The sequence below is a fragment of the Bidens hawaiensis genome, unplaced genomic scaffold (genome assembly GCF_021521415.1).
Source record: "Bidens hawaiensis isolate Kalapana, Puna unplaced genomic scaffold, B.hawaiensis_p1.1 tig00050801_1, whole genome shotgun sequence".
NCBI lineage: Eukaryota > Viridiplantae > Streptophyta > Magnoliopsida > Asterales > Asteraceae > Bidens > Bidens hawaiensis.
Genome location: NW_027499119.1, coordinates 37043 through 108508, shown reverse-complemented (window position 1 = coordinate 108508; position 71466 = coordinate 37043). Strand labels below are relative to the sequence as shown.

At 34.2% G+C, this 71466-nt stretch overlaps 3 protein-coding genes across 4 annotated transcripts; 2 read left to right on the top strand and 1 right to left on the bottom strand.

The window, feature by feature from the left end:
- The first annotated feature begins 2662 nt into the window (after nucleotides 1–2662).
- Nucleotides 2663–8120, top strand: LOC143598762 (profilin-2-like). Its single transcript, XM_077076901.1, has 3 exons — nucleotides 2663–2813; nucleotides 7102–7239; nucleotides 7980–8120. The coding sequence occupies exons 1-3, from the start codon at nucleotides 2691–2693 to the stop codon at nucleotides 8112–8114; spliced, it is 396 nt and encodes a 131-aa protein (XP_076933016.1). The 5' UTR covers nucleotides 2663–2690; the 3' UTR covers nucleotides 8115–8120.
- Nucleotides 8121–13426: 5306 nt separating this feature from the next.
- LOC143598764 (serine/threonine-protein kinase VPS15-like) lies at nucleotides 13427–24626 on the top strand. 2 transcript variants are annotated; one of them, XM_077076903.1, is made up of 11 exons: nucleotides 13427–13717; nucleotides 16974–17096; nucleotides 17186–17231; nucleotides 17776–17936; nucleotides 18158–18237; nucleotides 18315–18420; nucleotides 19189–19365; nucleotides 19446–22202; nucleotides 23196–23443; nucleotides 23555–23654; nucleotides 24449–24626. In XM_077076903.1, exons 1-11 carry the CDS (start codon nucleotides 13445–13447, stop codon nucleotides 24623–24625), a joined length of 4248 nt encoding a protein of 1415 aa, XP_076933018.1. In that variant the 5' UTR covers nucleotides 13427–13444; the 3' UTR covers nucleotide 24626. The 2 variants fall into 2 exon arrangements, with proteins under 2 accessions (XP_076933018.1, XP_076933019.1); XM_077076904.1 differs by lacking the exon at nucleotides 13427–13717 and adding an exon at nucleotides 13918–13930.
- A 1965-nt stretch (nucleotides 24627–26591) lies between these two features.
- Nucleotides 26592–33886, bottom strand: LOC143598763 (putative glutamate carboxypeptidase LAMP1). Its single transcript, XM_077076902.1, has 12 exons — nucleotides 32909–33886; nucleotides 32489–32556; nucleotides 32239–32320; nucleotides 31969–32061; nucleotides 31697–31849; nucleotides 31297–31365; nucleotides 29044–29131; nucleotides 28748–28831; nucleotides 27949–28037; nucleotides 27747–27863; nucleotides 27531–27674; nucleotides 26592–26782 (listed from the first exon to the last, which is right to left on the bottom strand). The coding sequence occupies exons 1-12, from the start codon at nucleotides 33857–33859 to the stop codon at nucleotides 26600–26602; spliced, it is 2121 nt and encodes a 706-aa protein (XP_076933017.1). The 5' UTR covers nucleotides 33860–33886; the 3' UTR covers nucleotides 26592–26599.
- Between the last annotated feature and the right edge of the window lie 37580 nt (nucleotides 33887–71466).

The window sequence follows — 71466 nt, the reverse complement described above, 5'->3', positions numbered from 1 at the left end:
TAATGGGACTTGAACTCTCACTATTTCATAATATTTTTTTAACGTTAACGCCATTGTGCTAGAATATAGAAGCCCTTTAATAAATTATATAAATAAAATACCAAAGGGCTCCTTTAAGCTAGCCATGATTGTAGAACCCACCAAGCGCTATCAAGTCGGTCGACTGAAAAATTACAAGTATTCAGAATTTCGGACATGATAAAGAAGTTAATTTCCAAAAAATTGTGTATGTGTCTGTGTATCAAATATCACAAGTTTACAACGATTTATAACAAAATACATTATTATAAATCAAAACAATGCAAGTTCAAATACTAAAGTATTTTTAAAATGATGTGCTTTTTATAATATTACTGACATAGTAGTAATCTTTTAATTATTGTCTATCATGGCATCTCCTGAAAAAAAAATTGATAGAAAATGGCAAAAAATATGTGAAAACGCCAAAAATTCACACCGAGTCCCATTTTTTTTGGCCGAGTTGAAAAAAATTGGTTTGATTTTCAAGTAGCGAGTAGGACCACCTAAGCCTAAATAGTGAAATCAATAGGTTGGATAACAATCCAATCAGTGGCAGATCTTGAACTTCTGTAGGGATGGGGCCGAAATTCACAAGAGCCAAAATTTTTTCCCCCACTCCTATGTTTTGGGTCGGTAATCCGGTTCGGGTCGGTCAAACAATAAAAACTATATTCAATCGTTCAACTCAAATACCAATTCAATAACTTAAATTTAAATTTAAACAAATTACCGTTTTTACACAAAAGAAAATAAATATTTTAAACAACCAAAAACAAGATGCAAGAAGAAGGATGGGTACCTGAAAAAGAATCACAACTCAGCCCAAAGACCTTTACACTCTTTTAACTCATCAACTGCAAACGTTCAATCAAAAATTTCAGCAAGTTTTTTTTCGATGAAAAACACCAAGTTATTCGCGAGATAATTATCAGACATCTTATTGCGAAGACAATTCTTGAATATTTTCATTGCTGAAATTCCCCTCTCTATTGTTGCAGTAGAAACCGAAGTGTCAAGATTAGCAGATGCGCTCTATCAAGCAAATAATATTTTTCACATAATTGAGTTTCCACAAGACTTTTTGCATATATCAATAATAGACCATGCACCACTTAGCTTGGGATTATTTGGCACATGAAAATTAAAAGAATTCAATTGAACTCGTAATTGAATTCTTTCTTGCCCCGGTGAAATCTTCGGGATAGTACTTCTCAACAAGAAGACAAATCTGATCAACATAAATCACTTTTGGGTGTTTTTAAGAAACTAAAGTAGAACTAAGATTTAACAATTCCATCGTTTTATCATTGAATATAGCATTCAACTCACGTAAGTGTTTGTCCACCATGGCTTTAAAAAGATCTACTCGGTAGTAATGTTCAAAAGTAACTTGATTATCCATTTTATGAGGCCGATATAGAAGTATATGGAGCATTCATATCTGGGCTTTATTTTTTGTAACTGGGCGTTATTTTTTAACCTTTCGTTGTTGATCCGGACTCAGATAATATGGATAGGCCGGGCTCAAATAACATGGATGGGCATGACTCAAATAACATGACTAGACCGGACTTATAAATATATTTTTTTGAGGATTTTTTTAGATAAAAATACACTACTAAACGAAAAAGATGGTGGAGCCACGGCCCGATTTGGCCCAAATAAAGGACCGCCACTTAATCCAATCATTCCAAAATGTGAGAAATTAAGTCCTATAGTTGTGAAAAATAATGTAATTTATAAGTGTGTGTCACTGTGAGTTACCCTTAATAAAAAGAAGAATATCAAACGCAACAAGCTGTACCATCACCCTCTTTTGAATGGCAAAACCGATTCTACTGAAAACCAAGTTATCTTTCTTCGGCGTCGATTAGTTACTGTGCACGACCCGCTGAACCTTTTTCATAAACGTAGCAGCATTAGGGGTAAGAAACCCAAATGTATCGAAAGCAAAAGAAATGAAGACATATTGATTCTCGAGACACGCCTTCTCATGCATAGCAATTTTTTCTGATACTGCCTTCAACATGGTCCCTAGCAACAAACCCGGTGTCCCTAAGCCTGACAAGAGAGGCCACCCCAATAATGTCCACATAAGCATGCCCCCCCCACCCATCCAAACACAAGAATATCCGCGGGGTCGGAGAGTAGGCATCCCTTCACGCTGATCCAACAAGAAATTCATACGAGCCTCTTTCTCTCTCTCTTTGTTTTTTTTTTGCCGAGATTCCCGCCCATTTTAACACATCAGAAAGGACATCCCTGACTAAATCATATATATATTTAAAGCCCAGGAGTTCTTTGCAATGAACCGCACGTTCACCAAATTTATCTAAACAAAGTAACAAACTTCACGGCAGACCAGACATGGCTCATTAATCGGGAACAGGGGATCATTAAACAATATTTAAGAATGGTCTGATACTCCGTTGCTGACATGTGCAAGCCTAACCATTCGATGGGGATAACAGTAAATAACACCGAGTGTACCGTAAAAAAAAAGAATATTATAAATGAAATAATAATTATTAAAACAAGAATATTATCATTAGATTTTTATTCTCGCTATATCATATCAACAAACACACTATCTTCTAAACCGGAAGCCAATTCAACGTCCAGTCGTTCAGTTCACAATCGTCTGAAATAATAATAATAATAATAATATTATGTCGTGGCAAGCGTACGTAGACGAGCACTTGATGTGCGAGATCGAAGGCAACCACTTGACCTCCGCCGCTATTATCGGCCACGACGGCACCGTTTGGGCTCAGTCGTCCACTTTCCCGCAGGTCAACGCTCAGTCAACGCCTTTTAACCTAATAATTTTGTTCCGATTTATTTGCTAATAATCTTATGTATATTATGTGATTCAGTTGATCTGTGATCTGAGTCCGATTGTTATTCGGATCTGAATCGGATCAATTTATATTTATAAAATTTTTAACCTAATTTTGGCTGATTTAGTTGTTAATTAGTGTAATTTGTGATTCAATTGATCTGTGGTTTAAGTCCGATTGTTATTCGGATATTCGGATCTGAATCGGATCAGTTTATATTTATAAAATTTTTAACCTAATTCTTCATAGAGTTTTGTTAGCTAGTTGTTGTAGTTTGTGACAGCCCGGCTCGCTTAACTTAGAGTCCGAGCTGGGCTCGTTTCGAGCTCTATTTTCAAAGCTCGAGCTCGGCTCATTTACTATTTATCAATTATTTTTTATATAATTATAATTATTTTTATATATTTTTTTCTATTATAATTTTATGTATGAAATAATATATATTATTTAGTTATGTTTATTTATCTTTTCATAGCATTATATATATATATATATTAATTAACAATGATTAAATATGTATTTTAAAAAAATTATATAAATGAGAGGCTCGCGAGCTGGCTCGAGCTCAATAAGTGAAGCTCGTGCTCGGGCTCGTTTATTAAGCGAGCTTACTTTTAAGCTCGATTCAGCTTCGCTCGATCGAGCTTTTTAACGAGCCTATCTCGTGTAGCTCATGGGCACTCAAGCGGCTCGGCTCGCTTGCACCCCTATTTGTGAGTCAGTTGATCTGTTGATTGTTATCCGGATCTGAATCTGATCAATTAATATTTATCAATTTTTAACCTAATTTGTTCATAGATTTGGTAGCTAGTTGTTGTAATTGGTGATTCAATTGATCTGTTCTAAGTACCCAATTAGTTGTTAATAATTGTATATTATGTGATTCAATTGATTTGTGGTTTAAGTCCAATTGTTATTCGGATCTGAATCGGATCAGTTTATATTTAGCAAATCTTTAACCTAATTTTTCATAGATTTTTATTAGCTTGTTATTGTAAGTTTGATTATTTGTTAATAATTGTATATTATGTGATTCAATTGATCTGTTTTAACTTATTCGGAGCTGATTATATTTATCAATTTTTAACCTATTTTTTCATAGATTTTTGTTAGGTAGTTATTGTAAGTCTGATTATTAGTTAATAATTGTATATTATGTGATTCAGTTGATCTGTTTAACTTATTCGGATCTGGTTATATTTATCAATTTTTAACCTAATTTTTCATAGATTTTTGTTAGCTAGTTGTTGTAGTTTGTAACCGAGCTCGGCTCGTTTAACTTACACGGAGCTCGAGCTCGGCTCGTTTCGAGCTCTATTTTTCAAGCTCGAGCTCGGCTTGTAAGTAGATTTTCAAGCTCGAGCTCGGCTCAGGCTCGGCTTATTTACTGTTTCTCAGTTATTTTTTTTATAATTATAATTGTTTTATATTTCTTTCTTTCACAATTATATATTTCTTTCTATATAATTGTTTTATATAGAGCTCGAGCTCGGCTCGTTTCGAGCTCTATTATTAAAGCTCGAGCTCGGCTTGTAAGTAGATTTTCAAGCTCGAGCTCGGCTCAGGCTCGGCTTATTTACTGTTTCTCAGTTATTTTTTTATAACTATAATTGTTTTATATTTCTTTCTATTATAATTTTATGTATGAAATAATATATATTATTTAGTTACTTTTATTTATTTTTTCATAACATTATATATATTAATTAATAATTATTAAATATATATTTTAAAAAATTATGTAAATGACAAGCTCGTTTAGGCTCGCGAGCTGGCTTGAGCTTGGGATCGGGCTCGATTAAGCTCGGCTAGATTGAGCTTTTAACGAGCCGATCTCGAGTAGCTCACGAGCAGCTCGGCTCGTTGCACCCCTATTTGTGAGTCAGTTGATCTGTTGATTGTTATTCGGATCTGAATCCGATCAATTTATGTTTATAAATTTGTTAACCTAATTTTCATAGATTTGTTAGCTAGTTGTTGTAATTTGTATTTCAATTGATCTGTTATAAGTACGATTTAGTTGTTAATCAGATTAATTTGTGATTTACTTGATTTGTGGTTTAAGGCCGATTGTTATTCGGATCTGAATTGGATCTGATTATATTTATCAGCTTTTAACCTAATTATATTTATAGATTTTTGTTAGCTAGTTATTGTAAGTCCGATTATTGTTAATTAAGTTTCAATTTCAGTCCTATTGTTGTTAATTAGTGTAATTGATTGATGCTTCAGTTGATTGAGATTTGGATCTGAATATGATCAATTTTTGTACAGCAATTTTTTAAACCTAATTTTTGCCTATTAAAGTCCGATTGTTGTTGATTAGTATTTGAATCTGAATCCGATCAATTTATTTATATTCGTCAATATTATAACCTAATTTTTTGCTCTAGTTGTTAGTTATTGTAGTTTGTGATTTAATTGATGTGTTTAAGTCTGGTTGTTATTCGGATCTGAATCTGATCGGTTTATATTTATCAATTTTTAACCTAATTTTTCATCGATTTTTGTTAGCTAGTTGTTGTCATTTGTGATTTAATTGATCTGTTTATCAGTTTTTTAACCTAATTTTTTTACCGATTTGATTTGTTAGCTAGTTATTGTAATTTGTGATTCAATTGATCTGTTCAAGTCCAATTGTTGTTTATTAGTATTCGGATCTGAATATGATCAATTTACATTCAGCAAATATTTAAACCTAATTTTCGCCTATTTAAGTCCGAGTGTTGTTGATTACTATTCAGATCTGAATCCAGTCAATATTATAATATTTGTCAATATTATAACTCAATTTTGTTACGATTTAGTTGCTAGATATTGTAGTTTGTGATTCAATTGATTTGTTGAAGTCTGATTGTTGTTGATTAAGTGCATAGTCACAGAAATCGCTCAGTTACCCGCGAATTTCGTATTGGAACATTTCATACCAGGTCGGAATTCGTTTTCGTTCCGATCGTGGGTTCAATTCGTGAACCAAGAACAACAGTCGTCGATCCAATTGAACCCTAAAACGTGTATCGGAAGTGTTGGTACGTCGATTCAATTGAACCCTAATTCGCACATTAGGAATCGATTGGGGGTTTTCTGAAATCAGTAGTGAATTGGGTTCCAGATTTGGCTCCCATGACCAAAACCCTAATATGAAAATGAAGCACTGCTGCTTTTTTTTCAATTTTTTCTTCCATAAAACTTCATTTTTCACCCTCAAGTTTGTATTTTTATTAAATTTAATCATATACTTTTCTACTCAAATTTATATTTTACAATATAATAGCTATTTCATAAAATTGCATTTGAATATCTGTGTGTATATATAATATATAACTTTTAATTTTTAAAAGTGATATAACTTATATATTAATTTTTTAATAATTCCCTTGAACCGGACTATATGGTACACTGTACCGATTCCTATCGAAATGAACCTACCCCCTTCCGTACCGAATTCGTCTAGCCTAGAGAATTGCATACCCGAACCGCGTTCCCATACCGGAGCGAACCGCGATTTAGGTGACTATGATTAAGTGTTTCAGTTTCTGTTCATCAATTTTAACCTAATTTTGGCCGATTTATTTGTTAATTAGTGTTATTTATGATTCAATTGATGTAGATTCGGATTTGAATCCGATCTTCTGATCTGTATCGTTAGGTGTTAGTTCGGATTCGCTAGATTTTCGAAGTGTTTATCTGTTGATCTGGATTAGTTGATTTACGATCGATGATTCGTTAACTGTGATTGTTTGGAGTTCTTTGCGAGCCGAGCTTGTTCAAGCTCAGATCAATTCGAGCGAGCCAATCTCAAGTAGCTTGGCTTGTTTACACCTCTAATGACAACATTGAGTCGATCTACAATATATTATTGTGTTTTGATATACAGTAAGCAGTTTTGAGGAAGATTGGATTGCTTATCTAACTGTTTGTCTCGTAATTTGTGACTGAAGTAAGCTTTAATTTATCATAAACAGTTTGAAGTTAGATCCGAAACACCACCCAACTCTATGATGTTAGCTAAAGTGGAGGTTTTTACATGTCTCTTGCTTAATTAAATTTTTTTTGATGAAGTATTTCTACATTATTGTTCATCAAATTATCAATTACCAAATCCAGAAAATTGCTGTCACCATTGTCCATTTTTTAAACAAAATTGACACTTAAATTTGCAGTGTATAAGCTTATTTATGCTTCTTTTAACAGTGATTTTTGGTTACACTAACATTAACTGATATGGTTTATGTGGCAGGTAAAACCAGAGGAAATAACTGCTATTATTAATGACTTTAATGAGCCGGGATCACTTGCTCCAACCGGCTTACACCTTGGTGGGACCAAGTATATGGTTATTCAAGGTGAGGCAGGAGCTGTTATTCGGGGCAAAAAGGTAATTACTTTACACTCTTTTTTTTTACTCTGTTAATTGACGTTAATATAACTTGTACACTAGTACTACTATATTTTATCTGAGTGATTAACTGTCTTTACTGTTAAACGAGTCTTTTTTTGTTACAAACTTATCATGGTTGATGAGATAATGTAAAAGTACTACACGATTATTGTATACTGGTTTTCAACAAACTGATATTATTCAAGAATGGACGATAATTTGTGCTATGGTTCTATATATGCTGGTTAGTTTATTATATACATGTGGAAACTTTTTTGTAGTTTTTAGATGTGTTTCATACTTTGAGTTTATGGTTTTTAAATTGTGTAAAATAGTGGGAAAAGAAAAAAAGGTGAAAATATTTGCGGGTCTAACCGCGACCTGTTTTAACTAGACTTATCTTGACCCATTAGTTCATATTAAGATTATCCAGAATCATTTTTTTTTCATGTATTTGTAATATTATTAATATTGTTTTCTGATCATAGTTAACAATTAAATTATACACAAAATAGAAAAAAGAAGTATTTGTGGGTCCATCCTGACCTGTTTCAACACAAACTCGTTTTGACCTGTTACCCAACCTGTTAATTTTGCCACCTTGTCATGCTTTTACAGTTTACGTGTTTTTTTTTCAAACTTAGGCTAACACGGTTATATTGGATAATACTTTACTAAAATCAAGAAGTTAGTTTCTAACTTTCTATGTTTTAATTTCTTATTGTATTTTTTAACAGGGAGCTGGAGGTGTTACGGTTAAGAAGACCGGGATGTCTATAATCATTGGCATCTATGATGAGCCCATGGCTCCGGGCCAATGCAACATGATTGTTGAAAGGCTTGGGGACTACCTCATTGATCAGGGTTTTTAATTTGCTTGGTATGTTCCGTTCTTTATTGTCATTAACCTTTCTCAATTGCTTTATATGTGTTGGTTTTGATTAATTAATGTGTCAAATGAATAGACTAAAAACATTAGCTAAAAAAGAAACGGGTCAAAAGTTGTCCAACGTACCTACTAAATAGTTTTATCCAATAAATCTTCCATTATATACACGTTTCACCCGAAATAACTTGATTTGTCATCAAACTGGTTGTCTTACTGGTCAACTTCTTGTACCTAATTTGGAACAAAATGCAACTTCTTTTGTTTTTTTCTTGTGAATTTGCAATGTTAACAAACTATATAGTATAAAGTGATAAATAAATTAATAAATAAATAAAGTTGGTTTTGGAAATTAATTATAATAATATGAAATCAGCTCAAAAAACTAGTCTGGTTTGCTGGTTTAACCGGTCAGATCGGTTATGTAGCTAAGCAGCTAATGCGGAAAAATATCGGATATCGGTCGAGGATATATCGGTTATCGCAGTGAGATATCGGTAATTTTAATATCATGCGGAATTTATATATATAGAACTTCAACACTAACAATTCAGTATATTCTTCTACTGTTAACATATTTACCTTTCGTGACACTAACAATTGTAGCAAGTAGGAACTGATTAAGACTCAAAACACCAACATTAGACACTAAAAGTTGAAAATTAAGACTTAAAACACTGATATCGGGAATATCGGTCAAATATCGCCGATATTATCGGTACCGATATTCTGATCGATATTTCACATGAAGATTGATAACCGAGATACCACCGAGATTGACTACATAGTTATGTAGTTTGCTTTTTTGAGGATTTAATCGTTAAAAAGAAAGTTGAGGTACTTGACCGTGCATATCGTTATAGTACCTTCAACTAATAGATATAACCATGTTTGGCAAATGCGAAACATTTTTGATAATTACATGAAACATTTTGACTCATTTTGGTTCAGCCCAGCCTAACTCCAAAGAAATTATATGTTTTGACCGGACCCATTACCCAATTGTTCGACCCGCTCATTTTGTCATTCACCATTGTTTTTGTGTTCTTAAAATTTTCGACTTTCGACAACAAGAAGCTATACGATTACTTACGGTTGCAATTATTCAGTGCAACTAACGTGCATAATTCGTAATGATTTGCAGGGAGTTTGTAACTTGTGACGATACATCAAGATTGATCAAACTTTTGGTGGTGTTACTCTCATGATTTAGTGTGATACTTGTGTTTCTTGAGTTGTTTGATGGATGTTTCAAATGATTTCATCATCATCATTGTCTTTGTTTGTGTAATTTCTTTTTAACTTTTTGTTGGCTTATTACCCTACTTTTTTACCATCCCGAGTCAGTTTTTGCGGTAAAAACGCTTAATTTATCCTTTCAATTTTCAACTTGATTCGAGGCGTGGGAGCAACTAAACATATATTATCAATACAAATTAAAAAAAAAATTACAGTTATTTTACATTTATTTATCTAATTTGGGATTGAGTTTGAAAACACCTTATTAGCTTTTTCAAAAAGCCAATAAGTTAAAAGGTGTTTGGCCATTAGAAAAATCGTTTTTATTTTAGTTTTTTGAAATAGTCAAAAAACAGTTTTTTAAATGCCTTAAATTCTGGTTTTTCAAAATAGTGTTTTGGAAAAGCCAATAAGCACGTTTTCAAACTTAATCTCAACCATGCTCTTAATATACAATAATTTATTTGATTAAACGTAATAGAGTAATGTCAACTGCATACCTGCGTTGTTGTAACGCAATTTTTACATGGCATCCTTTCATATCTTTTATTTCCCTTTGTTAAATGAGGGTTTGAAACACAGCGTTAGGGTGAGAATGGATACTTAGATAACGGGCATGAAATCCGAATGCCTGACTTAAGGACCTGCCCGAAAGAGTGTTTGTTGATGAGCGCCCTGAACCCGAAACTCACTCAGATGGAAAGGTGGTGACTGGTGGACCTATCACACACAACTTATATACGTACACTTGCATGTAGAGGTGTACAAAAAAAATGGTTTGGGACCGGTTTTAGGCAAACCAAACTGAACCGGTTTGGGTTTAAAACCGGTTTCACCCAAACCGACCCAAACCGTCAGTTTTAGGACCGGTTCCTCTTAAGATCTACCAAAGCGGTTTTAAAACCGAACCGGCTTGAGAAAAACTGGTTTGAAACCGGCTAAAACCGGTTTTAAAACCGAACCGGTTTGAGAAAAACTGGTTTGAAACCGGTTTATAAACCGAACTGAACCGACGTGACAAGGTCGGCCTATCTTGTGTCTAAACCGGTTTATAAACCGAACCGGTTTGAGTCAAACCGGTTTTGATCAGTGGTTGACCAAACTAGTTTGGTTTATAAACCGGCTCGATTTGGGTTAAAAACGGGTTTTGTACACCTCTACTTGCACGCGTGACATTGAAGAAACTTCTGAAAGATTGGTAAAACTATGATCTACAGTCTACGGACCACGTCTTTAGACGAAAGTCATACAGTCTGTAATAACAACACTGTTTTAAACCTACATCTACTATTTGAATGACTGATTAAAATCTATCTACCAAAACATCATGAAAGTTAACAATTATTGTCCCAACATTAAAAAATGGTTGATCTGTAAATCAAATGATATTAAAAACACTTGATCTTATCCATGTTTTGTTGTTTAGTCACACATCACATGCCTTCAATCCACAGTTTCAATACAACTCCACAATAAATACAACACCTCCATCACAATCTATCTTCATCATAACAATATCATCATCCAAACATCATCATACTTATCATAGTTAGCAAACATAACATGAAGAACACTGGGAAAAGCATCAAACACGGCGAAAAACACGGCCAGGAAATACGCAAGGATCGAAAATCGACCACGGGAATCAACGGGTCTTCGAAGAAAGGAGGTCATGGAGGCAAGTTCACATGGGCTGGTGACTCAAACTTCTCTCCAGCTGAATTGGGAGGCTTCGACCGAGCTGTTGTTGACGAGGATGTGATCGCGCCAAAGTCCGATGATATGGAGTGAATCGAATGATAATCGAGTGGTGTTTTGTCGTTAATTGTGATCGGACTTGATGTGAATAGTATGGATAATAAGAGTAAGAGTAAAGTTATGATTCCAAGATCTATTAATGTAATTTTTTTAAATGACTTAGTTTCGTTGGTTGTCTGTTTGCTTACTATTTTGATGTAAACACTGCTCGTTTTAAAAAACCAGTAATTTATATTTTCTCTGTTCTTGTTTTCGGGTTTGGTGATGAAAGAATTAGGTTGGAATCTATGTGATTGTGATTTGGTGGTGTTAATGTGATTGATTGTTTATGACTGTTTTGAATCCTTTATTTAGTATGGAGACAATTCAAATGGTGTTATGAAATGATTAAACTAGATTCTTATGTCTTCAAAATAAGATTCAATTTACAGTTGATTTTAATTATATAATTTCAACAAGTTATCCAAATCCATAAATATGTGATAAGACTATTGACAAATTTTAGATCTAAAAACACTTAAAATAACAAACTAAAAACATGGCTAGATAGTCATCACTGCATCCATACATAGTAAAAACAAAAAGATGTGTAACTATGTGAGGCAAAAATTCTTTTTCTCATTTATCTTTTGTGAAAATTGATGAGGTGGAAGATGATGTGAGATTACAATCCGATAAAATATGCTAAAAATGGGGAAAAGTATAGTAATCTATCTATGGATGCGGGGAAAAAATAACGATGATGAGAAGGATTTGTAGCAAAAAAGAACTCCTCAAGAAAAATAAAAAAAATTAATAAAAAATCATAACTCAAATTTTAATAAAAAATGAAAAATATAAAAAATATAAAAATGTTTCCACCGTCTTCATAAAAAAATCTCGAAAAAGACACAATGTTGAGTGAAAAATATCATTGTGTTTTTTTGTTTATCATTGTGTTTTGTGCTTATTTTCGCATTGATTGTGTCTTTTTTTTCTTGATATTAAGCTATATTACTCAACATTATGTTATATTTTGCGATCTATTGTCATTTTTTAGTTATAATTATATGTTTTGTTCATTTTCGTCATTGTGTATTTGATCTTTTCGTCAATTTTTTTTATGGTAATAATGGGGGAAATATTCTGGTCTTTTAAATTTTTTTTGTTTTCTATTTATATTTTGAGTTATGATTTTTTAATTTAATTTTAAGGTGTTTTTTATATCGCTATAAATCCTTCTCACACTTCTCATTTTTGTTTCCCTTTGTATTCTAACTTTACCCCGTAATCAAAACCGATCGAATCCACATCTATTTACCGACCTAACCCTGATAAAACACTAGCATAAAAATATATAAAAATAAAATAATAATGGCGGTATGATATAAAAAAGGAAAATTGGATTTTAATAATCCCAACTTTCTGTTATTGGCCAACAATAATCCCAACTTAGTTTATTCCCACCAGTGGTCCCAAATTTAAAAAAGTTGGCTCTCATTGATCCTCCGTTAAAAAAAAGCTAAAGGCGTTAAGTTTTTTCCGAATTTCAAACTGATTTTTTAGGGCTTTTGATTGTAAGGAGGATACGAGTCGATTAGCGTAAAACTTAGCTTGAAATAATGCTTCAAATCGCTTGATTAGTGCTTAAAATCAGGTGTTTGAACTTCAAATTAACAAAAATTAAGTTGTTTAGAGTATCGTTGCGAGCTAAGTTTTACATCAATCGACTAGTATCATTCTTCTGATCAAAAGCCCTGAAAAATCATTTTAAAATTCGGAAAAAAACTTAACGCCGTTAGGTTTTTTTTAACGTGGGACCATTGAGAGCCAATTTTTTTAAATTTTGGACCATTGCCAAGAATAAACTAAGTTGTGATTATTATCGGCCAATAACATAACATAAAGTTGGATTATTAAAATCCAATTTTCCTATAAAAAATCCGATTTTCTTTTTTCTAAAAGACAAAATTACTGTTTGCGTACATGTGGTTTTAGAGCGTAGACACAATGAGTCCCTGTTGTTTCTGAAACGAATAATTTGAGTCCCTGTGATGTCAATAAAATGAAAGTTTACCCTAAAGCAGTTACTGCCTTAAAATCACAGGTACGCGAAAAAAAAAAAGATATCGTGTTCGTGTGTGTTCGTCGCTAACTTAACTCCATTCTGCAACTCTTGTCGTCCCGTCATCGTTAAATCCGATTACTTCCTTCACACGCTTCCGATCCAATCAATTCCACATATCAATCATATCCCACTCTCAAACCCTAGTATTCACAATTCGAATAAACACATCAATTAGGGTTTGTAATCCATAAATCAATAACAACAACCAAACCATGGGCAATAAGATCGCACGTACAACGCAAGCTTCCGCAACCGAGTACTACCTCCACGACCTCCCGTCGTCGTATAATTTGGTGCTCAAGGAGGTTTTGGGACGAGCACGGTTTCTGAAATCGATTCAGTGTAAGCATGACGAAGGATTGGTCCTTGTCAAGGTCTATTTCAAGCGCGGTGACTCAGTTGATCTGCGCGAGTATGAGCGGAGGCTGGCGAGGATTCGAGACATTTTTAGTCGGATGGAGAATCCGCACGTCTGGCCGTTTCAGGTTAGGTTAGGTTCGGTTAACTGGTGTTGTTGTTATTATTATTATTGTTAGGGTTTGGATCAGATACAAATTAAATTAACGTGCTAACGGTGCGAATCAAGTAGTGTAATTATAGTGTAGTGTAATTACACTATATATGAAAGTAGTGTGATTATATATGCAGCGTCTCCCTAGTTGTTTTAAAAGTACTATGAGCACGTCTGGCCGTTTCAGGTCTTATTAATTGTTGTTGTTATTGTTATTATTATTATTATAAAGCTGTTTGAAATTTATTTATAGGTTATTAAACTACAGTTAGGGTTGCAAACGGACAGTGTTGCAAAAATCTTGACTAGGCGTCGATTAATCCCAATCGCTAGTCCCCACTTCACTGAATAATTTCTTTTAGGTTTTTTCTTTGTTATTATAAAACATTGATTATGTAGATTGATATTGTAGTTGATATTGTTTTCTACGTTCTCATTTTTGGTAGATTGGTGTTGTTTTCTACGTTCTCATGTTAAGATTAATTTGTACATGAACCTTCCCCATCAAACACATATTTTGTGTTCATTTGTTTAAGTTCTAAACGAATAGTTCACGAACATAACAGAACAGAACAAACATAAATGAACACACTTAAATGAGCAAATATAAAACCATTAAGTAGATGACTCTTGCGGATAACATTTAATTACTTGCTATTAATATGCAAACAAACATAAATAAACGGACATAAATGAACGAACGAAACATTATAGAGGTATATTCGTGTCCGTTCATTTAGTTAAACGGACACAAAAAATTTGTTTGTGTTCGTTCGTTTATTAAATAAACGAACTTCTCGCCAAACAGTTCACTGAATGTTCAGTTCATTTATTGTTCCAAAACATGTTGTTCCGGACACGCAGACCGTCCCATGCCAGACCGTCCCAGGTCCATCATGTGAGAGGTAAATCAGCCTCACTCAGCGGCAAGGCGATTGGCGCTTAGGATCGGTTTCGAACCCACGACCTCTAGGTTATTGTTACAAGTCTTACGCCTATCCAACTCGCCGAACAGTTCACCTAATGTTCAGTTCGTTTACAGGCCTATGTATAGAGATATTTGAAATTTAGGTTATTAATATTGTTTAGTTCTGTGGAGTTGAAGGACCTGACTGTAATCCTTTTGGAATGATTTGAATACACTAAACTAACCGAACCGAACAAGAAGCAAGGGATGTTCATGTTCATTCATCTAACTTTAAACAAATACGAACACAGTTCAAACATTTAATTGGACAAGTAGTTGTGTTCATGTTTGTTCGTTTAAAAAATGAACGTGTATTCTTATATGTTTGTTCATTTAAAATCTAAACGGACATAATTGAACAAAGATAAATACACATCTATGAAGAAATGCAAATGAACACAAACAAACATTGATGAAGATAAATGAACATTCACGACCATAAATGAACGAACGAAACATGTGTTCATGCTCATTAATTCGTTTAACTAAATGAACACTAACTTTTTGTTCATGTTCGTTCGATCATTAAGTGAATAAACATAAACGAACTTCCCACCGAATACGCCCTGCTTGCGGTGCGCACATATAATGTATATACGTGTGAACCCTTGAGTGGGCAAAAGTAAAATTGCACTAATTTTTGATGTTATTTTACTAATCACGTGAAAATAACGTTAAAAGTGGCGGAAGGTTAATCAGGCATCATGTGGTGGCGTTGATAGCCGAAAGACAAGGGCACCTGCACCAATCAGCCGGTGTCCCGATGATTGAGTGTTATGTGTCTTATGTCCAAGGCTTGATTCAAAACTACTATCGAGCCGGGGGTCTCACCGGAAGCAGCCTCTCTATGGGATAGAGGTAAGGCTGTCTACATCTTACCCTCCTCAGACCCTACCATAGCATTGCTATTGGTGGGATATACTGAGTACGATGATGATGATGATGATGAACTTCCCACCGAATGGTTCATTGAATGCTGGTTTGTTTACAAGTCTACACTCAAATAGTCATAAATTGGAGATTGATAAAACCTGTTGTAAACTGTGTGGTTATTTTAGCTAGAAATTTAGAATGGTTTGGAGTATTGTTTAGGAAACTCTGTAGACTTTGTTTCAAAGGGCTCCTTTTAAGTTATTTCAGTTGAATCGTAGGGTCAGAATGCTTATGTTACTGTCCCTTTTAGGTTGGATAATGCTTATTGTGTAGTAACTGTGAATCTTATAGTGTCATACGTGATACATTAAAATGCAGGATGCTTATGTTATGATCTGTTTTAGGCTGGAGGATGCTTATTGTATAGTAACTGTGAATTTGATGTGCATTTTATTATTTCTGTTCCATGGTGCCATTGATCTGATATTTGTTTATTATTTTAATATTTTATTGGTATGACATGGATGGAACAAAGAGAAACTCATGTTAAAGAGAGAAGACATGATAAATAGTTGCCTGAGTGTGAAGTTTGGGTTGTCTTGTTGGGAAAAGAAGAGGGTAAAGTCGCTTTTTGGATGATTTATCATGGTAAATAGGTCAAAAACATCATTTAGGCTCTTGATGACTTAGTAAATAAGTATAACGGAATGTAGGCTTTTAAACATATGCATTGTGTTGGCTGCAATATAGAACATACTTAGATGGTTAAATGTAAGTTCTTTTTTGAACAAACTAGACAACTTATCTTTATGTTAAGACAAGAGTTTTAAGCATAAAGAGTATAACTGAAAAGTTGAATATAGAATGGCCTGTAGACTTGTAGTATTGTTTAGGGAAGGAAAATCTTCAGACTTTGTTGCAGAGGGTTCCTATTCAAAATATTTCTGTTGAATTGTAGGGTCACAAAAGATCAATGTAGAATTCTTATGTTATTATCTGTTTTAGGTTGGATGATGCTTATTGTGTAGTAACTGTGAATTTGATGTGGAATATATTTTATTTGTTGTTGGATGGTGCCATTGCTTCCATATTTGGTTAATGATTTTAGATTTTGATGGTTTGATAGTTCTGTACACAACAAATCTTTTATTTTAAGTCAAATGAGTTAGGGTAGGCTAAAAATGTGTTTGTTAATTAGTTCATTATAGCCTATAGTGGTTTAATTTCTAAAATATGCTGTTGATTGGCTCTATATATTGCTTATATATGCCGGAATAATTGGCTACATATTTAAATTAGTTGTGTATCTATATAAGTGACACACAAAGGTGTTGATATAACTTGTTTTGTTAGTAATTTATTATTTTCTAAAGAACAAAATATATTGCAGTTTTGGCTTGAGACTGATAAAGCTGCTTACTTGTTGAGGCAATACTTCTTTAATAACCTTCATGATCGACTCAGTACACGACCGTTCCTAAGCCTCGTTGAGAAGAAATGGTTGGCTTTTCAGGTCTACCCTTAAATCTATATTTATTAACATTTTCATTATTATCACAAGATTACATGATTCAGTTTCTTTTAATGTTTCTTGTTGTGTAGTTGCTTTATGCAGTGAAACAGAGTCATGATAATGGAGTTTGTCATGGTGAGGTCATTGATTTTATTCCTTGTTTACTTATATTTTGGAATAATGTATAAACAAGCCACATAAGCATTTAAAAGTTTTTACTTAGGCCACCAAGTATCTAATTTTGTTTTGTTTATGCTGATTCTGGCAAGAAAAAAAAATTGCTTGAAAATTGTAAAATGACAAAATAACCCTAAAAATTATTTCACTCTTAAAGTTGTAAAATGACAAAATTACCCTTGGATCAATCTATCTAGAGTTGATTCTTTTGAGTAGATTCAGGGGTATTTTTTTGTCATTTTCACAACTCTAGATGTGATGGATGCTTTAAAGTTAAGGGCATTTTGCCAGTTTACAATTTCCAGCAAGGTTTTTTTTTTCGCAATTGACATAAACAAAACCATACTGATACTTGGGTGGCCTCTAAATTTGTTCTAATAGTTTGGTAGTCTTAATGAAAACTTTTGAATGCTTAGGTGGACCATTCTTTAAACCATTCCTTTATATTTAAGCTTTTATCTATTTTATTGGTTATGGTGGTGCAATTTAATTATTTTTTCAGGTGATATTAAATGTGAGAACGTGTTGATTACTTCTTGGAACTGGCTTTATCTTGCTGACTTTGCATCCTTTAAACCAACATACATTCCTCATGATGATCCTTCTGATTTCTCCTTTTTCTTTGATACTGGAGGAAGAAGACGCTGCTATCTTGCACCAGAGGTGAATTTTCACGCTTCTTAAATGTTGTTTTGTCATTTTAAACTGAGTCATTAATATTTTTTACCTTAACTTTATAAATGTCCTAGAGTACTTCTGTTGTAGTTCATATGGTAGTTCTATATTTAAAATAGGTTAATAGTTATGGTCAACGGATATTTAAATTATGGTCAACTCTCTCACACACCCAAAGAGGATTTTCTGACCTTTTGTTATTGTTTTAGAGATTTTATGAGCATGGAGGTGAGATTCAAGTTGCACAAGATGCACCTTTAAGGCCATCAATGGACATCTTTGCTGTCGGGTAAGCCTTCTCTTTTTAATTATAATTGCGTTTAGATTCTTTTAACATTATCTTATTATCTGCTTTTGTTACTTTAGGTGTGTGATTGCAGAACTTTTTCTAGAAGGCCAACCCCATTTTGAACTATCACAACTACTTGCATATCGAAGGGGCCAGTTTGATCCCAGCCAACATTTGGAGAAGGTGCACTTTTGCTAGGCTTATAAATGAACCGTTTGTTTTAACTTTAACTGAACAATTAAACGAGCGAGTTTTCTTGTTCGTGTTCGTTCATTCGTTAAGAAAATGAGCATGGTTGTGTTTGTCCGCTAACAATATAAACAAACGGTTCACAAACGTAATGAACTAAAGTAACTGAACATAGATGAACGAATATCCCCGAGCTAAAACCAATTAGAAGTCAATGTGAACAACAATGCGATGATCTTAAAAAGTTAATAACACTAGACTATATGGTGACGGGCTTAAAAAACTTAAATGAGTATGCTAAGAAACGTAAACGAGCCGACTTAAACAAGCGTACTGATGGACATACACAAACATAAATAAACGAACATAAATGAACGCACGTAACGAACGAACGTTCACAAACACAAATGAAAGAACAAGACGTGTTTCATGCCCATTCGTTTAACTAGATGAACAAAAGATTTTGGTTATGTTTGTTCATTCATTAAATTAAACGAACTTCCTGCTGAACGGTTCACTGAACGTTCTCGAACATAAGTGAACAAACAGAAATGAATTCACGAACATAAATGAACGAACGAGACATGTCTCTGTTCATTTAACTACTTGGAACAATTTTATTTTCATGTTCGTTCGTTTATTAAATAAACGAACATAAACAAACATCCCGCTGAACGTTCTGTTCGTTTACAAGCCTAACTTTTGCTGATATACATAATTCATATATAGTTCCTTATTATTTATAATGAACATACAATGCAGATTCCAGATTCGGGAATCCGCAAAATGATTCTTCATATGATTCAACTCGATCCCGATTCCCGTTGTTCTGCTGAAAGCTACCTGCAAACATATGCAGGTGTTGTTCTTCCATGCTACTTCTCACCATTCCTGCATAATTTATATTCGAATCTAAATCCCATCAATCCTGATTCTAGGGTAAGAAAGATCCAATTTAATGCTTATTAACTTCATTTAATAACCAAAGCATATAAAACTATTTTAATCTTTTGATACAGGTGGCAATGCTCCAGCTTTCTTTCCCAGAAATACTAAAACAAATGTTAACCAACCGAACCGGGGATGAAACCGACATTAAACCAGATATAAAACTAAAGATGGAAGACGTTATTCTTTCAGAAAATTCCCCAAATCACAAACAAGGAAAGTTACTTCAAACAATCTCAAACGTGTTTAAAAGAAACCACCATCCATTCTTAAGAGAAATCACAATGAGCGATTTAAACTCGTTAATTTCCGACTACGACAACCAGTCTGATACTTTCGGGATGCCATTTTTACCCCTACCACAAGACAACACCAGCTGTGAAGGAATGGTGTTAATCGCCTCATTACTCTGTTCGTATATCCGAAACGTTAAAACGCCTCAGTTAAGAAGAAGTGCGGTCCTGCTATTAAAGTCGTGCTCGTTATACATCGATGACGAGGATCGGTTACAGCGTGTGCTTCCCTACGTTATCGCCATGCTTTCGGATTCATCAGCAATTGTTAGATCGGCTGCTTTGGAAACAATTTGTGATATATTACCATTGGTTCGGGATTTCCCGCCAAGTGACGCAAAAATATTCCCCGAGTATATTCTCCCGATGCTTTCGATGCTTCCAGATGATCCGGAAGAAAGTGTGAGAATATGCTATGCGAGTAATATTTCTAAACTTGCGTTAACCGCTTACGGGTTTTTACTTCACTCGATAAGTTTAACAGAAGCCGGGGTTTTAAATGATTTAAGTGTAAATCAAAAATCACAAAAAATAACCGGGAAAAACGATGCACAGCTGGCGCAGTTAAGGAAATCGATAGCTGAGGTTATTCAAGAGCTCGTGATGGGACCGAAACAGACAACGAATATAAGACGAGCGTTGTTACAAGATGTCGGTAATCTTTGTTGGTTTTTCGGTCAAAGACAAAGTAATGACTTTTTATTACCGATTTTACCCGCGTTTCTTAACGATCAAGACGAGCTTTTGCGGTCGGTTTTCTACCGTCAGATAATTTACGTCTGTTTCTTTGTTGGTCAACGGAGTGTCGAGGAGTATCTTTTACCGTATCTTGAACAGGCATTGGGTGACTCGACCGAGGGCGTAATCGTCAATTCGTTAGATTGTTTGTCGATTTTATGCACGAGTGGGTTTTTAAGGAAACGGGTGCTTCTTGAAATGATTGAACACGCGTTCCCACTTTTATGCTATCCAAGTCAATGGGTTAGACGATCGGTGGTCACGTTTATTGCAGCAAGCAGTGAAACGTTAGGTGCGGTTGATTCATACGTTTTTCTCGTTCCGTTAATTCGCCCTTTTCTTCGTAGGCAACCAGCTTCTTTAGCTTCTGAAAAAGCTCTTTTTTCATGTTTAAAACCGCCCGTTTCGAGACAGGTTTTCTACCAGATTTTAGAAAACAACAAAAGTTCAGATATGTTGGAAAGACAAAGGAAAATATGGTACAACAACTCATCATCTTCGTCATCATCTTCAAAGGCTAAACAACCGGAAAACGATGACGCTTACACGAAAAGTGTTCGTGAGTTGGACCAAATCAAAATGTGGCCTGATCGGAAGCCTGTTACCGGCACGATTCACCAGTCGTTTACTCTCGGTGAGATTGGAAGCTTTGCGAGAACCACTTCGGGTTCCGTTGATATTTTAGATCCTTTATTTTCAGATAAGTTAAAGTTTTCGGGTTTTATGTCGCCACAAATTAGCGGTGCGAGTAGTTTAATCGGTGATAAGTCGTCAGATGGTATACCTTTATACTATTTCAAATACGATAACCAAAAATCGCCACCTGGAAACGCGCCTGCAGCGACCGAATCCTTGTCATCAACGACTGATCCTCAACTTCATAGAGTGGTGCACGAGCTGGAAGATCGTGAACCGGATCAAACCGTCCATGTCAGCAACAAGTTTCAAGAAACAGGATCTTTAAAAGGCGTCTCGGTTATGGTAGACGACAACTCTTCAAACTCAAACTCAAATCCCGATCCCGGGTGGCGTCCACGTGGCGTGCTAGTGGCGCACTTACAAGAACACCGTTCAGCCGTCAACGACATCTCGCTTTCAACCGACCAAACGTTTTTTGTTACCGCATCCGATGATTCCACCGTTAAGGTTTGGGACTCTAGGAAACTGGAAAAGGACATCTCGTTTAAATCAAAATTAACGTATTGTTTAGACGGAAGCCGCGCGCTTTGCACCACGATGATCCACGGGTTGTCCCAGGTTGTTGTCGGGGCATCTGACGGTACAATCCACACGTTTTCAGTCGATTATGTTTCACATGGGCTTGGAACCGTTGTGGAAAAATACTCGGGAATTACCGATGTTAAAAAGAATAATATCAAAGAAGGTGCGATTCTCACGTTATTAAATTATAATTCAAGCGGTGGTGATGATGGTAAAATGTATCTTTACAGTACACAGAACTGTGGGATACATTTATGTGATACGCGAGAGAATGCAAATGTATGGAATACAAAAGTGGTTCCTGAAGAAGGGTATGCGTGTGCACTTGTGGCGAGTCCTTGTGGGAATTGGTTTGTGTCGGGTTCTTCACGGGGGGTTTTAACGTTATGGGATTTGAGATTTGGGATTCCGGTTAATTCTTGGCAGTATTCAGTTGCGTGCCCAATAGCAGATATGTGTCTTTTTGTTCCTAGTCAAAGTTCGTCGGTGTCTACGACAGTTAGACCACTAGTTTATGTTGCAGCGGGTTGCAATGAAGTTTCTTTGTGGAATGCAGAAAATGGGAGTTGCCACCAGGTACATTACTCATTTGGTCTTTACTGCATGGGTCGATTTTGGGCTAAAATCGAACCAAAAATTGGAAAATCGGTTTTTGAGTTTTGAAAACTGTCTGGTTTCGATTTTTCTCGGTTTGGGTTCGTTTTGGTTTTTCAGGTTTTACCATTCGGGCTTGATGTTTTTGGGCCAAAGGAATATGCCCCAAAATAATGAATTTGAGCCTAAATCTTTTTGTTAATTAGTTAATACACTTATGTGCTGAAATATTTAAGCAACACTATTTATTAAATTCTTATAAATTACCAAGAAGTGTTGCAAGGTTAAGGAGACACATGAACTTTGTTTAATATTTCAATAATTGGTTTTGTTGCAGTTAGTATGAAACTATTTTCTAAATAATCACAAAAATGATATGTTTATCTGAACGCTATTTATTAATATCTGGATGCGTGCGTGTTTTTTTTTAAATTGATGGCGTGATATTGGATATGTACTCAGTTGTACTGTTTTAAGTCGCATTAGTTAGATCGTTAAACGTTCAGTATTTGTAAAACTTGATTTTTTTTTTCTGTGTTAATAGATAAAGTGAATAAAAAAGGCATTTTTGTTGGAAAAAGTACTTTGTGTAATGAGTAAACGTCTCACAGGTCGGCTTAAATGGAAGGGTAATTAAGTAATTTTAGCTATGCTTAGATGATCGATTTTTTTATGAGCGGAAAAATAGGGAGGTTGGGTCGTGCTGCGTAATGGTCGAAGCGGGTTTGGTTCGAACCTTGCACCTTTAAAGTTAGGTCGAATGGATTTGAATCAAAACGAGTTGGATCCAAACTAAAGCAAATTTGATCTTTGGATCCAAAATTTCATTCTTTAGTTTTTTTTTTTTGTTTTTGTTTTTGTTTTTTTTTGTTTTTTTTTTTAATTCAGGCGCATTGTTTTAGTGCTGCCTTCTTTCTCTTTATTCCCGTCTCTCTTTTTTTCTTCTAACAAATTGCTAATTTGTTTTGTATGCAGGTATTGAGAGTTGCAAACAGCGATAACGACTCTGACACATCCGACCAACCTTTTGCCCTGGCCCGCCCATCCAACAAGACACATTCTAAAGTAGATTCTAGAAGAAATGTAAACTTCAAGTACAGGGTCGATGAACTTAACGAACCCGCTCCACGGTCACCTGGAATCCGTTCACTGCTCCCGTTACCTGGTGGCGATCTCTTAACTGGCGGCACCGACTTAAAAATCCGGCGATGGGATCATTCCAGGTTTCTACTTTTCCCCTTTTCAGTTTTTATTCATATTCTTGTCTCATCAAAATATTGTTATTACCATATTGCCTCTGACCTTAGCTTTTTTTTTTTTTTTAATAAATGCAGCCCAGAACGAACTTATTGTGTTTGTGGACCGTCAATTAAGGGTGTTGGGAATGATGAGTTTTATGAAACCAAATCCAGTTTTGGTGTGCAAATTGTTCAGGTATGTTAACATTAAATAAAGTATTAAACAACTAAAGTAAAAATCGATTTACATAGAAATATACTGTTAAAACAATATTAAGTATGTTTTTTTCAATGAGTACCATATTAAGTATGCCTTTTAAGTTTCTTTTTATCATTCTTTTATGATTGTTATCAATAAGTTAATTAAATAGTTTATTTTTTTTTAATATTTTTATTGTCCCTCTCGTGACCAAGGAAAGTTGGTCATGATGTTTTTTTATAACCTTCAAGGGTGGTTCAACTGTAAGTAGGGCTGTAAGCAACGAGATCTTGTTCATGTTCGTTTGTTAAGCATTATAGGATGAACGAACAGTACTAGGGTTTCTAGTATAAAAGCTAAGATAATAAACTAATAAAAGAAGTAATTTAAGAAGTTTAAATGTTGGGATACTAAACAAAAATTTAGAAAAATATAAAATATAAAGCCTTTAATGATCGAATATAAACAAACAAACATGAACGAACGCCTTACCCAACGTTCACGAACACAACCTCTGGTGATGTTCGCTCATATATTACACAATCAAATGTTAAAGAACTTCCCATCGAACGGTTCATGAACAGTTCTGTTGATCGTGCACTTGATTTCTCATCGGTCTCATGTTCAAATCTTGTAACCTGATCCCGTTAGTTAAGAGGGGTATAACAGGCCCCGTGAGTTTCCAGTAACAGATTCTCATGGTTACTTAAAAAAAACGAGACTTGCCAATTGGAGATTGATAAGTGTCATTAAGTGGCAATGAACTAATAATTTCATTTGTTAAATAACAGGAGTCAAAAAGACGAGTATTAGAAACGAGGCCGACGGGCAAAGCGGTCCTTGCAGCTGCAGCCACCGACACTGGCGGCTGTCACCGTGACTCTATCCTGTCTCTAGCGTCTGTGAAACTGAACCAGAGACTGTTGTTATCAAGCAGCAGAGATGGCACTGTGAAGGTTTGGAAGTAGACTGGTAACTATAAGTACATATTTAGCATTAGTGCTGACTAAATTTGCATTATAAGTTTTTATACATATTATTTTACAAGTGTTATTTTATTATAAGGTTTGTGATTAGCATCAAGATTATTATCAGCTTCTGTATTTATTATGGTTGATAATATTTTTGATCATTCACTTTTGTTTTACTTTTATACCAAAATTTGTCTGATTTACACGCGTTTTGACGGTTCCAATGCCATGTGTGTGACTAGGGGCGAGTATGAGACAATGAGCTAGTTTGGTTTCGTTATTGGCTAAATCTGAATCTATAAGGTATATTGGTTTTTATTAATTCCAACCATCATCTTTTGGTCGTTGCCAGTCCTAGCTAACGAATTGGCTACTGACGGTTTCATCTTTTCACTTATTTATTCCCAACGTCCGCAACTAACAGGATCCTAACTCCGTTACTTGAAGGTTGTCGATGAAACATTTTTGTCTGGAAAAGCCACATTTATCGACCGAAAACTCAACCTTAAGACCACCTGAACACCACCACCAACAACTGACTTACTGCCAGCCAACCACCACTACTTGAGCACCGCCAACCGATTTCGATGATGGTTATATGGTTCCGGTGACCTTGGTAATTGGGGCTTTTACTAGAGAAGAAAAGTTCCTAAAGGTCCGATCCAAGGCTACAAAGATTTTTGGGACGAAAATGTTGAGTTTTCCCGCTAAAAACGTTTTTCCGGATTCTACTAGTTGCGGACCGTTAGGAAAAATATGATTAATTGTGGGATCGTTATCAGCCAATTTATTAGTTGGGACCGGCAACGTTCAAAAGATAATAGTTGGGATTAATAAAATCCAATACACCGGTCTATAATAATGTATTTGTTACGGTTATAAATGCTTTGGTTTATTTGGTAATCGGTGAAGATTGTTTGGTTAATTTGGTTAATAATCATTTAACCGCTAACTTGAAGCTAGTTTTATTTAATAAAGAATAAACTACAACAAGTATGTCACTTGTACAAAAATAATAACACAAGTTTATAAAATATGATCTATTATTTACAAAAAGTAGAGTAATATGCTATTATTTATAAAAAAACTTTAAAACCATAAGTCCATAACAAAAGTTTTGATATACAGCATGTTGTTTGTAAAAAAATAAAAAATTATGACGGATGGTTTTAAAGTTGGTTTGGTGTAGTTAATGTGATTATTTATATACATCTAACCATAACTGAAATATAAAAACTAGTTATCATAAAACGACGGAACCACCTGTTTCTTAATTGATCCACGATTTTAGTAAGGTTTTATAGTTGTTTTAAGTTATGGTTCGGTTTTCTACTCATACTAAGGTCAAACTGATTCTATCGATAATTTAAGCGGTAATTGTTATGGAAAGTATAGTAGAAGGGTGGAAGGTGCCATTACTTCTTTAATTCAACAATGACTAATTGGTACAACGGTAGCTTTATGACTTTCCTTATGATCGTGGTTCGAGTCTCGCCCAGAGCATTGTGTTCCAGGTTAGGAAGAGAGGGGGGGGGGGGGGGGGGGGGTCCTAGTTGTGGGTTTCTCGTGGTTGGGTGGGCTGGTTCATCACGTCCTGTTTTTCAGGCGGAAGGATGATCCATTTTCCAGGGTGATCCCGAGTGTCTGGACCTTTGCTGTTTTGAAAAGAAAAAAAGGGTCGTAACAATTAAACTATTGATCAAATTGTTACTTGTCTTCTTATTCATCCATTATTTGCTTAAAAAAACAAAAATATTTACAACTAAATCAACAAACTAATTAACAAACTAACTAGTCTTAATTACTATTACAACCTTCTACTTTGATTAATAACACTTTACCCTCTTCTATTATTCTTTCCATAACATAATCTATCACAAGTCATCCAATATCCATTTATTATAATCATAAGATAAAAGTTAACTTGTAAGCTCATATGCTACTTATTCATAGTTGCTAAATTTCAAAAAACTAAGTTAGTTCACCATGAAGAACTAATGATGCTTGTGTGATTACTCTTGCAACCCTCCATATTTCATGTTGTACCGAGCGCCATGAATCTTTAGTCTCGAATTTATTTGCATTTTTGACTGCGTCATCTATTCCCGGGAAGCATTTTGATCCATAATCATTGTGCTTTGATGGTGCGTAAATCTAGTGTAGACACGATCATCATTAGATAAATGTGTTTTCTACGTTGTTAAGTTAAGACGATAGGATAAAAATATGTTTTCTAAGGTGGCAAAATAGGCGGGTTGGATAATGGACCAAAAGATTAATTTGTGACGTGATACGTTTTTTGTCGAAATATAATTGAATCATTTGAAAAACATGATTTATCAGGTTTTGGGATTAAAAAAAGTACTTGGGGAATCTTTCGACACGTTTGACGTGTCCTTTTGAGCTATTTTTTTTTACGATTGACCCGTTAATAAACCATAACCAAAATCAACTAAAATATTTGTGTATAGGCCCGATAACGTATTAAAACAAGTAATATTTGACCCGATACACTTTTTGTTAAAAAAAATCAGTTTTTTCTTTATAAACAGTTAATGTGGTTTTATTCATTTAAATTACACTTTAGACAACTTTTTCGACCCATTTGACCCAAAAGGCCTATTCTAGAGATGGCAAAATAGACGGTTTGAGTTACGGGCCAAAATTAATTGGCCCGCAGCAGTTTTGTCAAAAAAATGTTCAGTTTTTATATAAACAACTAATTATTAATGTGTCCCAATATGAATATTTTGACCCGTTAGAGATAAAACGTAACCAGTATTGGCCCGTTTAAAACTGCCACCTCTACCCATAACTTTTTTTTACAATCTAATTAATTAAATTTTGTAAATGCATAACTTTTTTTTTGCCAAAAAAAAATGAGTTTTTATTAAAATCATACCAGATGCTTATTCCACGGTCTCCCTGGGAGCCCGTCTCTGTCTGTAAGTGCTCGTTCCGCCATCATTAATCTGTCATTTATTTCTCTCAGTTTCCATGGTTGGTTTTTCCACATAAAAGCCCAACCTTTTTTCTCTCTCATTTCCTGATAAATAATTTAAAAAAAAAAATTTAACCAGCATTTTAATTTTATTATTAACAGAAACTCAAGTGATACCTTTATTTCTTTGTTTATCCATTCGGCTGCGGTTTTCATTTTTTCTATAGATTTGAACAAGGGAATGAGGTTTATGTTCTTGTCTGATAATTCAGCGTCCAAATCTTTTGCACTTTTCTGTATTATATATTAATAGTTACAAATATTTAAATAAAGTGACATAGTTATTAAATAAACTGACACAAAATATTTATAAACATACCTGAAGCTCATTTACATATGAAGAATAATTAAAAGGCAATATTTCTTCATCTGCAAGCTTAAGTGCTACCAAACCCCAAATGCTTGCAGCTGTTATAAATATTTGGAGGCATTAAAATAAGAATAAAAGTTTTTTTTAAGTTTGATTTTTTTTTCGGGCTGAGGATAAAATTAGAATAAAAGTAGCTAAAAAGAAAGCGCGCCAACGGGCCGAAAGTTAAAACAATAAACCCTCCCAAATTCTTATATTATTTAGATAATTCTCGTAAAAAACGAGACCATAAGTGTTTGGGTCAACCTAGCGCAAATTATTATTACCTTGATAAAACCCGTTTTGAGTTGTTACTTGACTCGATAAAACCCGTTTTGAGTTGTTACTTGACTCGCCCGTCTTGCAATAGCTAAGCTTTAACTTCTAAGTCAATATAAACTGATTCTTGGGAAGCTCGAATTTTATAATTTATAATTGAGTTGATTATACATTATAATTTTTTTTTTTGGTTGTAAAATGGGGGCAAACGGGGGCAACAAGCTGCGCCATTACCCCTTTTTGAATTGCAAAACTCAATCTTTTAAAAACAACATTGGCAGACCCTGGAGTCATAACATTACTATGCATGACATTACTATACAAATGGTCCTCGTGGTTTGCCAAAAGGTCCGAACTACAGATCCTAAACTTGTTACTTTTTAAAGATAGACCCCAAACTTGCTAGTTTTGGCAAACTACAAGGACCATTTGTGTAATTAGCTCGTCATAATTAATTAAAGCTTACAAGCTAGAATATATTACAACATACCCGCTACATGTCTTTGAAACATCGGGTCACCAAACTTGCTCATCCAAACAAAATCGTCATACATCGAGTGGTAGACCGGGTAGCCTGCAAGAAATGTTATTTAACATGCATATGCATATATAAAATGTTACTTATATAATAGTGTGTTACTTACTAGTACATATAGGGGTGTAAACGAGCCAAGTCAAACCAGAGATCGCCTCGCGAGTAATTTTAACGAGTCGATCTTTAGAGTTGATGAGAAGTTTGGCTCGTTTACACCCCTAGTACATACAATGAAAGATAATGTAACTTACCATTTCCAAAAGATATGTCTGTTGAAGGTACACCAATATGTTGTACAAATGCTGCATAATCCGAACCTCCACCTCCTAACCGTCCGATCTTTTTTCATCGAGGAATTATGTTGGTTTTTATTATATATATATATATATGGTTTGGGGGATGGTTTAAGAGAGAAATGAGATTACTGTGAGAAATGAATATGGACCACTAGTTTTATTTTAGGTTTTAAATGCTTAAAGATAAATGAGGAAAGTATTAATACATGCTCTCTCTTCAATTAATATAACTAATAAATATAATAGCTATCTATTTAATTAATATAACTAATCAAATTATTATAATTGAAAAATATTAAGAATTCATTTATTTTTATAACTTATTTTTTCTCTCTTGAATTTTTATCCTACATAAGTACAATTTATTCATACATTAAAATTTCTTTTTATCCAAAACCAATTTCTTCCAACTCAATATATTAATATCCATCAACACGTAGTTACATTGTAATGAATAGTACAAAAAACTATCTTACACGTGTTTGCATTAAATATCAACAAAAAAGTACACAACTTACACAAAAACATATAACCTACACTTGTTCTAAGAATAAGAAAACATATAACATACACACGAAAATCATATAACCGACACACAAAATTCAGCATCAATAAACTACACAAGCACACGAAAACGTATAACCTACACATGAAAAACATATAACCTACACTTGAAAATTTTATCCTACATAGATACAATTTATTCATACATTAAATTTTTTTCTATCCAAAACCAATTTCTTCCAACTCAATATATCAATATTCATCAACACGTAGGTACATTGTGATGAATAATAATACAAAAAACCTTTCTTACATATGTTAGCATTAAAGGTCAATAAAAAATATACAATCTACACAAAAACATATAACATACACTTGTTCTAAGATTAAGAAAACATATTACCTACACACGAAAAACATATAACCTACACACGTATAGGATATGTGTATCTTTGTCTAGTTTATATAATTGTTGATGTCGAATTATATATGTAAGTTGTATACTTTTTTGTATGCTGTACGCTTTTATTGCTCAAAACAAGTGTAGGTTATATAATTTTGTGTAGGTTGTGTATTTATTGCTTATATTTAATGAACACGTTTGTATGATATTTTTTTTATTATTTATAAAAATAATTTTTCTAAGTATATCAATTGAAAAAAAAAATTATGTTATGATATTTATTAATTAGAGAGAATTTATTATGGTTATATTAGTTGTATTAATTGAAAAGAGAGAGATTTATTATGGTTATATTAGTTGCATTAATTGAAGAGAGATAATGCATTTATTGTTGCATTTATATTTTTTTATTTATTTTTAAACATTTAAAACATAAAATAAAATTAGTGGCCCATATTCATTTCTCACATTTCTCACAATAATTTCATTTCTCTCATGAACTTAAACCTAAGGTTTTGATCAAATATAAATTAAATTAACGTGCGTAATTATATATGCAAGTAGTGTAATTACACTACAAACAAAAAACTGCATACAAAACAACTACTTAAATAATTACACTACCTGTATATATAATTACATTATTTGATTCGCATGTTTAGTCCAGTTTTTTCGTTTGTACGTTAACTTTCCCATAGATATATATATATATATATATATATATATATATATATATATATGATTGGGATCATGTGAGAACCATTTTGAAATAGAGAACTTTGAGAAACATTTTAGACCACAAAAAACACTTTTAAAAAAATAAAAAAAATTATAAAACAAAAAAAAAACGGGAAATAAAAAAAAGAAAAAAAAAAACCAAAAAATTTTATCTTTCATCCCGATTTCATAAAATAAATAAATAACTAAAATACCGGTTTAGCAAAATTATATACATGTATGTATAATACGTATTTTTTAATTTTATACACGTTATTCTTTATACACATATGTACAATTAAGATAAATGATAATGCACATATGTGTACATTATGTAAATCGAGATTAAATAAAAAATACACATATGTGTATAATTAGTTTTTTTTTATGAAACCGGGATGAAAAATAAAAATTTTTAGTTTTTCTACTTTTTTTAAAATTTCGTTTTTTTCGTTTTATAATTTTTTATTATTTTTTGTGACCTAAAATTATTCTCAATATTCTTAATTTAAAAAAGTTATCTTAGGATCATCACCATGTGCGTGCGTGCGTGTGTGTGTATGTTTTAGGAGTTCAACACTTACCTTTGTATATTTGGTTGTTTTTACCCACGAATCATGAACCGTTTGTGATGAGTTGTCGGGATCTTGAACCTTTAAAATGATAAGATGGAACGAATGTTTAGACGAAAGAAATTCTGACATCACACAAACCTAACTGGAAACACACGGGTTTGGGTTTGGTCTAAACAGGTTCTGGCCGGTTTTGGGTCAAACCCACAAACATCTTTGTATATTTAGTTATAAATATTTTTTTAGTATTAATATATAACAAAAATAAAATATAATAAATAACGGGTTAAACAGGTCGTGTTTTGTCAACCCATAAATATTCTTGTCATGTTCGCGTTCATGTGTCAGGCATGAGTCTCGGGTATGATTCGTGCTTGGGACCCGCCAACCTGTTTGTAACTTCAATAATTACCTGTTTTGTAACTTCTATAATTAACTGATCAAGCTGTGGAGTGGCAGAAGCATGAAATCCTGCTCCAGCAACTGCAACGTCAACGTTTAAGTACGCAACAGCTTTCGCTGATAATATTTCTCGGTTCTCTTCGACCCATTCCGTCGACCCAATCTTAAATAAATCAAAAAAATATTATAAAGACTTGTTAATTATTATTATTATTATTATTATTATTATTATTATTATTATTATTATTATTATTATAAAATTTGTGTTAGAAAGATGGAGACCAGCCCGTATTCTTCCGCATCCCAGTTGCAAAAAATAATCGTTCTTCGCGATTTCCAGCCTTCTTTCCGCAACTTTTCAAATCTTTCTGCAACCTGCATTTTATGTAATAATCAGAATACATTTTTTTATAACATTGTGCCCAACAGTTTTGACCCGTTCTATGGATAAACAGGCTTTTTTGTATCCAACGGGTCAAATATGTAACTTTGAAAAAAAAAATAAAAAAATTATAAAATAATAATAATAATAATAATAATAATAATAATTACCTCGAGCAGGGCCGCAGTGCCACTGTTGGGATCAGCAGCTCCAAATGTCCAAGCATCGCGGTGATTACCTAGAATAACAAATCTAGATACGAAGTGACATTAAATAACTAATGTATCGAATACGGTTACAAGTTTGTTAATATTTTCATTATCGACAAGGCGACAACTTAGAAGGTCAAACTATAAGAATACATGTTTGATATCTGTGTTAATAAAAAACTTAACGGGCCAAAGCGCGAAAAAATAATACCTATCGGGTTCCTCTACTCCTTCAATTATCCCAATGACATTCTGAATTGTGCTTATGACTTGTTTTGCCTGCATGACCATTTAAAATATTGTTACCGAATATAATAAATTTCTACACGGTGTTCAAGATCTGGTTTAACTGGTTTTAATAGATATCTGGGCCAAACTGCTAACTACGGTTTTTTAAAATGGCATACCGAATTGATGGTTTAACGGATAATTATTATTTTTTTCAACATCGTTAGTCTGTAAAAAAATGATAAAATAACTCGTGAGGATAATATGTATACGAAAACATTTAAAAATATGAAAACAAACTATAAAAAAATAAATCTTAAATGGAGTAAAGTGTCAAAATTGTCAACGTGGTTTGGTCATATAAAATACTTATTAACTTATAAATAATTATTTCATAACATACCTTATAACTAAGTTCTATAACCCCTGGACCCGGTCCAATCCTATAAACCGGCGCATCTTGATCACCTTGCCACCCTTCATCCGCCACTACACCACCAATGGCCCTCAATATCTCCTCACCATCGGCACCGGATATCGGCAACGACGGTATCAACGGCACGTCACCGCCCCGTTCCACCTCCTCCTCGGACAATCTCTCACACCCCTCCATACTACTAGCCCACCCCGGCGTTGTCGGGTCACCCACCCCGTTAAACACCGACCCCACCTGGACGCCGCTAGGCGGCATCCACTTTTCGTCCGGAAACCACTTCGTCCCTCCCCCGCCCCCACCATAATCTTTGCGGTCGGTGTATATTAACACACCGACCGCACCCGCGGCATACGCGTTCTCCACTATATCCCCCCGGTATATCTCCCCGTATCGTGCCAGTACGATACAACCCGAGATGTTAACCCCGGATTTTTCTACGGTCGTGTAGTCTTCTACACGGCCGTAGTTGACGTACGCCACCGGTGCGGTGACTGTACCGGACTTGGCGTACGCATGGAACGTGGGTTCCACTTGGTCTGCCACGTCAGCATAGGGATCGTCTTTATATACCACCTGTTGGAGAGAGAAAGTGGTGGGTGGTTTAGGGGGTGGGTGGGTTAGTGTGAGGGAGCGCGTATTGGGATACGTGAGTGAGACTGCGTATTCCGATAAATGTGATTTGATGTGATTAGTAATTAAAGTTGATAAGACATGTGATGCTGCCTCGGCGTTGGCTTCGGTTCCAGCGAGGTGGGGGCGGCGCGTGAGGATGTAAAGGTGGTTAGATATTGATTGGTTGCTGGATAATGATGAGGATATGTATAGGGAGTGGTAGTAGGATTTTGGTGGTTGTGAAGTTAAGAAGAAAGAAAGAGTAGTGGTTATGGTTATGATGACGGTTATAATCCCGCCTGCCATCGTGGCTGGCGGATGTAGTGGTGGTGGCGGCGGAAGATTATGTGGTAGTGGTGGTTTTGTGTTTTTACTATTGATATTGATATTGTGACTTGTGGGATTTTCTATAAGAACTTGATGTTACTTACTAGGTTGTTTTTTCGTTTTTTCTTTTAATTTATGAAAATCTGTGTCATATTTTTTGGATTTATTGAATGGAAAAGAGTGAATTTATGGAAGATATAGAAGTGTGTGGTGTGGTGTGGTGTGGTGTGGTGTGGTGGCATAGCAAGACATTTATCCATCATTATCAAATATGGTATTTTTAATTTGATATGAAATATGCCACTCTACTTTAAATATTATAAAGTGTGTTTCTTTATCTTTTACTACTTTATGAAATTTTTAGTGTATTTGTTGGTAGTGGATTTGTTGGTAGGACTTTTATGTAACTTTATTCTAAAAGGAATGGATACAATAGGATGTTGGTCATTTCAATCCATCTCATGTGTCATATGTGTGGAAGTTGATAGCAATTGAACATTTTTTTTTTCTTTTACAATTTATGCATATGGTGAGATGGTGAAACCTATGATTTTAAAAGGTTGGACCGGTTAGACAGGAACCGGTATCTTATTGGTTTACTATGTATTGATTGAATAGTTTTGAGGTTAAACTATTTAACTTATTGATAAGCTGGGCGGTTACACGTGAATTACTATCAAGTTATCAACTGGCTGAAAATGAATTGAATCTAGTATTAACAGGTTGGAAATGGTTGGATTTAGATGCGCTTTCTCAAACGACAGGTTAATGATGTCGGAGCGAGCATTTACAGATAGAGACGGACTCTCTGGAAGACCTTGGTATAAACATATGGTACATTATTTTGACTATTTACTTATGAATGCGGAAATGGTTCATTTATGGTTGCGTTTATGTCTAACGGGTCAACCTGGCAAAGAAATAACTCAAAAAGGAAACGTGTCGAACGGGTAATCATATTCGAATATAAATATATTGAATAAAAATATACATGTTTTTGACAAACATAAGATGGACCTAGGGTTGTGGGTGATGCGGTTTGGTGGGATTTTAGGCTAAAACCAAGCAAAAACCAAAATTTTGGTTTTTGGATTTTTTTTAAACCGTTTAGTTTCGTTTTTTTTTGTTTTCGTTTTGGTTCGGATTCGGTTTTTTTCGGTTTTTTCCATTTGAATTTGAAAATTTTTGGCTGAAAAAAAAGTTGGCTGAAAATAATGAATTTACTTAAAATAAAAACTAAAAATCTAGAAATTTGGTTCGGTTAAGTTTTTTCAGTTTTATTACATGCAAAACCAAAGGTTTTTACATAAACATAAAACCAATCCGTCGGTTTATGTTTCATTTTGGTTTTTTTGGTTTTGGATCGGTTTTTTCTTATAATGGTCTTTGTAAACACCAGATTTATGCACCATCAAAGCACAATCGTTACGGATCAAAATGCTTCCCGGGTATAGACGATGCAGTTGAAAATGCAAATAAATTCGACAGTAAAGATTCGTGGCCTTTGGTACAACATGAAGTTTGGAGAGTCTCGAGAGCAATCACGCAGGCGTCATTAGTTCTGCATGGTGAACTAACATAAGTTTATGGAATGTTAATGAACCAAATGGTGCTAAAAACAGTAATTAAATGAATGAGTCATCTGACATATAATCAGGCTAAAAATAATGGATACAAGAGGATGTTCATCTTTTTTAATCCATTTCATATGTGAATCTAAGGTTCATATTATTAATAATAATATTTCCATGACATTACCAGAAAAATAATCAACAAATTTTGTACTTTAGATTATTATTATTATTATCATTATTATTAATTCTAACATTATTAATATTATTATTATTATCTGTATTTCTCTCGCCCTGTTCGCGGTGCGTGCATATAAAACATATATGTGTGGGCCCTTGGGTGGGCAAAAGTGAAATAGACCTAATTTTTCTATTTTCGTGAAAATAGCGTTAAAAGTGGCGGAAGGTTAATTAGGCATTATGTGGTGACGTTGATAGCCGAAAGACAAGGGTACATGCACCAATCGGCTAGGGTCCTCATGGTCGAGTGTTATGTGACTTATGTTTAAGGCTTGATGCAAAACCAATATCGAGCCGAGGGTCTCACTGGAAGCAGCCTCTTTATTCCTATGGAGTAGAGGTAAGGCTGTCTACATCTTACCTTCCTCAGACCCTACCATAGCTTTGCTATTGGTGGGATATACTAAGTACGATGATGATCTGTATTTCTCTCTCTTTTGTTTATATATAATAAGGCAATAAGTAGAGGTGCACAAATTGGGTTTTTTAAATACTCGGCTTCGGGTATGGAACTGAGTTCGGTTATGACCGGGAATTGGAAAATTGGGTTCGGCCATACCTGGGTCGGGTTCGGGTCCGGGAATTTTCTCTAAAAACCATACCCTATGCACCGTGCTCGGATCATGTATAGAGCTGGCCATTCTAAAACCTGGTATTTGAATACTTTGTTTTCGGGTATTGAAAAAAAAAATCCTATTTTCGGGTGTAAATTGGGATTTTTAAGGGGCTGCATTTTTTTCGTTGGGGGGGGGGGGGGTGGTTAAGTATTTTTCGGGTAATTTAGGATATAGATCGGGTATATAAAAAACCGGTTCCGGGTATGAGTCCGGTTCCGGTTTTCGGCTATTACCAGGTACAAATCGGGTCCGGTTCTAGGTATGGGTTTCGGTACTAAAATGCATACCCTGTGGGTAGGATCGGGTACGAGTTCAAGTACTAAAAACCTTGGGTATAAAAAAACCCGGTTACTGTTTTATTTTCCAGATCATGTTCCGGGTTCAGGTTTTTTTTCTCCCCCGGCAACAAATGATCATGGGCTTCCGATGAGACCATCCATGATTTATGAACCAAAGCAGCAGCCCAACACACAGCTCATATATCCATCCAGCCCACATAACATTTAGCCCACATAGAAGAAGTTTCAGCCCACTCACATATAAAAGAGGAAAAACAATTTTATTTTACAAGTTTTAAAACATATTTTTGAACAGTTTTAAAACATGGTTGCTTTGGGACATGTGCGCAATTAGGCCGGGTAAATGGTTATATCACCAAATCTTATACTCCCCTCATACATGCGAAAAACTTTTATAAATAGATTTCGTAATTAGGTTGTTCACGAGTCAAGCTAGGGTGGGTTCAGCTCTAGCTCGAAATTAAACGAGCCAACTCGACTAGGCTTGAGCTCGATTTTGAAGTTAAGCGTACCTAAGATCGAGCAAACGAGCCCAGCCATGACCCGAGCCTAGGGGTGTGCAACAGGACCGACCCGGACCGGAATTGATTCAAATCCGGAACCCTTTAGAAGAGATTTTCAAACCCGGAACCGGACCATTTACACATGGGCCGGTCTGGGTTTTAAACGGGTTCTGGAACGTGTTCTAAATGGGTTACCCACGAAACCGTTTTGCATGATTTTCTGGCCCGTTTCTTGACGACATGCACATGTCAAAAAATATGATTTTCTACATAAACATGTGATTTTGTGCTTTAAGAAACAAGTGTTGTACTATCACATCACACCAGTATATGAGCTTATGCACTTTGCAAATAGAAAATCAAAGATCTCAAACCTGTGATGTGAACAAGCACAATTCATCCTAACAAACAGAGGCTGCAAACAATTTAACCAAAAAACTAATGCAATTCACATGATATTACAAAGTACAATATTTAAAACAAAATGTTCAAACCACGAAGGCATAAAGCTATTACGAAGAATAACACATTAATATGGAAAGTCGTATACGAATAAGTATTATGTCACAGAATTAGCGGATCTTGAACGTGAAAATATAATATTATGCCATATAATGTTAATCAACATAAACTTTAGGCAAATGAGAGGAGAAGAAGCAAAAGATTGCTTCTATATATTAAGATTTAACCGGAGAAAAATTGCTTCACGGGTTCCATCATTGTTCCGCCGGGTACGACCCGGACCGGACCGTTTCCCGTTTAGATGAAATTTTCAAACCCGGAACCCGGACCGTATATGGAATACGGGTTTGTTCCACGGGTTTGGCGGGATGGGTTCATGGGTTTGACGGGTGTGACCTAGGGATGAGCTTTTTTTCCCAAATACCGAAACCGTACCGGTACCGTACCACTACCGTACCGACCGATCGTAAGCGGGTACCGGTATCGGCATTCCTTTTTCTTAAATTCGGTATCGGTAAAAAGCGGTATCGGTACCGGTACTTTGCGGTAAAAATCGGTATTGGTACTGAATTTATATAAGATAAATCTAGATAATTTTTTAGATGATCCTATTTAAAATTTTAAGAATATCACTGATTATGTTTACCTATTTTGTGCGAATTTTAAGCGATCTATATTGCATTCGTAAGAAGTTTTATATATCAATTCAATTTTTCTTTTTTTTTCTTGAAAACCTACTGATCAAACCATTATCTTTATTCAAAATTTCCGAACACCATCTCCACAAAGAACAATCTGAAGTTAGTCGTATGAAACGATGAATTACTTAACACCATTATTTACTTGAAGTAATAGTTTTTATTTTTTAATGTGCCTTTTGATATGAAATATTGCTTTTGTGCAGACCAAGAAACAAGGTTATGATTTTGTAAGTATTTTATGAAAAAAACACTTTTCACTTTGTGATTTTCATTATATCATAGTAGGTTTAAATAGTTGTGTATGTTAATGATAATAAACGATATATAATAATTTGAAATTATTTTCAACATAGAATTAACTAAAAACCATTTTTTTTGCAGCTAAAAAAAATAGAAGCCATTTTGGACTAGTTAAATGCTAAAAAAAATGCTAAAGCGGTATCTAAGCGGTAAATTACCGAAATACCGGTACCAATACCGATACTGTACCGGTACCGAACCGATGTATTCGGTACGGTATTCGGTTCCTATTTTTCTTCAAATGCGGTATCGGTACTTTCGATATCGGTACCGGTACAGTACCGATCTCATCCCTAGTGTGACCCATGAAATGCTCAACCCTACCCGAGCCGAGCTTGGGTCGAGTTTGGCTCGGTTACATAAATGAGCCAACTTAGCTCAGGTCGTTTCAAATCAAGGTTTCTTAGGTTTTTTCGAGCTTTTATTGAGCGAGCTTCGAGCCGCGAGCTTTTTGAATATCCTTATTCGTAATTCGTAATATATGAAATCTATATTTGTGGATCAGAAATTACTATTTTTAGTCTTTAGTTTGTTAGATTTTAAATCCAATTAATATGTTTTGATTGGAATGGTGATTTCAGGCTGGCTTTAAGTTATTTTGGGCTTGTTTTGGAACATGGGCTTTGATCTAAAAATGGGCCAACTAAATTTGAAACATAATTCTATATTTCTCGGTGTCAACATTCAAATGTGAATATCTGTATTGTACTAGTGTGTATTTGTGTAAGTGCTCGTTTAACTTAAAAAGACTTTGATATTGGCTTATTTAGAGCTTTATTTATAAAGATTAAGCTTCGCTCATAGGTAATTTTTAAAATTTAAGTTTAAACAGTTTATTAATTATTTACTTATTTTATTTAGAGTTAATGGCCATTTTCGTCCCTGTGGTTTGCTACTTTCGCCACTTCAGTCCAAAATTTTTAATTTTGTCAATTTAGTCCTCATAGTTTTAAATTTTAGCCAATTACGTCCCATCCGTCTAACGGCATCCAGCTATGCCGTTAGTTTAAGGGTATTTTTGTCTTTCTCCTTTTACTTTTGAGTTAATGGTCATTTTAGTCCCTGTGGTTTGATATCTTTGCCAATTCAGTCCAAAGTTTGAAAATTTGTCAATTTAATGTTCAGTTTAATTCAGTTTTTTTTTATTTTTTATGTTTTTTGTTTATAACCCTAAAGAGCATAATTCAAGCCCAAAACCATCGAGCAACCTCAAATACTGGTATGCATTTACTCTGTTGACAACAGTAATCATACCCCCCCCCCTTATATTTAGTTTCTAGACATTTCCTAAAATCTTCTCCATGGTGGAATTCAATGGTAAAGTGGTCAAGGTAATTCCCTGAAATCGAATTATACACAAAAAACTAAAAATTGTTTTGTTGATTAATGTATAATAGTTGATTACGACCCAGATTTTCGTTATGATATGTTAATCTCTAAACCCTAAATATTATGCATTCATCAAAGAAACGATTTTTAGTTTTTTCCGTACAATTCGGTTTCACGGAATTGCTTTGACCACTTTACCATTGAATTCCATCATGGGGGAGAGTTTAGGAACCGTCTACAACTAAATACGAGAGGAGGGGGTATGATTACTGCTGTTGACAGAGTAAATGCAGACTTGTTTTGGGCTTGGATAATGCTCTCTAGGGTTATAGAAAAAAACTGACTTAAATTGACAAAATTTCAAACTTTGAACTGAATTGGCAAAAGTATCAAACCACAGGGACGAAAATGACCAATAACTCAAAATAAAAAGGAGAAAGACAAAAATACCCTTAAACTAACGGCATAGCTGGATGCCGTTAGACGGATAGGATGTAATTGGCTAATATTTAAAACTATGAGGACTAAATTGACAAAATACAAATTTTGGACTGAAGTGACGAAAGTAGCAAACCACAGGGACGAAAATGGCCATTAACTCTTTTATTTATATTATTTAATTAGTTTTATCATAATTACACATACAGAGGAAAGTGTTCAAATACAAACCTGTAAGATACTTGAACACTCGTAAAAGCCGATTTTAAACATTAATTTTTTTAATAGTTTTTTTTATGGTTTCATTTATTTTATATGGTATTAATCTTTAACAAAACCAAAAAAAATAAGGTAATTCGCGAGTACTTTTCTATGATTAAAATTTTTTATTTAAATATGAATACTTTTTGTAACCTTGTGATCCGACTAGACTCGTAATTTCTAACATCTAGTTGTGAAAAATGTTACCAACGAAAAAGATGAACCCTTAGAAAAAAAATCATGGGTTCGCCGCTTATCGACCCTGCCATCTAAGTTGGGTGACAGCCCTCGAGGGTGTCTTTAGGGTTATTTTGTTTTCTTACTATAGATATGTGTTACAAGTTAGGGTTTCGTATGAGAAATGTAATCAAGTATTTTTAGTTACTTTTTGTTAGTTATTAATAAATATTTGAGAGTTATCAAAATACGCCTGATTGTGGGCTTTAATATTTTATTTCTTCTATGTCACATAAATAGTTTTATACGTATTATTAATTTTCTTTAACAACAGATACACATGTCATTAATTATTAAAATTTTTTAACAACAATTTTATATTAGAACTAGCGAGAAGCCATGAAAAAAAATACACGATAATGCATTTGACACTATTATTCATTTTAACATTATTATTCATTTTAAGTTGATAAAACCAATCACATAATTGGATAATCGATTGTGACTAGCATTAATGGTACGGTTGATGAATTGACATCCTCTTCACAAGTCATTAACAATGTCGTAATTATATATCATTATCTATGTGATAATAAATTAATATTATTATAAAAAAAATAGTTATAATAATTATAAAAATATATATTTATGCATTTGACTTTGAAGATGTAACATGTGTTGAAGTCAATAAACATGGCTTTCATTCAAAATAAAAGGTTTGTTTAGTCACACTCTTCAAACTCCATAATTTGCATCTATTAAAACTATAAACTACATGATAAATAAAATAATATAAAGTCAAACCAAAGCATAAATCGAAACCTTTATTATTATATATGTGCGCACACACGCACACTAGATTATCCCTTGTATTATGAGGGTTCTTTTCATTTTTCATTTATAAGGTTTATATATTTTTTATTTTATTTTTATTTATTTTAAAGGATTTAATAATATACTTAGGGTTTTATGACGAAAGAGTTTCACAAATAAATAAGATGTTATAAACCATTTAAAAAGCTATCTGGGTTTGGTAAGACCCATGACCCGTTTTTTTTACTATAAAATTGTTTTCTTAATTATCAATAATTTATTTATTTTTGAAATTGAATATTAATTTTTAGTATATCCCTATTTATAGGATTTTTATATCAAACATTTGGTGAGATTAAATTTAATATAATGAGATGTTATAACCCGTTTAAGCTGGGTTTGGTAAGACCCATACCTGTGAATTCGGGTCAAACGCATGAGACGCCTCCATTTACAAATAAAACAATCTAGTTGATTAAGAAGATGTTGGAAGCAACCAGAGAGTTTTTAAATGTTTCGTTATATATTTAAGATAAGATATATGCACACAAAGAGACACACTATAATCACGAATGAAGTTTAACGATCTTAAAATTTAATACGAGTTAATATTTTAAAATAAAATAGAACTCTGTTCAAAACGCATAACATGTAAAACTACTAGTCCAATTAACCGACCCATCCCAAACGGATTTGGTTAAGGGCTTCATGATACCGTAGCTTGCAGTTCAACATGGTTTTTTTTATTTCAAAACCAGACGAATTAACTGTGAACACGTACCCGTTCACTAGCTTCATACTATTTTACAAATTTTTATTTATTTTATAGGGATTATTGTGTAAACGAATAACATTATTTGTAATGTTATAAATAGTGATAACATTCTTTTAAGAATTATAAAAAGTAGTAAACTAGAAATTTTATTGTATTCATAAATGCTTAAAAATATTATTGCAAGTTCTAGGAAATAGAAAACTTCACATATTAGCTCCTAGAAATACCAAAATTATCAACTTCTAGTTACATAAACAATAAATATAGAGTACATAGACTGAAAGTGGCCTACGAAGCATTGAGTTTAGAAACTTGGTAACAATTTTTTAAAACTATCTGTTGGCGTCCACGATGGGATCCGCGAACGGGGTGGTGCGATCGGAGCTGCGAATGACCAGCCTGCGAGCCCAATTGCGGAAGAAAAATAGCCATTGGGAGGGATGGTTTTGGGGAGCGTGCTTCTTGATCGTTGCTTTAACATATAAAAAATCATTTTACCAGGAATGACGCTAAAATCGCCGTAACTTTAGCGAGCCTGTTTTTCATAGGTTCAACTGGTTTTGGTTTGACCGGTCGGTTTTTGAGAGTGGCGGTTGAATGGACAAACTGACTTGACGGTTCGAGTAACTTTTTTTTTCTTATATTTATACGACTAAGTCTAGGAAATCTCATACATGCACAAATAAACGTGTTTGCTCACTAATAGAGAAAATACTTGCGAGTTATTTATAAACAACTAAATTAGATATTCTTCCAGGTTCTTTGGTAGAGGCGTAAGCCTTTTGGTGGGAGATTTAGGTTTAAACCTTGGACATGGAGTTAGTTTAAAAATTAGGGTAGTGTAGTGTGGTTTGCCATTAACGAAAACACGTAACAATATGATTATATATACTAGTGGGTGACTCGCTCGTTCGTAAGAGTTAAATCTAATTCTACGTTTAACCTGACTTGCATTAAACACTTACTATATTTATGTATTGTTATGATTTAAAAATATTATTATTAGTGATAACATAAAATAAAGCAGTGAATTAAATACGCGTTATTAAAATAATTTGTTTCAAAAGACAACTTTATCTTCAAAAATATTATTACTTAAAGAGCACAAATCAAGTGTTATATATATGTATATATGAATAGGGGAGATTTCAAATGAGAACTCCTTTGAGTTTTAAGAACTCGAAAGAACTTAGTGTAACAATTTTTTTTTTCGAAATTTTTTTTACACGTACGTAATATATGTAGGTTACATATACGTAAAAAAATTACATAATTTTTTACGCGCCGAGTCGACCTATTACACATGTGTAACGGACGTAAAAATTAGTGTAATCACTTACAACTTTATTCTCTCTCTTACTTTGACTTTTTAGTCAGATTTAATCTCAACCACACAATCCAATCCATTTAATAAAATGTGTGGCTAAGAATTGAGTTCTTAAGTTCTTAAAACTCAACATGGTTCTCAAAATATCCCTCCCCTATATGAATAAAAACTTTTAAAATAATTAAAATAAAAAGAATTAACATGCTCTTCCTATATGTATTATCAGTGATGGATCTAGGAATTTTTTCCAGAACGTGCACTGCTTTTAGATGCATTAATTTCATAGAGTCGGATACAAAAAAAATTTGGGTCAGTTTGACGGTTCGGTTGTATAATTACTAAAAATCGTAGCTTTAAGCCTTCAATAATCAGATTTAATATTTCAACAATCAAATTTTTGGCATCTATACTATAATCTACTTTTGATGAAAATTCATTATATATTTGTAATCATCCAAGTAGATTTAAAATGTAAAATAATTGAAATAAACATATCTGAATTTTTTTTTTCAAATTAGGGTTGTTTCATGGTCCGGTTTTAATAGTTTTTAAATCAAACCGTTAGTAACGATTTTTATTATAGAAAACCAAAACTGAAATGTTGAAATTTAAAACCAAAGCATTACTAACGGTTTGGTTTTATGGTTTAGGTTTTATTTCACATTTGTATAAAATGTATAACATATCATATAAAAAAAGCTACCTAAGTAGGGGTGTTCATCAAATCGGATAACGGGTTATTCAGTTTATTCGGTTCGGATTGTTCGAATTTGAAAATTTTAGAACCATATCCGAAATCTAATCCGATCCGAATTAGGGACATTCCTATCCGATCTGAATCCAATCTGTATTGAATTCAGATATATTCGGATCGGATCCGAATAATCCGTATAACAAATATACAAACTTAAGTTTTATTAAATAAACATACAAAATTGGAAAATAAAAACAAAACACTACAAGAACAAGGAAGTTAGGTAGTGTTAAAGAGCATAGCAATAGAGTGTTACGACATTTTTGCCTATGGAGTGTTAGGTTGATTGAACGAATAATGAAGTTACGGTTATAAGGTTATTGTAAATGTTAATGGACTTATCTATATACACTAATAACACGTTATATATTCGGATTATTCGGATATTCGAATAATCCGAACTACCCGGATTTTTTTGAAATCCATATCCGAATCCGAATTAGTTATTCTAGGATATTCGGATAGATCCGATCCAAATATCCGAATAAGAATTCGGTTTGGATTATTCGGGTTTTGATTTCTGTCCTTTTGTTTTTTTCGGATTTCTTAAGCACCCCTAACCTAAAGATAAGTTGTACAAACATACAAAAACAAGATGCCCAAAATAACTATGCAGAGATCTGTGCATTGCATAATTAATAAAAAAACTAAACAAACATCTGGATTCTAGATTCAAACCCGGAACATTCACCTTTACAACTAAGGCCTTGACCGCTCCACCACTTTTCTAGTTTTGTTAAGTTGCTAAGAATGGATCAATAATTAGGGTTGCACTCCGGATTTTACATACAGCATTACACTATTGTTAGTTTGTTACGAAACTCGGGGGTTCCTGTGCACCCCCTACCTCTAAGGTAGATCCGCCCATGTGTATTATAAGTTAAATAAATAACTTTTAATAGTTACGTAACCCGGATTTTAAGCACCATGTTGGTTCCATACCCATACCAATTTCAAAACAATATTGCTTGCAAGCCTATATATTTCAAACGAAGTTTCTCTGTTTTCAAAAATGTTAGTGTAAATTGCAAGAGCAATAAGAACAACTTAACTTGTCCACCCTATTAATATTTCATAAATCATGTCCGACGTGTCAATCTAGTAAGACGATCGGTTGATGTCCGGTCCGGTTTTGATGGAACTTGGCGCGTTACTAATAGTCATGCATTAATGGCGAAGCATTGTTAGGGCCAGAGCTCTCCGTTTTTTTGCACAACAGTTTAAATTCAACCAATCTTCGTAGAAAAATTTTTATACATAACCTATTTTCGACCGAAAATTTGAGCTCGGCCCCCCTCTGTTTATGAAAAATGTTATACACGTTTCGTCCAAGCTTCACCATTGTAGTGATGGACACATATATATCTGCTTTTCTTGGTCAACCATGATTAAATAAGAAACCAACAAACAAATCCTACTAAATTTCTTCAGAGAAGTGTCACAAAAAACCATATGAATGGCGTTCAAATGGGACATGTGTGTCTAGGTTCAAGGGAGTAAAGGATGATGGGTGCATGAGTTGCTGATGACAACTGCAGATAACCATGTTCATCCATGGCATCACCTTCTCTATGGGGAACATGTCATGCATTCAACAAATTATTGACAATATAATATATAATATAATACCATATATTTATACACACACATACATTTAGATGAGATTTTTCTTAGAAAGTGTAAGAGGGAAATTATAACGACGCGTTAGAAATTTATACCAGTGTGTTAATGCGATTTTCTATTAATGATACATGTGCGTGTTTTTTTAATGTTGCATCAACGCGTTTTTATTGCTCTTAGAATTTCCTTGTGTGGGTGTGATGTGTTTGAAGTAATTTAATAATTATTAACTAATTTAATTAAAAATAAACACTAAGTAATACTCTAGACTCTCTAAAACTCGACTAAACTACTAACCGGCAAGTGGACCGATCGACTCTAGTAAAGCTAAGTAAGTCTGGATATCGAACCCACAAGACTCTTTAAATTACGTATATTAGCTAATTAGACTCAACTACAAAACACGACTTGTTAATTTATATTTGTTTGGGAGGTTTTTATTTAAAATACTAATTTAATACTATAATTAAAAATTAATTAAGAAAACAAGTAATTTAAATGAAAGCAAAAGTTTGTTAATTAAAATAAGATGATGATACGAAAATTACCTAGGCTAGAATCCCCTAAGTTTCAGTAATGAGTTAACTCGGGAAAATACTTAGTTATGGACTGGGATCGTAAAATAGACACTTAAAAGAAAACCCGAACAGGACCCCTGACCATTCTCAAGAGACACCTATGAATTTCTAACAAGTTTTAACGCACACCAGTATTAAAAATCAAATTCCCTTACGGTCACCTAATTAATTATGATTTAGTTCCTTTATACGAAATCCTACCTTACAGCGCGGAAATCAAAGACAATTCAAAATATTTAATTGATTCAATAGACAATAATAAATAATCTACCCTAGACGGACTCCTTACGAAGAACTAAATCTAGCAAGATTAAATAATAAAGATCTATCAATAACCTAGCACTTTACAGATTTTATGTTATCGACACACTTAGGTTTGTTTGACAATATTATTCCTATGATCTTATCATGAAATCAATCATAAAATAATCAAGAGCACAAAGTAATTGATCTAATAGCAACTTATCATATGACAAATAATAATCAAGGAAACTATGAAATAAAACTCATCAAACAATTTTAAGCATCCATATGCATCAATTTAATATAGTTAAATCTTTTACTAAATCATAAAAATCATAAGGTAAATTAATCCCGAGTCAAATCAAAACATCAAAGTAGGCTCATCATAAGCTTAAGGGTATGTTTGGTTGGAGGTAATGGAATGAAGGGGGAATGGAATGGGAGAAGGAATGGAATGGACAAGGGAATGAAATGGACCATTACATTCCTTTGTCTTGTTTGGTTAACCTTTGGAAATAAATGAATTATAACTTTACGCCGTTTGGTATAAAAAAATTGTAGAAATGAAATAAAAATAATAAAAACACTCCAATCTCAAAATTCTTTTTAAAAAAAAACTAACGGTGGTAGCTCCGGCGACGAAAATGGTGGTGGTGGTGGCGGTCAGGCGGCAGGGGTGGCGGTGGTCAAGCCGTGGTAGCATTGGTAGTGATGGCAATGGTACGGTGGTGGTGGTCAGGCAACGACAGTGGTGGTGGTGGTGATGAGTAGGAAGCGGCGGTGACAATGGTTGCGGAATTTACGACGACGTTGTTGACAGCGGTGGTGGCTGCGGCGACGGTGGTGGTGGTGGCGGCATCGGTGGTGGTGGTGGTGCCGATGGTAGTTGTGATAGTGGTTGTTAGGTGGTGGTGTTGTTGAGAAAGTAGGGTGAAGGAGGAATAGAATGAAAAAAAAAGAAGGGGATGGGAAGGAATGGTTTTAATGGAATGAGATTCCATGTGTAATAGATGATTCTATTCCATTGAGTAACCAAACACCAATTTTTTTTCCCACACAATAAATCATTCCATTCCCCCTATCATTCCTACATACGAAACACTACATAAGTAGTTCATGCAATTTAGCCTAACATCTCAAGTTTAAACACAACAAACAAATAAGAATTCATGGCGGTAAATAAATGAAAACGAAAGAAACAAAAGATAAAACCCGTGTTCTTCGTCTTTAACTAATACGCGCACCACCGGATGATTCTTCCACTCCAAAGTCGCCAATAGATGCACTCATAGGCCTTGGAACTCCCCAAAATCGGATGTGACTTTCAGGATATGTTTAAGGTTGAGTTTAGGGGTCTTTATATAGGAAATAGGAAGCCCAAACCCTAAAAACAATCAAGAATATTCTGGAAGAAGGCCCATAGCGCCGCGTGGTGGGCTTTGGCCTCCCCACTGCGCGGCGCTCCGGATGAGAGGGGGGGGGGGGCGGCCAAAACCGGTCCGGTTCGCTTTTGATCTGGTCCGGTTCTCCGGTTCAGCTCTTTTTCGCTCATTTTTTGCCCTCTTTTCACCACAATTAAAACCCGGAACCTAAAATATAAAAAGATGTTAGTAGTATACAAATCTTACAAAAAACCGAACAAAACTAATAAAATAATAAATAAAATGTACACGGGATTAATGTATATCCAACGTTATATCAGGGTGGCGTTTCGTAATGGTTTCATTCACTTTATTTATATATATATATATATATATATTATTTTTTAACTAATGTTGTGTTGGAAACTGTGAGAACCTCATGAAACGCTTGTACATAGTGCATTGATTATTTGATGAGAGAAACAAACATAGTGGAGTGGTTGGTTATGTAATCAACTTAAATATGACACTTAAATCAAAAGTAATAACTATATTATAGGGTAGGTTCATGCACTTCTCAACATAAGAGCATTCCCAATCTATTCCCTACCCTATATTCATATATATCATATAATTACATTACAAATTACTGTTTTTTCTATCTCCTGTTTAATTAAATGATACTTTTTATACATTTATCATTATCTTTTCTCTTTCCTCCACTCACATCCACTTTTCAAAAATATTAAAAAATTATAGGGTATGAATAGTGAATCCTCATTTCCCCTATAACATTTTTTCTCTGCTCTACTCACAACCACTTATAACCATACCATATAATTTACAAATTCTCCTCACATATTTTAAAGGAATGAGCTGAGAATGCTCTAATATTGGTTATGTACAAGTGTATGTAGGGGTATCGATCCGAAAATTCAAATAACTGAATTTTCGTATTTGTATAGCAATTTTATAAAACTTCGGATCTGAAATATCCAAAATAAATCTAATTATTAAAAATTATTATTAATTAAAATTTTTTAATATTTCGGATAGTTCAGATAATTTTCGTATATTTTAGATATCTATTTTTTTTTTGAAATTCCTTAAATATACTTTTTGAATTGTTAAATAATAAATATATATTTTTTTAAAATCTGATATCCATTTGGACATATGAATCTGAAATCTCAGATATCCGAATTTCAGATACGGATTCGGATGATATCCACTACCCAAAAATTCAAATATCCAGTTTTAAACACCTTATAATATGTAGAGGGAGATCATACGTGAAGTTTTCAATTTCTTTTTTTCGAAAACAAGAATAACTAATAATCCGTGGGGGGACCATCATTCGAAGAAATTTTCACAGTTAATATGTTGTGAAGTTGTTACCTTCCCAAGGAGTTGTCACCGGCGGTTACTGTTTTCACCGAGCGATAACCAACGGATGTGTTTGTCAGTAAAAGTCCTGTTGTTTGTAGTATATGTGGTAAAAAGAATTAAAATGTGGCACCAATACACTTTTATGGAATTTCATACATGAAAAAGCATAATAATAAGCAATGTTAGTAAGGTGTAAGGTGCCTACAACAATTTATGGGAAAGTTGAAGAAAAGAATATACGAAAATTATATAATGGTTGCAACTTGTATAATAACTTATAATGTCGACAAAACAGAAGTCCAATGGGTATATAAATAAGATATATGTTCCACAATCTACAACAACAATAATACCTATTATCACATGCATTTGTGAGGGTAATGTGCATGAAATAGGTAAGGTGTACTATCTATACATATGGGTATTATATATATTGAGGAGGGTTATCCTAAAAATAAGTAGTTTTCTAGGAAGACAAGGAATAAATCATAACCATTGGATCATGTTAATCAATGGCTGAGATTTAAAATTAACAAAAACCGACATAGTTTCCTAGAATTACTCTTTCACCATTATACCCGACATAGTTTTATAGAATTGTTCTTTCATCATAATTTGTAATGACACATGTTAAAAATCTATGGGTGTGATGATGGTGTTGTTGGATGTTCATGATAGTGCAAGAATGGCACAAATTCTTTCTAAAACTAGACACCCTTAACAACTAAAATATTTCTATAACTTATAGCACTACATAATTAAGTAATAAGTATATCTTAAATATATTGAATTGAAGTGTTTCATACTTTTACATTTAGTCTCTGAATATGTTAATTTCTTGTGATTATTTTCTTAGGTTTCTGGAATTTGCAATTTGCATAAGGGAGGTATATAGGACTTCGAAATATTAAATCTAACGAATTTTAATTAAGCAATAACGGTCAAAGAGGGTTGTCATCCCTTGAACATGCTAATAGGGGTGTGTTAGCCCCTTTGAACCCTCATTTCTTATGGATAAACTCAAATACGCATGCACGTACTTTACACATCTAGACTTATTTGATGTGTGTGTAATGAATTAGTCACAAGCCAATATATATAATTATACTAAAATGTCTAACATCTAATTCAAAGGTTTTCAAAGCTATTATTATTATTATTATTATTATTATTATTATTATTATTATTATTATTATTATTATTATTATTATTATAACAATGGGAATTTGAAATATATTTGGGATCTTTGTTGTGGAAGATTGTTTCTTTTTATTAAGACTTTTTCCCTTTTTGTGAATGAAATAATTGAAACAAATATCCTACAAAATATTCTTTAATTTGTGGGAATCGAATCTTTACATTACATTTTTTATATTCCGCAATTTTCGAATTTGCTATGAGTTTTGTATGAGTTTAATCGTAATTTGGGGGCTTTTCTTATGTACTCAATGGAATTAAAGCATAATTCAATAGTTGTAGCGATGTTTGAAATAACCATAAAGAATATTTAAAAGTAGAATAAAAAAATCAATTGATAAAACAACCATAACATTCCTTTATTGGAATCAAAATAATGTAGAAAAATTTGTTAAAAACAATAGTGAATAGTGATCCTTTATACTTAGAGAGTTACTATTCATTAATCTATAATTTTAATAGTCAAGACAAAACAATAAAATAATTGTATGTGAATCAGATAGTGATAGAGATTGAGAATTAAATGTTAGAGGTTTTTATACAAGAAACTCCGTTTAAAAAAAATATTTTTTAAGTAAATTATATAAATAGAGATAGACACTTAGATAAGAATGCTCTTAATAAGTTACAAAGTGGAGACTCTTTATAGAACATGATGAAAGAAGTGTTTGATTATGAATTATATGATACATGCGATTCTTGCTTAAAGATTATTGTGTACACGTTTTTGACTGATAGATGTGGATATTGATTCTTCCTTATATATTTTAAACTAGTATTAACACACCCCCACGTTGCGGCGGAGGTGTAAAACCGTGTATTTACTTATCCACTCCACTTGAAAGCATGAAGTTATCACCAATGCGTTCGTTCGTCATCCCCTCTCCCGTAGCCAGTAACTAACGTCAACCATTAAGAAAACTGAACAAAAAGTAGACGTAAAAATGTTGAACCACACACGCTCGTTGCATCGTGTTAACACATAGAAATTAGACCGAAACATAAAATATAGAAAAAAATAGCTAAGTCAACTAAGCATCTACACGTTGCGATGGGGCTGTTAAACGGGGAAAATAGACAAAAACGTTCAACCACACACATGCGTTGCAACGTGTTAACTCGTTAAATTCAGATGTACACATTAAAAAATATGTGCAATCCCTAAAGCATGAGGTACAACTTTAGAAGCCTAAGAACTCCCAAAATTGTAATATTTATAATAGGGCGATGTTACATTGTTTTAAAAAACAAACAATCTTTCTATTATAAACTGTAGATTTTTAGTTCACCTCTTTTTGTACAGAGGTTTACAAATGTAATTCACAGAGCAGACATTTTACATTTTAAAAAACAAACTGCGCCATCCATATTCATACTAGACCATCAATGGCGAAGGTAGCTTAGCCCCGCCCCCCCTGTTTTTTTTTTCGCAGTTGTGTAAATTTACCCGTTTTCGTCCGAAATTTTTTATACGTAGTGTCAATTTAGCCGTTTTCGGCCGAATTTTTTGATACGTAGTGTAAAATTTAGCTTTTTTGGGCCGAAAGTTTTTATACGTAGTTTAAACTTTAACCATTTTCAGCCAAAATTTTTTATATGTAGTATAAATTTAGCCGTTTTCGGCTGAAAATTTGAGTGTGGTCCTCTTCGTTTGTGAAATTTTGTATGCATTTTGAGTTCGACCTCCCCGATGTCTTACTCTAAGCTTCGCCACTGTATACTGGCTAGCGAAAAGTTTCATCATAATCTTCTATTCCTTTTAAATATGTATTCTTCATCCATATCAATTTTCTTTTAACAACATATTTGTATATAACAGTCTTACTATTGGTGGTGGATCAATTGGTGCAGCCACAAATCCTTATAAAAGACAACTTGGTACTTTACCTTGTCCATTTGTCATACGATGTCTTTTCAACCGACTAAAATAATAAAAGTAACCGACTCATAATGAATCAAACCATATCTAGCGCCGTCCAAACTGCTCACCGTTTGATGTTCGCTCAAAAATAGCTTGAAAAATGCTTGTTTGATTTCAGTTTGATTTAGAAATGAGCCATTCGGCTTGGTTCATTTTGAAAACAAGCCAAGCATGAGCAAAGTGTTGGACTTAATTGGATCGAGCAACACGAACAACAACGATAATTTTGTGCTAACTCACCACGACTCTTTCAATATTATCTCCTGCGCGCATAACTTTTTTCATAAAACAAACACCACCTATGTGACAGGAAAATGGACGCCTTTCTATAGATTGATGAAGACATCTCGAAGCTAAAATCTTCGTTTTGAATAGAAAATAGTCTAGAGATAAATTTCATTGAGATTGCGGCGAGAGTCACTAGACAACTATCAAGAATATACTTAGTTAATTAGAAGCATTAAGGACATATTCTTCACAAAGGAATTATTCACCATCCATGGTTTGTGTCCATTGTTTTGTGTTTTGACAACACATAATGGTGATGTACACCTTTATGGTTAAAGTTGTTGATGATCTAAGTTCCATAATATTTATATGAGCATTAAAAAAAATTTACCCATGTGACATCCCATAATTTGGGTTTGTTATATAAAAAAATTGATGACTAGTGAAATTATAAATTTTAGCATTCATCTTATGATTGAGATTGAGTTATATTATTCAACAAATTTTTCCGCTTAAAAAAAATCCATTTCATTCATTAGAAGATAGCGTTTACATCCATACAGAAGGCAAACGGACAACAAGCTGCACTGATAGCTCCTTTTGATGGCAAAACTAAGTTGTTTAATGATAACAATCACCGATCGTGGGGTCATTATATTACTATGCATGACCCATTAAATAAAAGCTTCGCGGCTTAAAGACGCTAGGAAATCAAAATTATCAAATGCGAAGGATGTTAGAGGAAATTCTTGTTATGTTAAGGTAGAGATATCCCAACAAAGAAATTGTAAGTGTTAAATGAGTTGACTTACCTTTATCTGTTAAATTGTTTTCCTTACATATATTATAATATAATATAGATATAGGGGAGGGTTCAAATGAAAACCACTTACTTAAAAACTATGAAAACCATAACTAACCAATCATATAATTTTGTTATTTATTTTTCTTTTTAGTTGATTAAGGGCGTATAAGTAATTTGTCATGTCATCCTATATTTTTAAAATGCTTAAATCTCTCTTCACAAATTAAAACCTAAAGCCAAGTTGCTTAACATTACCGCCATTCCATACGACCGTTAATAGTTGCAATCTTTTTCCTCAAAAAGCCAATTAATTTACCATTCTAAGGTTTATATTCATTTATCATATGATTTTTTCTTATTTTCTATAATTAACACATTTCATCTACCAAATTTACCATATGATTTTTTTTTCCTATAAGCACTGTTCTTTTTCTTTAAATTGGATCTTTAAATCAATGGGTTTTTGTATTCGATTTTCATGTTATATTACTCGTTTACATACAGTTTCCAATTTCTTGTTTTTTTCATTGTCTTTTAATTATTGCTCTCATTATTATTTCTAATTTCTTTATATTATGTTTGCAAAAATCATAGTTTTCATTGGACTAGCTTACATATATGAATCAAGAAAGTACGGCTTTATGAAGATGATGACGAAGACGATTATATTGAACTCGGTTATATATATATGTATCTCATATCTTTTTCTCCATTTCTTGTTTATATTGATGAAACATATATGTAGCTTTGATATAAAGATATGGATACATATATGTACACTCAATAACACATGCGTTGATGCATATATGTACGTGTAAGAATTTTTTTGTATACCGGTTACATATATGTATATATTTCTGTTACATATATGTAAGTATTCTGCTAACACTAAATAGTTTTTTTTATAATACATGATGTATCAGTTATGGTTTACGTTTAATTGTTTCACTTTATCTTCTTCCAGGTTTGAGAAATTATTTAACGTGGTTACTTTAGGATAGAGGAAAAAGAAGAGTGATTGTAGGAATTTTAGAACAGATGAAAGAGAATACTAATTTTTGTATATCAAATTTGCTCTTTTACCTTTTAATTAACTTCATTTAATTTTTATTTATTTACAAGATTGACATTGTGATTATCACCATTGATCTAATAGATCAATGTTCCATATTTAGTTAGATGGTTTTCAAGAAAATCATCGTTTTTATTTGAACCCTTCCCGATATAGATATATAACCTATATCTGTTTTAATTGTTCTCCTTACATGTATTATAATATAATATAGATATATAACCTTTATCTGTTTTAATTGAATTTAATTAAGTTGTTAGCTTATGATGTATATGAGCTATGTACCAAATTTCAAAAGGAATGGTGTGTGATTATGTATTATCTATTATAAGTTGAAATTCATAACCGGGCATTATTGTATGTTATTATCATGATTTGAGTCAACAACATGAAAGACGCGGTGATACGTGCACATGTTCGACTCCATATATATTACTTTTACAAAAGTTTTTATTGCCGGAATATCATGGTGGTTCATGTACGATTTTCCCGACTATATATATGTTTACAAGAAATTTTGTTATTTTTTTTCGGAATATCAAATTATGGTAGTTCGTGTACAATTTTCCCGACTATATATATGTTTACAAGAAATTTTATTATTTTTTCGGAATATCAAATCATGGTGGTTTATGTACGATTTTTCTGACTATATACAAATTTCAACACTTCAAAACGTCCAAATTTTAAATTCTAGAAACTTTGAAACATATACTTATATATACGTTTTTATCATGTGGTTTATGTATAAACTTTATTTCTACTAACATTCTCATTCTCATGACACTAGGATTCACGTAAAAAAAGGTTACATACATCTTCTATTTTAAACTCAATGCCCTCAAATTCACTACAATTCTTTATAATTTCTAGAATGCCTCCGCCACGACGCCACTACCGCAAGGACTCCAACGCAAGATGGCCGCTTTAGTAGCCGAACAAGTCGCCGCTGTGATTCCCGAACTCCTAGCTCACTTGCAAGCAAACCAACCTCCACCCGTTGTAGCACCCGTTGAACCCAAATCCGCTCCCTACTTGTACAAACAATTTACCGGTGCTAACCCAACCAAATTTCTTGGTACGAACTGTGCGACTACCTTGTTGCAATGGTTTGAAAAGATGGAAAGTGTGTTCCGACACAGCGAGTGCCCCGAAGCGAAGAAAACTAATTTCGCTTCGAGCATGTTTGAGGAAACCGCTCTTACATGGTGGGGTAGTGTTATGCATCTCCAAGAGGCGGAAATCGTCATGGCTCTCCCATGGACCGAGCTTAAAGAACTTATGATGAAGAAGTTCTGCCCAAAACACGAGCTCCAAAAGCTCGAAGCTGAGTTTTGGGAACTTAAGCAAGAAAATGGTGATAACGCCGCCTACTCACTCCGTTTTCACGAGTTGAGCACTCTTGTTCCTCACTTGGTCACCCCACTCGAACGCAAAATTGACTAATACATCGGGGGTTTGCCCATGCTAATCCGTGACTCGGTAATGAGTAGTAAACCGGCAAACCTTGAAGACGCTATTACGCTAGCCGAAGCCCTCTCCGAAAACCATGTCAAGGCGGGTACACTTTCGATCAAGAAAAAGTGTGACAAGAGTAAACCCGAACCAACCCCTCAAATCAAAGTTGATCCACCTCCTTAAGCCATAAATTACTCCAACTCATCCCACCAAGCCAAGAAGAAATTCAAGCCCAATCATCGAAACTATGCCGTCACCCACCCACAACAAACCCAACAACAATCTCAAGCTCCTCAAAACTGAAAACCTTACACTGGTCCTCATCCATTATGCAACAAATGTCAATTTCACTATCCCTCAAACATGACTTGTCGCCATTGCGCCATTTGCAACCGTTATGGTCACTTCAATACACATGTCGAAACACACCTCGTGGACATCCCGCTCCACCAAGAAACAACCCGCAAATCCCACAAAACCCACAACAACCCCGAGCTTGCTATAATTGTGGAGACCCTAACCATTTCCGCAACAATTGTCCCCGACTCGTTTACACAAACCAAGCCCAAGCCGTAACTGTGCCTTATTACCAAACCCAAGCTTACCAAGTCCAAACCTACCAACCTCAAATCCCACAACTAAATGCACCTCTCATCCAACCAATTCAAGGCATCCAAGCACCTCTTCTTCCACCCCAAGCACCACAAGGAAATCCCGGTAACCAAGGGAGTGCTTTCATGATAAACGCCAATCAAGCTCAAGTCACAAACAACATTGTGAACGGTATGTTTCTAGTGAACGAACACTTGGCTTCAATTTTATTTGACACTAGTGCCGATAGGAGTTTTATTTCATTAAAATTTGAGTCTATACTTGACGTACCTCGCACTAAACTCTCTAGACCTTTTTCCGTCGAAGTCGCCAACGGAAATTCCATCACAATCAACTCGGTCATTCGTGATTGTATTCTCACTCTTTGTAAGCGAAAATTTTCGATCGATCTTATCCCGATGCCAATGGGAAGTTTCGATGTCATAGTAGGCATGGATTGGTTATCTTTGCACCGTGCCGAAGTCGTTTGTTACGATAAAATCATTCGAATCCCTCTTGTAAACGGTAAAACACTCAAGGTCCACGGCAACACTACTCCTAAAAGGCTCAACCTTATGTCATACTCTCAATCTCAAAAATATTTGCGCCAAACGTATGTTCCGTTCCTAGCTCAAGTGGTGGTTAAAGACCTTATGGAAAGAAAAATTCAAGACATCTCCATCGTCTGTGACTTCCTCGATGTCTTTCTCGAAGACGTCACCAGTCTTCCACCCATTCACTCGGTAGAATTTCGAATCGATTTTGTGCCCGGAGCAATGCCCGTAGCCAAAGCTCTTTACCGTTTAGCCCCGTCGGAAATGTAAGAGTTATCAAACCAACTTGAAGAACTTTCCAACAAAGGCTTTATTCGTCCAAGCTCTTCTCCTTGGGGTGCTCCCGTCCTCTTCGTGAAAAAAGAAAGATGGTTCGCTTCGTGTGTGCATCGATTATCGTGAGCTTAACAAACTAACTATTAAAAATCGTTATTCTTTGCCACGAATCGACGACCTCTTCGATCAACTTCAAAGCGCAACGTGTTTCTCAAAAAATCGATCTTCGATCGGGATATCACCAATTGCGTATTCACGAAGAAGACATCCCAAAAATCGCATTCCATACTCGATATGGACATTTCGAATTTCTAGTCATACCTTTCGGTTTAACCAACGCACCCGCGGTATTTATGGATCTCATGAACCGCATTTTCAAACCGTTTCTAGATAAATTCATCATTGTCTTTATTGATGACATCCTCATCTTTTCCAAAACCAAGGCCGAACATGAGTATCACTTGCGTTCTATTCTCGAAGTCTTAAGAAACGAACGACTTTACGCCAAATTCTCAAAATGTGAATTTTGGCTAGAGGAAGTTCAATTTTTGGGACACATCGTCAACGACAAGGGTATTCATGTTGATCCCGCAAAAATCGAAGCCGTCAAAGATTGGAAGACTCCGACTACACCCACGGAAATTCGATCTTTCCTCGGTTTGGCCGGATATTATCGGCTTTTCATCCAAAATTTTTCCAAGATCTCTTTACCCCTCACTTCCCAAACTCACAAAGGAAAGACTTATGAATGGGGATCCAAACAAAAAGAAGCCTTTAATACTCTTAAACACATGCTTTGTAATGCTCCTGTTCTAACCCTTCCCGATGGAAATGACGACTTTGTAGTATTTTGCGATGTTTCTCATCAAGGTCTCGGTTGCGTTCTCATGCAACGAGGTCAAGTTATCGCGTATGCTTCAAGGCAACTCAAGGTCAACGAGAAGAACTACACGAATCACGATCTTGAACTTGGTGTCGTCGTCTTTTCACTCAAAATTTGGAGACATTACCTTTACGGAACGAAATGTGTGGTTTTTACCGATCACAAAAGCCTTCAACACATATTTGACCAAAAAGATCTCAACATGAGACAACGACGATGGGCTGAGTTACTTAGTGACTACGATTGCGAGATTCGCTACCATCCCGGTAAAACGAATGTCGTGGCTGATGCCCTTAGTCGAAAGGTTAATGTCAAATCCGTCTTGCTTCTTAGCGTCACCGTTCAAACCGACCTCCAAGCCAAAATCTATCAAGCCCAACGTACCTCCGTTGATGAAGGCAACATGTACGACGAAATGTCATGTGGAGCCGAGCTTCAACTCGAAACAAAACCCGATGATTTATTGTATTATCTCAATCGTTTATGGGTTCCCGATCGCGATGACCTTCGTACTTACATACTCGACGAAGCTCACAAGTCACGATATTCTGTTCATCCCGGCGCGGATAAAATGTATTTCGATCTTCGTTCTACCTTTTGGTGGCCGGGTATGAAGAAAGACGTAGCAACGTACGTTTTGAAATGTCTTACTTGCTCTAAAGTCAAAGCCGAACATCAAAAACCCTTTGGGTTACTCGAGCAACCACCGATTCCCATATGTAAATGGGAAGACATTGCTATGGACTTTATAATGAAACTACCCACTACACAAAAAGGCAATGATAGCATTTGGGTGATTATTGACCAATTAACCAAGTCCGCTCACTTTATTCCAATTCGAGAAAAATACTCCGTTGAGCAACTTGCCCAAATCTACGTTCGCGAAATCATGTGTCGCCACAGTTTACCTTTTTCTATCATCTCCGATCGCGATGCTCGATTCACGTCTCATTTTTGTCGATCACTTCAAGAAACCTTGGGAACTCGTCTTGATCTTAGCACCGCTTATCATCCTCAAACGGATGGACAATCCGAACGTACGATTCAAACACTTGAGGACATGCTTCGAGTGTGTGTACTCGATTTCGATGGGAATTGGGATTCTCACATTCCTTACATTGAATTCTCTTACAATAACAGTTTCCATTCTAGCATCGGTATGCCTCCATTCGAAGCTCTCTACGGTCGTTCCCTAATTAGTTGGAACGAAATCGGTGAAGCTCAAATTACCGAACCCGAAATGGTCCAATTAGCCACCGACCGTATCGACCAAATCCGTAAGAACCTACTTGCCGCTAGAAGTCGACAAAAGAGCTACACCGACAAACGGCGAAAACTGATCGAATTCAATGTCGACGATCTCGTCCTTCTCAAGGTTCCCCTTGGAAAGGACTTGTTCGTTTTGGAAAGAAAGGAAAACTAGCTCCCCGTTTCGTAGGCCCATTCAAGATTCTTGAGCGAGTCGGAAAAGTAGCCTACCGACTCGAACTATCGGAAGAACTCACCGGTGTTCATCTGACCTTTCATGTTTCAAATCTCAAGAAGTGCTTAGTCGAAGGTAATCTCCATATACCTCTCGACGAAGTACATGTCAATGAATCAATGATCCGTTGAAATCATGGACCGCAACGAAAAGAAAACCAAGCGAAGTGGCTTCAAGTTAGTTAAAGTTCGATGGGAATCACGATGTGGCGCGGAGTTTACATGGGAACGAGAAAAATCGGTGAAGGAGAAATATCCAAATTTGTTTACATCATCTTAATTTCGAGACGAAATTTCCTAAAGTAGGGGATACTGTGACATTTGTCAATTTCGGGTTATTTTATACTTGTATTCTTAATGTAAACCCGACCCGTTTTGTATCCCGAACCTTTCGATATTATCAAAATGATGAATTTTATGTTACATATTTGTTTTATAGCTGTCGAATCTAAAAAAAAACACCCTTTTCGGTTCTTAAAATGCCCCGAAAACGCTCAAAACGAACTCAAGGGACAAAAACTACCAAAATGGAGACTTGAAAGATCCATTTGTAGTTTGTGCTTTCTTGGGTCTATAACCAACCCATTTTCATGCAACACCCTTTATGAAAGACCCATTAAACTTATCCTATATATACACACCCATCTTCTTCATTTGTGCTTGCTCATTTCCTTATTTCTCTCTCAAATTCTTGAATTCTAAGGTTGTTCTTCATAGTTTGACTCTCAAGGTCAAACTAAGCTAATATTTCATTTTAACTAGCTTCTTGATACTTAAAGCTTAATGTTACAACATATAAAACATATATATAAATACACTCCTTGTTTACCTTCGGTCTTTCATTTCTCCGGTCTCGGCCGGTTGAAATGTCGGGCTAGTAAGGCAAGGTTACATGGAGGACTTTGTAGTCCTTGTTTATATATTTAACAAATCTAACCATATAAAATGTTATACTTGCTTAACTTCGGCATATTTTAGTTTATTGTTCATATTTGTCAAGTTCCATGGTATTGGGTATGTGGTGACTAGCCTCGGTTTCATCCCGAGTTGAGAACCGAACCAAAAACCGAACTTTGGTTTAAAAGCTTTATTGTTAACTTTTTGAATGTAAAACTTGAGTATTATTATTTATAAGTTATTTTACAAGTTCCATGGTAATTGGGTATGTGGTAACCATCCTCGGTCTTATCCCGAGTAAAGGACCGAACCAAAAACCGAACTAAACCGAGTTCACTCGCTTAAGACACACAAGTGTGTTTTTAGCAACCAAAACTCATATTTTCTTCAAGATTATATTTTAAAACAATTTTAGTTAATTTCTAAACATACTTGGCAAGTCGGTAACCAACTTTATCTTATAACAAGTTCGGACCGATAAAGTCGTATACTCGCTTGACGAACGTTAAGGTTCTTCACAATAGAACTACATACTTGGTTAAGTCTATTTTGATTTTATTGAGTTATCTCATAACATTTATTATTTTGGGAAGTTAACTTTGAGCTTGGTCAATTATCAAGTCTCGAACCGACAAACCCGAACACTCGTTTAAACCTCGTTTTGGTATTCTTATAACCAAGGGTTTTGCAATATTGCATTTTAACTCACATTATTACTTAACATTGGTTGAGAAAAAAAAACTAATGAATAGAATACCGAGACCCGGTTTCGAGTAAACTTATTTTTACAAAACTCGTTTCTTTAATTTCTTAAATATTTACATTTTAAGCCCTAAACTTTATTTATTTACTTTATTTGTCATGTATTTTATTTTAAACCCCCTCCAAGACTACCTACTAACACAAGACCCGTTTAATATAGGTTTTGCTCGTTAAACCGATCTCTCCGATTATTCACGACACTATCTTTCTACTTACCTGTTAATGTGAGTACTTTTTCATCCCCTATTTTCCATCTTTCATTTTGAGGGTGGCATTGCATACTTATTCAAACTCAAATGATTTATACTTGAGTCTTAAACCACAACACTTATTGTATATGTTTACTTAAATAAATGCTCGATTTGGTGTTATATGCTTTACATGATTATGTGCAAATTCTTGAATGCTAAGGCGGGTAGCCTCATCAAAGTATGATCATACGTTAATTCGAGTATATATGGTATCCCCATATAGAAAGGTGTCGTCAATGTATTCTTATTGACGATTTCATTATTGTCGTCAATGTATTCTTATTGACGGTTTTATTATCTAAATTGTTACTATTATTTATTGTTTTCATATACTAGTTGTGGATTTCATACTATATACTTATTGTCCAAAACTATGAAAATTGCTCACCAACCTTTGTGTTGACAAACTCTATTTTATGCAATGTTACAGATTTGATGTTAGCTTGATTGGATTACTTGAAGAAACTTATCATCTTGACTTTAGGATATTAGAAAATGAAAGAACAAGTTATTTGTTTATCTATCTATTTGGCATTTTGTATGAACGATTGTTGTGTTATTTATGATGATATGGTTTTAAATGAGTTGTTTAAATATTGTCACTTTATAGTGTCGTTGTGTAATGAACAATTATGTCGCGCCTCGACGTTTCCGTCTTCATTATCTTACACTTACAATATTTGATTCCGAGCATTTTGTACCTTTTTTATCATCATAAATCCATCATATGAATTGAATACATAATGTAAATCAATAGTTCAAACTTAATTTACAATTAGAACTCATCACAGTTGGATCACATATATATGTTTGTAACTTGTTTGAATCAAAACTAAAATCGGTTCAACCTGATCAAAAATAATAATTTTTAAACAATTATGATTTAAATTTAATATAGAAAATAAATTATTAAGTAAGCATATAGGTGCTGGATATGAATGTTGTCTATTTTATATGGGTTTGATGTTGGAGCAATAATTTCAAATAATTTAATATAAATATTAAGCAAGCCATAACCTAACTGTAATGAATATCCTACATGTGTAGCAGTAGTTCATACACCTACTGAATTTGGCTACCTAGCTACTTGTCTGTCCCTACTTTACAAGCATGTCCATAGCTATCATCAAATTTATTATTTAACTTTCAAAAACCTTTTAAGAACATTCTCGTTAGATTCTCCATCTTTATTTTTATAGTTACACTAAAAAATCATTTTTTCTCTTTTATTTTTAATTAAATAATACTTTTTTTATACTTTTATCATTACATTTTCTCTCTTATTCACTCACAACTACTTTTAAAAACATTAAAAAATTATAGAGATGAACAGTATGCTTCTCCAAATTTAACCATGAACAGTAATATTTTTTCTCTCCTCCTCTCACAGCCACTTTTAACCATTTCTAAAAACTGAAGAACCCCCTCACATAATTTGGAGAATCCATTGGGAATGCCCTAATTAACAATTAATATTAGTGTTTTTTTTTCTTAACGGTCAAATAATAAAGCTCGGCTACTTAGGGTAATCCAATGATAAAAGATGATCTTATACATCTGCGATCACAGATAGCGTTAGGTAGGTCAACCCTACCATTTTTCGTTCCAGGGAGAACCAGCTGCGATAAAACCCGATTGGAATCTAATTCGAACTTAACCAACCTAAATTTTTACTTTCTATCCAATGCTAGTTGAGCTAAAAACATCACTTGTTTCTATGGGCGAAGAATAGGAGGAAGATGGTTGATCTTCAATGGGAGGGGATGGTGTGCATTTTCATTTTGAATAATCTTGTAATTGGTGTGTAATGTGCATGTATTTTGTGGAGCTAGTTACTTGCTAGTGTCCCGTGCTTTTTAATAAAATGTGTCCGTTCAAATAAAAATAAACCTTCTTGATGTATATATGTCAATCCTTGGTTAGAGAAATTTCTTGAAAACTCAAATTGATCAATAAGTTTGATGAATTTTGAATGGTCGGATTGTCATGCATAGATCATGGAACGATGTAACATTTTGAAAGTTGATGTTTCACTCTTATTTAAGCAAGCATTTATTCCCACATTAGACACAACCTCTTACACATTAAAATTCCAACATGCTGAAGTGATCTTTGACTCCCTATATACTTGTCTTGTCACATTAAAAGTAGAACAAAGGTTGGCAAGAGAGAATGTGTTTTAGGGGTGTGTTTTTTAACCGTATCCGGATACTGAACCCAATCTGAAGCGATCCGAGACCGAATAACTCGAACCCGAGATCAAACAATCTAGTCAGTATTTGGGTTGAAATATCCTTAATCGGGTTGACATGAACAACCCAAATAACTCAAAGCTAGGGCAAATTTAACCCCTTGCATGTTTTATTTTGGTAATGTTATGACTCCAAGATCAGCAGATATAGTTTTTAAAAGATTGGGTTTTGCGATTCAAAAAGGGGTAGCGGCGCAGCTTGTTGCCCGCTTGCCTTCTGTTTCGATGTAAGCTGAATATAACGTACATTAAAACAAACTTCTAGTAGCATGAAATTAATGAATTATTTGGTAAAAACAAAATGTTAGATTGATATGGAAATAATTAGAGCAGATTATTTTTTTTTTATTCAACATGTGTGTGTGTGTGTGTGTGATATGCTTGTGTGACTTATTATGTTAAAATGGAAAGTGAAAGATTGTATGGATGTTAATATATGTTTTATTCCGTGCGGTGTATGCCTTAGAATTCAGATGTTGAAAACCAGTTTTAATTAGAATATATACATTTATTATGCTGAAATGTTTATCGATTTGAATATTTGTCAAAAGCTACTAATGAAAAATCTTTTTAAGCAACTTCTTTTAACTCATTTTAATTTTGATTTTATTTATTTATTTATGATCTTGTTAAAGGTGAATGGTTTTTGTAACTTTTAAACCCGAAACCTGACCCGAATTTACCCGACCCGTTTAACTCGAAACCGAATATATAAACCGAAGAACACCCCTATTAACGTGTTTCTGTGTTCGTATTGTAAAATCCTTAATTTTAAAAACTTAAGCTTTATTTGTGAGTGCTCTTCCAAAATTAGGAAGAAGTTTTAAAGGTTATATTTGCCTTAGAGAGAAGAGTGTGGTGATAACTAACACATCATTGAGAAGACAAAGTGATAATTACCAAGTTGGTGTTTGTTTTTTCTCAAAAGCTTTTTCTGATCTCTTTTGTCTGCGCTGCATAGATCACGCACAGACATTGCACTCTGAAGACTGTTTGTTTTTCCGAAGACGTTTCATTAAAAAAGTTTGCGTGTCCTCTTTTTCTAAAAGGCATGGACCTGCCACTTCTACCCTCTTCTCCTCTTATCTTTTTTTTCTATCAGATAAAACATTCATAAACAAGAAACTACCATCTCCTTCCCCTCCAACCCTAACCACCTTGCCTCTCCTCCTCCTGAACCGCCACCGCGCCGGCCTGTACTCCTCCTCCTAAACCGCCGTCGGTCTCTCTATCTCTCCAACAAACCGCTAAAAAAGGAAGCCGGGTACCCTATTCAAACTCTGAGCGTTAATCGAACTCACATGAGGGTGAGCCCACAACAATCATGTATAACATTACCACCATTGACATCGATCTCATATATTTTGACCATATTCGAGCCTCAATTGAAGGTTCTGTTAAAACCAAGAAAAGGTAAAATCAAATTCATGTTGCTTTTGTTTGGCACTGTTACTACTTTGTTTTTTTTTTTTTTGGTAGACTTAATTCTCTTGTTTGGGCTTCTTAAATTTGCCAAATGAAAGTATGAAACCAAGTTATAGTTGTTTGCTGGTGACCGACAATTCGATTATGGCATTCTAGTTTCAACTTATGTTAGTATTTTAGTAGATATGTTATAGTTTTCTAGTTCAGATCTCCAAAAGCATGTTTCGGGTGTCCTTAGGTAGGTTACTTGGGGGTATACCCCTTAAATCTTGTAATCTCTATTTAGTACATTATATGTTTGAGCTATCAAGCTGGGTTTGTTGTTCGGGCTTGGGTTCAGATGTATGGTTTTCGGGTTTAGTTATAATGAAGAAAAAAGCGTCGATTTGTTTAGTTTATCGTATAGATATAATTTAAAAAAAGTGTTTAGGTTATGTGGTTTCGGGCTTACATGAATTAATAAAAAAATGTTAGTTTTTTTTGTGTTCAAAAGTAACAAGATAAATATTTGGGTTATTTTTATCATTGGGTTTGGGTTAGCTTGGGTCGTGTTTGGGGTAGTTTGCGTCATGCTGCTTGGCTTTTATTTGTATTAGTTCGGGTTATTTTGGGTTGTTCGTGTTATTCTAACTTGTATTTATTTGTTTATTTATTTAGATATGGCAAGACTCAGCAATAGCTACACTGATGGAACTTGACGATTTGGTTATGAGATGAATGCCGGAACTTTTTTTATAGATTGTTTGTAAGAGTATAATAATTCTCATACATGTTAATCTTGGATTATGTATTTTGATATTGTTAGTATTTTTAATTATGAATAATTTGTGTTTTTTTTGTATAAAATTTGGATTTATGTGCTTTTAATTGTTGATGGATAATTCGTATTTTTTGTATAAAGCAATATATTGAAAGTTTTAGCAGTCTGCAGACGTTAAAAAACAAACAGTCTTCTTTTTACAAACTGCAGAGATTTGGTCCACCTCTTCTACTACAGACGTCTGCCGATGTGGTCCGCAAACTGCAGACATTTTACCTCTTAAAAAACAAACAGCACCCAAGACTAGCAACTAGTGATCGAGGCGAGAAGATATGTGAATTGCCTTATAAACTAGACGTTGTGCGGGTGACATCTACCAAATTATAGAAACAATTTTAGCAAGATAAATTGCTCGTTGATCACTAAGAAGTGAACGTTTGTTTGTTAGTTAACATATGTCTTAACCACTATAAAATCATTGTGTTTGTGCGGTGACATATTTTATTCCCTGAAACTTCTTACTTGTTTTGCAACCTACAATTTCTTCATTAGAACTATTTTATTAACAAGTAAAGCATTTTAAAAAGCAGTTACTCAATTTAAAGAAAACCATCTACCCCTTATATTTTTATAAACATTTGTTAGCGAGGACGTTACAAAGACATTATCCCTTTACAATCACTAGTTGGGGTCATGGTTCTATTTATTATTTCGGCTGTACTTTGTTTGTCTTCAACTAAATGGGATGCCTTCGTAGATCTAAAGTATGCAAAGAGATTCCAACGTATGGCGTTTCATTCTTTGTTGTGGCGCATCAAAGGAATTCTTGCAATCTATGTAAATACTATCTTGGCAGTTAAAGTTTTTTTTAAGTTGACTAAAGTTAAATGTGTCTAAGTCAAACATTTAGGATTTGCGACGATTTGCCACCACCACATCATGGTACCATGAGCGACCATGTCATAATACATATGTGATCATAGCATTCACTATTTTACTTTATAATGAAGGCATAATTAGCCATCGCTTCATCTCTATTTTTTGATTTTGTATTCGACTTAACATAATATTTTTCATGTCACAACCCGTCTTAGGGCCTAGGCGTATGACCAATAGTTGGTATCTGTTTTGTAAATATATCAGAGTTATGTTCTTTTATTGGAAGTCTTTTGAAAAATATATCATTATATTGAAATCTCAGGAATTTAATACCCGTTTTAAAATATCTGTCATTTTAAAATATAATTCTTCACAGTATTTTAAATAAAATATCTGAGCCATCATATCACCTCTAATGACTATGTCCTCAATCTTCTTATCTGTCTTGCTTGTCTGTTCTAACCTTTACTGTTTCCCTGAAACGTGGGGAAAATACGTCAGCTATGTGCTGGTGAATAACGCTGACTCAACAAAAAGGTTTTCATAATTCATCATACATAATCATATACAAATCAACTTCGTTATGATACAACACCAATAGTGTTCAACGACTCAGTGGGTCTCAATCCCATCTCATCGGAACTAAAAATACCCATAGACCACATAATTGGACTTCACTCGCCCTAGAGACAATTACTTGCCTCATGGTCATGTCTGTAGTGTGCCCACTACAGATATGTGAGGATCCAGACACAGTACCTTGTATCAAAACGTTATTAGAGGATTTGAACCAATCCTCATATAAATACTTTCATAACTCTTTACATATGGATAACAGTCCATAGTTTATAAGAGTAAACATTTCATAAACATAGAAGATTCGTACCAATCCTCATACAAATCTTTTCTGACTCTTTTATCTATGGATAACCATCCATAGTAAATCCTTAAAACAATACATAGACGTATTCACGTCATAAAACATATAAAAAGGTTAGACGTATTCACCTTTATTCTTGATCAGTATATCTTTCTCATTTTTGCATTCTTTCTATTTCGGACCTATAGTACAAGAACAACCTTTGTATAAATATCTAGATTAACAATCTAGCTTCAGACCTATAGTCTGTTTTGTATAGCTTAACCTTGACAATTCATTTCTTTCTATAAAACATTTGGATCTTTAGTCCATTTGTCTATTCTTTAATCATATACTATGTTTCTTCTTCAGGAAGAAACATCCATATTGGGTTTCTTCATCAAAAAGAAACTTTAATCTAATTATAACCTTTGCATACATTTCTTAATCACAAAGAAATATTATTTTATTCCTTACGTTTCTTAATCACTGAGAAACAATACTTTACTATGACCTTTACTTATGAAAAGGTATGTTATGCTTATTAGTAATCAAGGTTCGGGTTATACTCCCGACTATAGTCTAAGTCATTATTATAATAATAAAATAATAACTTAAGCAGAACCCCTACCTCATGCGGGTATTTTAATTGCCTAAGCTTTGCACGGCCAGCACTTCTACTCCCTTACCACTTATTGAAACTTAAATCATCAGGACCTCGCTTCCAGCTCGCTTAACACATCTACGGATCGTTAAAGCTCCAGTTGTTGCACGAATTACGAGAAATCAGAGCCTCGGAATCTCACAATGGTCGGGCACGCCTCCCAAGGTAATGTGTGTGAAAGTGAGTGTGAATTTGGGATGAAAATGCATCAAACCCATAGCCCCCTTTTATAGGCAAAGTTTTGCCTACCGTCGCGTAGCTCGATGGGCCTCTCCATAGGCCATCGCGTAGCGCGACGCCGCAATTCACAAGATCTTTCCACATGTTGACACGTGGTTGATCCGGTTACTTAACTGGGTCATCGTGTAGCGCGATACCCTTCCTTCTAGACCATCGCGTAGCGCGGCGCCCCTTTTTCTAAATTCCCGGTAAACACCATCGCGTAGCACGATGATCAAGATGTTCTACCCATCGCGTAGCGCGATGGGTCTAGAAAACCAAAATTTTATTTTCAGCCCTTGGACTTTGTTAACTTGTCACGTCTTAGTCTATCTTCCACAGTTCAAAAACACTAAAGCGGCCCTTATGCGGCTCGCGACGATGCGAGCATGCGAAGTGCCAAGTGTGCCATCAAAACGTCACATTACGCCCATCGCCCGAGTCCGTGTCCATGTCCGTGCGCGTCGGGTGCTTCGCACCCTACGCTAGGACTAGTGAGAGTGATTAGCCATACAAGAACATTACCATGGAAAACTCATTCCTTAAAATGTTTCCATTTTTTTCCCACTTTCCATATGAGATGAATTTTCCTTACTTATTTCATTGACATAAAAAATTTTTCTTTTCTTTATCTTACTTTTCCCATTACTTATCCCATAAATATTTTTGGTCCTTTATCTTTATAAACTTGTCAAATTTGAACCAAAATTTTGTGGGTTTTACATCCTTCCCACCTTGGAATGAATCTCGTCCTCGAGATTCGCTAAAACAGATGTGGATATTTCTTTCTCATTTCCGATTCTAACTCCCAAGTAAACTCTGGTCCTCTTTGGGAGTTCCACCTTATTTTGACTAACTTTAGCTTTCGACGTTTAAGTTTCTTAACTTGGAAATCTTCAACTTGTAGAGGTTGTTCTACAAATTTTAAATTTTCGTTGATTTCAACATCCTTCAAAGGCGTAGCTAGAGTTTCTTCAGCCAGACACTTTCGTAAGTTAGAAATATGAAATGTATCATGTATACTTTTCATTTTTTTCTGACAAACGTAAGCGTTAAGCTACAATATCGATTCATTCTAATACTTCGAATGGTCCAACAGAACGAGGACTTAATTTTCCTTTCTTACCAAATCGTACAATACCTTTCTAAGGTGATATTTTCAATAAAACTTTGACGCCTTCTGGAAATTCTTAACGGCTTACGGCGAATATCAGCATAATTCTTTTGTCAATCCCTTGCCGTTTTAAGTCGTTCACGGATTTGTAGTATCTTATCCGTTGTTTCTTAGACTATTTCATGTCCAGACATTTGATTATCTCCAGTTTCAAATCAACACACAAGTGTTCTATATTTTTATTCATACAATGTTTCAAATGGTGTAGTCTGAATACTCGTATGATAACTATTTATTATACGAGAATTCCTTCAAAGGAAAATGATCATCCAAACTTCCTCCTAGATCAATCACACAAGCTCGAAGCATATTTTCAAGCGTTTGAATTTTTCTTTCATTTTATAAAGTGCTTTCGTTCCTTTCCCACTTCCTATGTGGGATGGAGTTTTCTCATCTCCATACTATGCTTTTATTTTCTTTATCTCATTTCTTCCTATTACTTATCTCGAAAATATTTCGGCCATATAAATAGGGGATCTATCCGAAATGTTACATTCTCTCCACCTTAAAATAAATACTAGTTATCGTTGTCTTAGGTGTGGATGTTCTTACGATTAGATTCTTTCTAATCTGATTTTTAAATTTAACTACAGAATGGTTGATTGTTCGGGTCTGTTGCTAACTTTACATCTTATGTGATGTAATCAGTCAATGGTTCAGAATGTCATGAGTAATTGTAAATCGCTAAACACGGTGATCAATTGTGTTTAATTATTTACCTTACTTTTTGTATTGTAAACATTTACTGATGTTAGTCATATCACTTCTTGGGTTCAGTTTTCCATTTATGATCTCGATCATTGATTTTCCATATATTCCGATAGTACCAATTATATTTGATATGCTATCAATCATATATTTTCGAGTTTATTTTTCTTTTGATCAACCATAGCTGATGTCCTATCAGCTGTATTTTCTTACATATCTTATGGTTTGGTAGAAATTTCTTTCAATACTATCCTTGTATATCTTCCTATCTTATGACATGAAATTTATCTTTTCCTTTCTCGTTTCCTTCAAAATGATAAATTACACTAACATGATATCTGCTCTTAGTGTCCGAAAATCTTGTCAGATTTAGATACTCGATTATCTTTTTTTAAAGATATGAGCATTCTCGTGTATTGACACAATCAATATGCTAAAATTTTCTCGTTTAACCACTAGTTACAATTACGCACAGGAGTTAACTAATCTATCTGACTTTCCATTGATATGAT

Bases quoted from the DNA above. Each gene is read 5' to 3' on its own strand.
- LOC143598762 (XM_077076901.1), top strand. From the start codon at position 2,691: ATGTCGTGGCAAGCGTACGTAGACGAGCACTTGATGTGCGAGATCGAA. The intron at 2,814-7,101 runs GTCAACGCTCAG...TTTATGTGGCAG, and splicing joins AGTCGTCCACTTTCCCGCAG to GTAAAACCAGAGGAAATAAC. The intron at 7,240-7,979 runs GTAATTACTTTA...ATTTTTTAACAG, and splicing joins CTGTTATTCGGGGCAAAAAG to GGAGCTGGAGGTGTTACGGT.
- LOC143598764 (XM_077076903.1), top strand. From the start codon at position 13,445: ATGGGCAATAAGATCGCACGTACAACGCAAGCTTCCGCAACCGAGTAC. The intron at 19,366-19,445 runs GTAAGAAAGATC...CTTTTGATACAG, and splicing joins CCATCAATCCTGATTCTAGG to GTGGCAATGCTCCAGCTTTC. The intron at 22,203-23,195 runs GTACATTACTCA...TTTTGTATGCAG, and splicing joins AAAATGGGAGTTGCCACCAG to GTATTGAGAGTTGCAAACAG.
- LOC143598763 (XM_077076902.1), bottom strand. From the start codon at position 33,859: ATGGCAGGCGGGATTATAACCGTCATCATAACCATAACCACTACTCTT. The intron at 32,321-32,488 runs GTATTATTTTTT...CTTCGTATCTAG, and splicing joins GGAGTAGAGGAACCCGATAG to ATTTGTTATTCTAGGTAATC. The intron at 28,832-29,043 runs GTAAGTTACATT...CATTTCTTGCAG, and splicing joins AGACATATCTTTTGGAAATG to GCTACCCGGTCTACCACTCG.